The sequence below is a fragment of the Lontra canadensis genome, unplaced genomic scaffold (assembly GCF_010015895.1).
Source record: "Lontra canadensis isolate GAN:19392208 unplaced genomic scaffold, GSC_riverotter_1.0 scaffold16, whole genome shotgun sequence".
Lineage (NCBI taxonomy): Eukaryota > Metazoa > Chordata > Mammalia > Carnivora > Mustelidae > Lontra > Lontra canadensis.
In genome coordinates this window covers 4,680,883-4,751,610 of record NW_022631010.1, presented here as the reverse complement: position 1 = coordinate 4,751,610, position 70,728 = coordinate 4,680,883, and the positions used below count along the sequence as shown (strand labels likewise).

General features: G+C 52.1%; 1 protein-coding gene across 2 annotated transcripts; it reads left to right on the top strand.

Annotated features, from left to right (window-relative positions):
- Window positions 1–10,880: 10,880 nt before the first annotated feature.
- ANGPT4 (angiopoietin 4) lies at window positions 10,881–52,204 on the top strand. Of its 2 annotated transcripts, XM_032858997.1 has the most exons (9): window positions 10,881–11,211; window positions 33,859–34,014; window positions 35,477–35,598; window positions 38,245–38,477; window positions 40,751–40,866; window positions 43,210–43,311; window positions 44,778–44,944; window positions 49,255–49,385; window positions 50,204–52,204. In XM_032858997.1, exons 1-9 carry the CDS (start codon window positions 10,903–10,905, stop codon window positions 50,362–50,364), a joined length of 1,497 nt encoding a protein of 498 aa, XP_032714888.1. In that variant the 5' UTR covers window positions 10,881–10,902; the 3' UTR covers window positions 50,365–52,204. The 2 variants fall into 2 exon arrangements, with proteins under 2 accessions (XP_032714888.1, XP_032714889.1); XM_032858998.1 differs by lacking the exon at window positions 49,255–49,385 and having other exon boundaries at window positions 50,204–50,326.
- The last annotated feature ends 18,524 nt before the right edge of the window (window positions 52,205–70,728 follow it).

Genomic DNA, 70,728 nt, shown 5'->3' with positions numbered 1-70,728 from the left:
CTCTGGATAGAATGTTCCCTTGCCTCTCCCTGGCTTCTGGTGATCACCCCAGATCCTTGCAGTTTGTTGGCTTGTGGCTGCATCGCTCCGATCTCTGCTTCTGTCCTCACATGGTGTCCTGCCCTCACATCTCCACACCATCTTCTTATATGGACAACAGGCCTATTGGATTACTGGCAAACCTACTCCAGTATGACCTCATCTTAACCAATTACCCTTTTCCCCAAATAAGGTCCCAGTCTGGGGGGTTAGGATTTCAACATATATTTGGGGGGGAACAGAGTTCAACCCAAAATAGGCAATGCTGCCATGACAAACAGCACAACACAGGAAAGAATGTTATTCTTTCTCATGCTTCTTGTCCAGTGGAGATCATCAGGTGAGCTCATCGAAACCTCACAGGGACCAAGATTTCGGCCATTTGGTGCTGCAGCTCTCTTAACACAAGGCTCCTGGTTCTTTGCAGTCGGGGAGGGAAGCACAGAGCATCACGCAATGTTTCTTAAATGTTACCTTGCACATTCAGTGGGCAAAACAAGTCATGTGGCCATGCCTGACTTTAAGGGAGAGTGTCTAGAAGGACAGGACACCTGGAAATCCAGTACTAGAGATGTTCCTACAAACGTCATTAAATACTTGAGTCCGCATGGTCACATTTCCATTTATGTATCGGTACCATCCAGAAAACCTGGAGGAATGAGTCCACTTGAGATAAGGAGGAGCAGAGGGAGAACCAAGGGGAAATAAGGTGGGCCACAAGTCCCATCTCAGCCCACCAGGATGTGAAAGAGGATCCCCTTGGATATTGAATCCTGTCTTATGATACTGACAAATGTCATCTCATTCTATCTTTGCACTGGCTTTGAGGGATAGATAGCCCAATGTCCACAGCAGTTAGCTGGGCCAAGTAAAGAGCTGACAGAGCTGTGTCACCATTGGGTTTGCCTGACAAACGGTTCACGAACTTCGGTAGCTTCCAACAGCAAACATGGATTATTCCCCCACATTTCAGTGGGTCAATTGGACGATTCTTCTCGTCTGGGCCGGGTGGTCTAGGATGGCCTCACTGCCGATCTAGGGTTGGTCCAATGTCAGCTGGGGTGACAGGATGACACGACCACAGGTGTTTCTTCATCAAGCAGAGGAGCAAGGCTTGTTCCCACCCTGGTCCCCGTGTCCCGGGGGAGCAAGAGAGAAAGCTCCAGTGCACAGCCTGTCTGGAGCTTCCAGAGCCTCACATGTGAAACTGTTTCATTGGCCAAAGCAAGTCACATGGGCAACCCCCCATTCACTGGTATGGAGAAATAGACTCCGCCTCTTGGTGGGAGGAGCTGGGAAATCACCTTGCAAAGGCGCATGCTCACAGAAATGGGAGGCAGCTGTGGTCAGTTTTGCGATCTACCCAGAAAACAAGCCCAGTGTCCAACAACAGGGAATCAGTTCAGAAAATCCTGGCAGGGCCCCAGTGGAGATTTTTGCCGCCATTAAACATGTGCTTATAGAAGAAACGTCTGCAGAGGACAGGAGTTCATAGCATATTGTTAAGTAGGAAAAGCAGGGGCGCCTGGGTGGCTCAGTGGGTTAAAGCCTCTGCCTTGGGCTCAGGTCATGATCTCAGGATCCTGGGATGGAGCCCGTCATCCTCCGGCTCTCTGCTCGGCAGGGAGCCTGGTTCTCCCTCCCTCCCCCGCCTGCCTCTCTGCCTACTTGTGATCTCTGTCAAATAAATAAATAAAATCTTCAAAAAAAAAAAAAAGGTAGGAAAAGCAGGGCATGAGATACATGTACCATTTCACAGCCATCGGATTCCACAGAGTAAAGCCTGTGATACCAAAGGACAGCAAAGAACATGGAGCAAAGAAACCCTGGTGCCCATGGGTGGAAGGTAACCAGGCGCAGCAGCCGCTGGAAGCACAAGTTGGCAGTCTATTCACGGGCACAAGGGCTCGTGGATAAGATAGCCACAGGAGACTCGTTAGGAGTGAGAGAAGAACTAAACCCCACTGTCCGTCAGCCTGGGGCTGGATAAATCAAGAGTCATGTAATTACACGGTGCAAAGCTGCACAGCAGTGACGAGAAAGTGACCTAGGCTCTCGATCTGTATGTGTCATTTAGGTAGAGCTGGAAAACAGCGTGCACACAGAACATTGTTTACATCTTCATAGCATATATTTGAATTTTGAAAGCACAAAAACAGCATACATTGTTTATGAATACATGTTTAGGGACCTGTGTGTGGGAAGGGAGAGAAAAATGAGACTGGGAAGCAGAATGGGAGAGAGGCCAACCTAATGTGTAATAATATTTTATTTCTTTAAAAACTCCAGAACAGATATGCGAAATGCTAGCATGTGCCCATTTACAGTGATGGGTATATAGGCTCAAATCATATGCTCCTGTGCACATCTCTGATTTCTTTTTTCAAAAGGTAAATCCAAAAATAAGTAAAATACAATAAAACACCATTTAGAGAATTTTCCAGTGTGTGTGTGTGTGTGTGTGTGTGTGTGTATGTGTGTGTGTGTGTGTGTGTGTTAGAAAACCCACCCTCAAAATACATGCATCTATACATAGAGGGAAATGATTGGGAGGAGGGGAGGTCATACTCCAAAAATGTGAGCAACTGTCTTTGCCTCCGGCTGGTGACAATTCAAGCTCCGTTTATTTTTCCTTCATGCTAACATGCATTTTCTGACTTTTCTCTGAAGGACATGCTGTGCTTCTCTAAGAAAAATAAACAAAATATATAGGGGTATGCTGGTTCCCTGGGTCACAGGCTCTTCTGGAGCTCCTCGGGGTCCCAGGTTCAAAAATAGATCTGCCCTCCGACCTGGCAGGCTCATTCTTCACATCCTGGAGTGAGTGCCAGACACAGGCTCAGAGGCGGGCTCAGAGGCAGCCGAGCTCCCCTGGCCTGGGAAAGGATGGGTAGGCTGGTGACCCAGGCTGAGAGGCACAGCCAAGTGTATCCTCCACACTGGACCCCTCAACTTCTGGGGTGGCAGAGCCTGGACTCTCCCCCTGTTCAGATGGGAAACTGAGGCCAGGGTGGTTGCCCCCAGAGAGACAAGTGATGCTAACCACAGAGGCAGCTGTAAGGGAGCCCATCTTGCTAGGTGCGGATACGCTCGGTGACTTTGGACAAATCCCAGAACACCTCTAGGTCAATTTCTCTGGCAGCCCCGATGGAAATAAGCCACTTCCTACTGCACCTTTCACTATCAGGGGGTCTAAAGGATATTTTCATGCCAAGAGATGCTGGATCTTTCCAATAATAGCAAGGATAACAACACTACTGACTCTTGAGCACCTACATGCTAAATTCTTAAATGACATCTTCTCATCCTAGCCTCTTGTGGCCAGCTGTGTTTTCTAACACAAGCAATCTCTCCCAACCTATGTGATTTTCTGAAACCTTACCTCTCCCCCCTAGAGGGAGTCTCTTCCCGCTCCCCTTGAACTTGGGTGGGCCTTTGTTACTGCCTTTATGAATAGCATGGAGAAGACTGACCCTGAATGACTTGTGAGGCTAGGCCATAAGATCTGGGCCCTGGCAACCCAGCCCCCTAAGCCGGAAGGAAGCCCCCTGTGTAGCTATTCTCGCTGATGGCCCCAGCTGAGTCACAGATATGTGAATGCATGAGCTTCCAGATGATTCCAGGCCTTCAAGCTGCTCCAGGTGCTGTCTGATGGAGTCGAGTCAAGCCATCCCCAATGAATCTGGCCAAAACTGTGCATATACGAGTAACATCACGTTGCCATTGTTGAAAACCATTAAGTATTGGAGTGCTTTGCTCCCCAGCACTGGTAACTGGAAGTTACTAGACTTACTAGACTGGAAGTTACTAAACGAGGGGCTGTTATCCTTTCTCAGAGATGAGGAAGCAGTGTCTCACTGACTAAAGAGGTATCAAGGAATCAAGTTTCAGTGCCCGGAGTGAAGGACTCTTAACTGATAGGCCTGGGTCATAGGAGTGACCTCAAAACCCAGCCTTGGGTGCCTTCTGATCCGTGAACTGTGTGGTGGTTCTGGGTTTGGGGTGGCGGAAAGGGGATGCAGAGAGCAACGGACAGACAGGCGGTGGTCCTGAGCAGAAAGTCTCACCAAGACATCGTGATTCTTGCTGCATGAGAGCTGCCCCTCAGCCTCCTGGGGACACTGACAGGCCATCCCCAAGGTGGTCGGCAGCCCCTCAGCCTCATGCCAGCGGCCCCCTGAGATGCCCTGGGTGATGTCCTCCGGGCCGTGCCCAGCGCATACAAGAAGCTTTGGGGGCGCACCATGCTGCTCCGCTTGCGAGCCTCGGTTATCATCCTGGGTGCTGAAATGCGGGGAGCTGAAAAGGAAGGGAGCTGGGAGAAGTGCTGGGTTGTGGAGATGAAGTCCGGGGTGGGAGACTCAGGCTTGTGGCTTCATCTCCTTCTTCAGATCCAAATACTCAAGGAGCCCCAAAGCAGCACATGGTTCTCCAGGAATGATCTCAATTCCCCTGCCTCTGTTCCCAAGAGCAGGAAGATCAGTGCTTCCAAGAAAATAGATTCCAGGGTGCGAATTTGGGCAAGTTGCCTCCCCCTGTGGGTGTGTTTTCTCACAAGCTAAATGGAAGGTAAGGACCCACGATATCCCTGGTGATGCCCAGGCTCCACTGGCTGGAGGTGGCAGTGGCAGCAGGGAAGCCAGTTCACCTGGTGAGTGGCCAGGATGGGGAGGCAAGTGGGCGGATGCTTTGCACCCTCAACATCCATCTTCCTCTGGTCATTCTATCCCAGGTTTCCTACGCTTTCCCTCAATCCCTCTTGGTCCCATGAGGTTGACCCTACTCCAGTACTCCAGGGCTAGGCAAATGGCCCAGCCTGACCAACCAGAGTACCCCATCCCTCTGTAGCCAGGAATGTCCTTGTGGTTCAGGAATGTCCTTGTGACCCGAGCCAGAACTTTCCCAAGAACTTTCAGGAAAGGGGCACTCTGTTTCAGGAGGAGTTGCTAAGTGGATAGATTGGAACTGCTGCCACCAGTGGTGGAGGGAACGGTGGTGGGAACTCTCAGAGATTTAAGCCAAAAGGAAAACAGGGGCCCAGAAGATTCCTGATATCATTTAAGCATCTGGATCCAGCTATGCCTGAAGCTAGAAACCCCTACACTCTTCAGTTGCATCGGCCAACAAGTTTTCTTTTTGCCTAAGCCATTTGAGCAAAAGCCAAATTCCTCCAGGTGGATATAAGTATTTTCTCCAAGTTCTGGCGCCATGGTAACAAGAGGCTAGCAGAGGGAGACTAAACTGGGCGTGGGCGGGGGGGGGGCTTTGTTTTACATGTTTGGGCAGGACCCAAATAGAAATACCCTGGACAGAAACTTCCTGCTGCCTCTGCCTTAGAAAGGCTTCCTTAGTCTCCACTTTGGGACTACCACTCCAGCTCCCACCCCAGAGTGGTGACTATTTATTCAACAAACACTGGTGAGAATCTAGTATAAGCCTGACCCTAGGACAGACCACAGACACAGAAATGGAAAGATGGTCAACGCCGGGAAGGGTTTTCAGATTAGAGGGAGACAAAGGTCTGCAAACAAGACTTTATAATTCAGGATGATGCTTTGGGGGGAGAAATACAGGCAAGGAGCATGGGATCCCAGAGGTAGAGGGTCTATTCCCACTACAGTGGGGAGGCAATGAAGGAAGGCTTCCCGGAGGAGGTGATGTCGGAAATAAGACCCAAAGGACAAGTAGTAGGAAGCCAAGGAATACTGGTGGAAAGGATTTATCCACATAGAGGTAACTATAAGAGCAAAGTCCCAGAAGCTGGAGAGAGCAGAGAGGGTGCTGGAAAGGAAAACCAGCTCTTCATCATGAGGTGCAAAGACTTAGACAAAGACTTAGGGAAAGAGCGATGAGGCTGGAGGCCAGATTCTGCAGCGATCTGTAAAGCACTAAAAAGTTTGGCATTTAAAACTTAAGGGTTTAAGCAAAGAGGTCAGGGGCTGGATTTGTGTCTTGGAAAATTCACTCTGGCTGCAGCAGCAAAGATGGATTAACAAGAGTTCAGTTCTGAGGCTCTTGTTCTCCCCTCGGCAAGAGATGAATCAGCCTGGCCTCGGAGAGTGACAACAGGGAGGAATGATGACATTATTGGGCTGTCATTTATTGAGCCCTTAGTATGGGCCAGGCTCTACGTTAAGCCTTTTACAGCAATCAGCTTTTTCATCCTTTGAACAACCCTATCAGGTCATCACCAACATCAACCCCGTTCGACGGAAGTGGAAACTCAGCTCCAAGCAGATGAAGCATACATCTGGAAGCGAGAAAGCCAGAACTGCCCCCATGACAGGCCGGCTTTGGCCTGTCCAGAATAGGGAAGACGGGGGCAGGGAGAGAAAGAATTACAGGAGCTTGCTGGAAGAACAGGTCTGATTGGGGTTCGGGAATGGGGTGGGATGGGGGTGGGGGAGGCTCCACACTCCCTGGCAGGAGCAGCTACATAACTCGTGGGGCCCGGTGCAGAAAGAAAGTATGGGACCCTTTGTTCAGAATTGACTAAGATTCTCCAGACAGTGACTTACACCTGTATGTAGCCCTTGGAAGCGTGGTCTCTGTATGAATGCAGGGTTGCACACCCTTGAAGTCAGCCCTGCTCTCTGGTTTCCGTCCCAGGTGCCTGGAGAAGGTTGGGCAGTTACTAGTGATGGAAGAATCCAGAAGTTTGCTTGGGGCTGAGTGGGGGAATAGAAAGAAGGGAGTTCTGTTTGAGACCCTGAGGTTTGTGTCCGGCAGGATGGCTCTGGGTTTGGCGCTCAGAAGTGAGGTCGGGGCCACAAGTCCGCACAGATCACCAGGTTACCAAGTTCAGTGTCAAGTTCAACACCAGCACACATGCTCCCTGACATTGCCAACTGACCCCCAATGATGCTTCTCAGGTTCCTTCTCTGGGTCCTGCCACCAGCCTGTCCCTGCTACCACCTGGGTTCCAGCTGCTCCTCCCGGGACTGGCTGGTTCCCATTTCCCTGAGGGCAGGGAGGTTTTTTGCAAACCCTCTGCCTCTGGGCTAGATTTTGCCCCCAACTACCTTGGACACTGGCCTTAAGGACCCATATTTGAAGATCCTCACCAGCCTGAGAGTTTGTAAACTCTGCCTAGAGCTCACCTCTGAGAGATCTCCTGGAGGCGTTCGAAGAGTCTGTTGGACGCTCCCTTTGACTGAGGAGGAGGAATCTGCACGCCAAAGACGTCAGCCATCTGCCCAAGGCCACTGTCATGTCTGTGTCAGCCGGTCTTGCTCTGCTGGTGCCGCCCCTGCCTCCTGCTCCACCGCAGCCCAACTGGGAGAGCCTGGCTCAAGCACTGCATTCACTCACTCACTCATTCATCCACTCATCCACTCACTCATTCACTCATTCATTCATTCACTCAATCGCTCATTCATTCACAGACTCATTCATTCATTCATTCACTCATTCATTCACTCACTCATTCACTCATTCATTCACTCAATCACTCATTCATTCACAGACTCATTCATTCATTCATTCACTCACTCATTCACTCATTCATTCACTCAATCACTCATTCATTCACTCAATCACTCATTCATTCAGACTCATTCATTCATTCACTCATTCATTCACTCACTCATTCACTCATTCATTCATTCATTGGCAGATATTGAGAACATACTACATATCAAATGCGGGGGCCAAATAGAGAAAGCTGAGTAATTACACAAGTAATTGTAACACCTTGAGGAGGGTTACAATAAAGGGTGGGACTATGAGTGGGGATTCTGATCTACCACAAGAATAGGGCTCAAGGCCCGGGCTGAGCAAGAGTCAGTTCCCTTGCCTGTAGCATTTCCCAGAGATGGCTACGTCAATGTAACTCCCGTCCTGTGTGCTCTTCTTGGGACAATGACCTCCATCAAAAGGTGGGGTCCTCCATCAAAAGGCTGGGTTCCCAGCCTTGAACTGGGCAGACCCTGATGAACAGACAGAGGCAGAAGTTCCAAGCCTAGGTCATGAAGTACTATATCACTTCCACCTGGCTCTCTGGGGACAAGCACCTTTGTAGCCCTCAGAAACCTTGTAAAACCTGAAGCTGGCATGCTGGAGACACCATCTGAGGAGACCATGAGGGAGCCAGGGTAGGGGGTGGAAGGCTGAGGTGCTGACAGGTGATGGAAGAAGCCTTCGGGATGACTGTCACTCAGCCACCATCCAACTACAACCTCTTGATGGCCCAGCTGCGCTACTCCTGAATTCCTGACCCACAGAAACCCTGAGAGATAAGAAATGGTTATTTTTGTTTTAAGCCACTAAGTGTTGGGGTAATTGGTTGACAGCCACAGTAACAGGAACATTTCTGAAAGGTGGGGATGGGCAGATAGCAGTGCTCTGGACAGAGCAAGCAGCATGTGCAAAGGCCCTGAGGTGAGAAAGAGGTGCTGAAATGAAGGTGCCGAGGCTGCCAGGGTCATCATCTCCCAAGCTTTCCAGAGCTCTTCTTTTGGTCCTACCCACATTTCTCCCATGAACAGGTAATCTCGTTTCCTCTTCTGTGCAGAGAGCCATTCACAGAATAATGGGACCTTGGGAAGAAAATTACATTCATTCTTTAGGTCAGTAAGATTAAATGCATGGCCTGGGTGTCTGTGGGTGGGGAGGAGGGGAGAGCTCCAATGCTCCCAGAGGTGGTATAGATGCTCCCTGCTGTGCACAGAGGAGGGGACTGGGGCTGGGGGTGGGCAAGGAACAGGGGGAGGCCAGGTTCCTGCACTGCCCAGAGGGATAAGTGAGAGGAAGTGAGATGGGCTCCAGACCCACCTGGCAGCAGAGCTTGCCTTCCTGCCCCAGCTCCAGGTCAAGTGTCTCCAGGCTTCAGGCGAATCACCCTCCTGCTCTGGGTTTGGGTTTCTCCTCTGTTAATGGGGATGATAATGACACCAGCCTTGGGCTCATACCGTGTGGCTTAATTGTTACATCCTCATGACAGTCGCCCCTTACTCTGGGCTCATCTGTGCCAGGCACCAGGACAGACACCTGACTTGCATTAGCATGCTTCTTCCTCAAAAGGTCGGAGATGGTATGACCCCATTTACAGTTGAGACAATTGAGGCAGAGGTGGACAAGCAGGGTCCTGAGCACACAGGAAGTTCAGCGATGCCGGTGGCTGATAACCAGCTGTCTTTCCTTTTCCTGCCAAAGCCCCACACACCTGGTTTAAAGTTCTCAATTGGCCGGATGAGTCCCCTGGTTCCTGCTGCCCCCAAGCAGGCTGCCCCATTCAAAACTCCATAGGATTTGGGAAAACAAAGGGAAAAAAAAATAATACCAAACAGCCAGATGTGCCCCCACCCCCACCCCAGCCCCGGGAAAAGCAGCAGAAGAAGACGGAAGGCAGCACACCCAGGAGAGGAGCCAGCACTCCTGGGCACCTCCTGCCCAGTGACCGTGTCCCCCCAAAATAAGTCCTGGATACATTCCCAAGAGCTCGGGGAACACAGTAACTATGACGCTGATCACAGCCGTACAAAGTATTTATTTGGTACCAAGTATTTATTTGGTGCTCACCCGCTGCCATCCCTGCTCCAACTTACTTAATTTTCACACTCTGTGAAGTGGGTGGTATTATTTTCTTCAGTTCGCCAAGAGGAAACAGTGGCACAGAGAGGTTAAGTGACTTGTCCAAAGTCACACAGCTGGCATCGCCAGGATTTAGACCAATAAACAGGTAAGCGAGTACATCAAACATTCCTCAGTTTCCAGGCAGAGGACTCACATACATTCATCCTGTAAGAGACGGGAGTTACCCTGCTGACAAAGCAGGATATGGGGACACAGAGAAATTCAGCTGCCTACCCAAGGGCCAGGGGCTGGGGAGAAGGATTTAGAGGCAGCCCCCTCTGGCTGCAGGGCTGGCAGAGACACTTCTTTACCCCAAGCTATTCTCTTTGTAATCCATTTCCCCTCTCCGGCCAAAGGCAGTTCTAGAACAATCTGCCCCAGGACAGGACAGCCTCTCATTAGTGTCCCAGCCGCTGAACCAGAGCCACCCCAGGTCACGACATCTCCCCAGGCCCCGAGGGAGAAGGGAGGGCCCCCGAGGGAGAAGGGAGGGCCGGAGCCAGCTCCCGGCTAAAGCGCCCACTTCCCTGCCCTCGAAAGGATCTTCTCGGTCTCTAGGAACAGTTTGGACTCACTGCCTCCTCCCCAGCCTCACCCCTCTGCCCCCCCTTGCTCTCTCTGGGGTCACTTCACTCATGTTCCAAGCGCTAACATGGAATCAGAGGGGGGAAGGTAGGGGGGAGCGGAAAGGGGAAGGGGAGCTGAAACTTGAGATCCCAGCCTTGGTGGGGGGAGTTTGGAGAGAGACAGAGAGAGAGAGAGACAGAGACAGAGACAGGAAGAGAGGGTTCAGTTGGGCTTGGTTTTCTGAAGCAGACAGCTTTGGGGGTTTGGTGCGTGTGTGAGTGTGTGTGTGTGTGTGTGTGTGTGTGTGTGTGTTGTTTTCTTTCTCACAGGGAGGCCAAGCCTCCACTGGATAATAAAAGAACTCAGGGGCCAGGCCAAGCCGGGGGAGCAGGGCCGGTGCGGGGACAGAGCAGCCGTGGGCAGGAGCGCCAGGAGGAAGGAAGGGAGAGGGGGAAGATTGGAGGTGAGGGGGTGTCTGCGGGCGGGAGCACGGGCGGTGGGAGGAAGCCGAGAGGCTGTGGTATTTGGAGCAAGTATAAATAGCCGCTGGGACAGAGATCGGCCAAGCAGGGGTTTGCCTTTGCCGCTGCAGGGCTCGCGGGGGCAGGCCTGTCCGCCCACGGCTGGCCACGGCGGCACATCCCGGGTGCAGAGCCGGGCGGGGGGCAGGCGGAGCGCTGGGGGGCTCTGAGCCCGCAGGCCTCGCTCTCGCCACTTCTTCGGATGCTCTCCCGGCTGGCCATGCTGCTGGGCGGCCTCCTCCTCGTCGTGGCCGCCGTGACTGTGGCCCAGCGGAGGGGGCAGGAGGCGGGCGGGCGCCGCCGGGCACACCGCGTCCAGCACGGCCAGTGCAGCTACACCTTCGTGCTGCCCGAGCCGGAGCCCTGCCCGCCGGATCCGGAGCCCTTCGGGGGCTCCAACAGCCTCCAGAGGGACTCGCCAGCTGCTGCCCTGAACCTAGGGGACTGGCCTGCCCAGAGAGTGCGACAGCTGGAGAAGGTGCTGGAGAACAACACTCAGTGGCTGCAGAAGGTAAGGTTTGGGCCTGCAGGGGCGTGGTGTGGGGAGGCACAGGAGCCTGTCCGGTGGATAGGTGGGGGCTCCTCCCCAGAAGCCTTCCCCAGTGCAAAGGCCAGGCTGATCTAACCCATGTCTCTGATTTGTACAGACTGGGCTAATGCGGAACAGAGAGGGACAGGGATGGCCCTGATGCCACACAGCAAAACAAGGCAGGCTCAGAGCTGGAAACCTGGCTCCCTCACAGCCATTCATTCCCTTATCTGAGCAAAATCCACTGAGCTCTGATCCGGGGCCTGGCCCATCCTAGGTACCAGGGATATAACCGTACACAGAACAATATGACCCCTGCTGGCCTGGTGGGGGCCATAAAGAGATGAGCAATAAATATATGCATGTCAGATGGTGAAGCAAGATGAAGGCGGGAAGAGGGAGAGCGGTGACGTGGTGGCTGTTTGAGGTCAGATAATCTGAGAGGACTTCTCAGAGGAGGTGATGTTTAAACCCAGAGAACAAGTAAGGTAATGTAGCAGCCCATGCGGATACCTGCTGGGAAGGCGTTCTCTACAAAGGGGCCAGCAAGTGCAAAGGCTGTGAGGTGGGAATGCAGTCAGGGTGCCTGGGGAACTGCGGGGACCGCGGTGGAGCAAAGGAGGGAAGAGAGGGTTGCTTGAGCTGATCGGAGAGGTGAGGGGAGGCAGGCCATGTCGTGCCTTGGGGGGGGCCACTGGGAGGGCTCTGGCTCTTGCTCTGAACTTCGCAGGAGCCAGTGCAGACCTTGGAACAGGGGAGACACAGCTGATTTGTTCTGAACAAAATACCCTGCAGGGAGCAGGGTACATTCTGGGACCCCGAGGAGGGGGCTGCTCAGCTGCCAGGCAAGCAGAGATAGAGGCCTGGATGGAGCGGGACGGGTCTGGGGAGATCCTGCTTTATTCTGCAGGGCGGCCACTCAGCCCTGTTGATGAGGAGCTGAGGACACCCCCGGCTGCTCTGGCCCAAGGCCAGAACCACTCCAGAGTCCTCTGTCCTCATTCCTTCAGCAAACAGTGAGCCCCCGCTGTGTGCCAGCCCGGGACAAGGCACTGAGCACAGAGATGAACAAAGCTGGCGTGGCCCCTCACAGGCCTGCGGGCAGGAAGGGTGTCCTGTGTGTTCCCAGACGGGGTTGCCAGGAGGCTCTAAGTAGGAGCAATGAGGGAGAGAGTGAGACCCAGGCCACAGGTGCAGAGGATGGCCTGAGCAGCGACATATGATGGAGGGAAGTGAGCCTTCGGGTGTATTAAACAGCACAGAGCAACCGACAGGGAGCTTCTCCAAGGAACGGTGCCTTCTCACTCCTTGCTTTCCAAACTGTTCAGATCATGCACCCAATCACCAAACAGCGTCCATACACATTTATTTAATATTTTTTGCACATGTACCCATATTAATGCAAGTACCGGGAACAAAATGAAAGGAATAAATAATTACTAAATTATTTATTAATAATAAATAAATAAAAATAAAATAATAAATAAATAAATAAAATATAATTAAAAATAAATAAATAAACAAATAAATAAATAATTAAATAAATAATAAATAAATAAATGAAATGAAATGAAAAGGTGACCTACGAAATCATCACGTCAATTGAAGTTCTGGTGGTTTCCTCTGTTTTCCAAAGAATTGCCTTGAGCACACCTGGGTTTATCTGTCCCCAAGGTGGGGAGACTGCCCTACGTGAGACTAACCAACCCGCTTTGCACACACTTGCATATCACTTGCGGGCACGAACACTTAACCTCTTACTCCTGCCCTGATCTCAGCGCCCCCATTCACCATCTCCCCATAGGCCCTTGCTTACCTGCCCTCCCACCCCCCTGCTCTGCCACACTGCCAGCCTGCCACAATCCCACCCCAAGGTCCCCTCGAGAAGGTTCTTGCCCTCCCATGCTGGAGTGGGGGCTCCATGCAGCCTTGAAGTCTGTGTGTTTCCTGTTCCATGAGGGTCATTCCAAACCTCGCCTCCTCCTCAAGCCTCCATCTTTACTGTCCCCCATCCTCTCACCAGAACAATGACCCCCTGCTTCAGTGAAAAATGGGAACAAAGGGAAAGCCAACCTTCAGCTGCCTCTCCCACACCTGCAGTTTCACCCACACATCCACTAGTTCCCAGGAGTTTTCTTCGGCTCAGAAGGAAAAGGTTCCTTCAGCGGCCAAGGCCACTGTTCCTTCCTAGGATACAGATCCCATCCCCAACCCCTACATCCCCTGAACTTCCCCAAGCCGACTATCCCCTCCTGTGCTCCCTCTCTGCTGATTCTTACCCTCAGGGTTTGATCCCATCTAAGTATCTTCCATTAAATAATAATAATAATAATAATAATAATAATAATAATAATAAAAGGAAGGGAAAAAAAAGAAGGAGAAGTAAAAGAAGGAGAAGTAGAGGAAACAAGCCTCCTCTCCAGCCCACACCCTCTTGGACTTCTGGCCTGGTTCTCAGAAGTCCACACGACCTGCCTCCATTTCCTCACCTCCCATGTACTCCTTCTCCCAAAAGTCACCTCCCACAGGCCACCTCCCACATCCCAAGGCCACGACTCAGTCTTCATCATACTTGATCTCATGACAAATATGTTGCTGGCCAGTACTATCCTTCCAGAAACGGTCTCCATTAGCAAGTCCTTAGCCACAAAACACGCCTCCCCTGACCTACCTCCCAACCACTTTCCCTCCCTCTGCAGCCGCAGTGGGCTCCCCATCTCCACTCTGGCCCCCACAGTCCATTCTCTTAGCAGACAGAGGGATCCTAAGTTAGATCCTGTCCGTCGTCTGCATAAAACCCTCCTGGGGCTCCCATCTCTTTGGAATAAAAGTAAAAATCCTTAGTCCCTAGAACACCCCTTCTCCCAGATGCCCCCATGGCCCTCTCGGGTCTCTGCTTAAATGTCACCTCCATAGGGAGGCTCTCCCTGTCCGCTCCATTTAAAACAACCACCGTCCCTCCGTTTCTGCATCCCCTCAACCTGACTTTGGTTTTCTGTCTTTGCACGTCCCACTACCCATTCTTAAAGCACTTCTGTGGGTCTTTGTGCTCCAGGAGATCATAGGATCATAGCTGCTTTGTTCATGACTGAGTGCCCAGAGCCTGGCACAGCGCCTGGCAGAGCAGGTGCTCCTTACAAATCTGCGGAGTGAACGAACGCACGGATACGTGAACATCCCTGAGTCCCTCCAGTCGCTCCGGGCCCCCTCCTCCACCCCCCGAAATGCTAGTGTTGCTCAGGACTCTGTCTCCGCTCTTCCCTTCCTCTCACACTTCATGACACCGTTCCCAGGGCTGCCCCCAGTGCTCCTGTGACACTGTCTCTCACCTGCCCCCTGATGACACCGAATCGGCATCTCACAGTCTCCTGAGCCCCAAATCCATGACCGTGACCCCGCAGATGTCTCCCTTCTGAGAGGTCATGGTGCCTCAACCCCGAAGCTGCCTGACTCTCAGCTCTTCCCTCCCTGCCTACCTGTCTCTGTTAAGGCCTTCTGCAGCTCTGGGCTGTTCTCCATGCCCACCTGTCCCCAGGCAGCAGGTCCCACCCGCCTTATGGCCTTGGCCTCTCTCTTTGTGGTTCATTGTCTTGTCTCCCCAGCTGCCACCCCACGCAGGCCTTGTCACCTCCCCACTGGCTTCTCTACTCCGATCATCACCCACTCATCCCTCTTTGATTCCCCTGGGTGCCTGGTGCTCAGGCAACATGGACTGAGCCGAAGGATGAATTTAGACCAGAGGCTCTCAGGTCAGGTGCCCCTAGGCCACCTCTTCAGCCTGAAGTACAATGTCCTCTCTAGATGTCCATGGAGCAGAGAATGCCAGTGTTGAAATCAGGCCGACCTGAGTTCACATCCTGGTCTGACACTTTCCACGTGGTTGTGGATGAGCAAGTCTCAGTTTCCCCGTCTGCAAAATGGAGCAAATGGCAACATGCTGGGGGATGGCCGGGAGGACCACTGAGATGGCTCCCATGCGGCTCTCAGCTTGCTGCCCCAGGCAGAACGTGTGCTCCATGAAGACCCAGCCAGATGGGAAGGATCAATGGGCTCTTATTTCATTCAGCCGCATCACTAGTTCGAGCCACTGCTGGGTGAGGGTGGCTCAGCCCCGGACAAGTCAGTCCAAGGGCCCCAGCCCAATCACCTGGGGACTGGCAATGTCGCTCATCCCTGCTGGTGTCCTCTAGGGCTTCCCGGTCCCACCCGATCTCTGCTGGGGTCCAAGCAGGTGTTTGCTCTTGGTTGAATGTCCCCTTCGTGCCCTTTGGGCTGGGCCTATCTCAGAGTCTTTGAAACCCAAAGGCCTCTGCTTGGTTTCTGCGGTAACATCCCAGAAGAGAAAAAAAAATGAGATTCAGAATATGCTAATGTAGAAGCATCATCATCATCACCATCGCCATTAGGGATTACTTGGGATGAGCGGAGAGGTCTGGCCTCCCCAGATCAAGATTCCAATCATCAGGGCACCTGGGTGGCTCAGTGGGTTAAGCCTCTGCCTTCCGCTCAGGTCATGATCTCAGGGTCCTCAGATCGAGTCCTGCATCGGGCTCTCTGCTTAGGGGGAGCCTGCTTTCTCCTCTCTCTCTCTCTCTGCCTGCCTCTCTTAAATAAAATCTTAAAAAAAAAAAAAAAAAGATTCCAATCAGCAGGGTGGACGTAGAAGAGACCCTCCCTGCTGCCAGCTGCCAGTGGCCAGCACCTGCTCGGCCCATACCCCTGACTCCAGCCCCTGTCCCCTGCCCACCCCCACCCCAGTACACAGGTGAGGAAACAGGGGAAGGGGACTTTCCGGAGTCACCTGCAGTGACAGCAAGCCTGGAGTCTCACGCCAAACTCCAGGTCCTTTCTCCTGACTCTGGAGGGTGCCAGGGAAGTGAGTGAGGCAAGATCCGAAAGATGGTATTGGGGGGGGTTCCCTAGTGCCTCAGAATTCCCGAATCCCTGACACTCATTCCCTTGTCCCAGCATGGAGCCTGCCAGCTGGCTGGTGTCCTCCTGCCTGTGCTTGGGGTGCATGGGGTGGGGGGCTACTCCCTCTCCCTTTTCCTCACTCCCCTCCACTTCTTCCTTCTACTCTTCTCCTCCTCCTCCCCACTCCCCCTGGACCACCTCTGCCCTAATGACTCACGTCTGGAGTCTTCTCTCGGTGGTCTGGGTCGGTTTCGCATCAGCTCCTGGCTCTGCTCCACCCTCTCATCTGGGTGGAAAGCTGCAGCCAGGAATGTTGAGGGGGTGAGCAGACAGAGCCAGAGGGGGCGGGAATGGGCAGGCTTCCCCAGCAGGCTGTGCAGCATGGTGGGGCCTCCTGGGTCCACTGCCTGGGCAACCTTGCGCTGGCCCTGTGTTCAGTGCCTCGTCCGTGTGATAAGAGAGTTTGATGTGGGTCAAAGAGAAGCAGAACTGGAAAAGCATCTGCCTACAACAGGTGCTCAGGGAAGGGTCCCTCCTGTTACTGTCATTCCCTGAGTTGACCCGAGTCTCTGCCAGAAAGTGCCCCACTCTGCCTTCTCCCGTTGCAGGATCCATTCTACAGATGAGGAGAGCAGGGAATCCCCAGGCCAGACACAAAGGCAGCCCAACTTCCTCTGAGCTGCTGGAGTCCCAGGGGCAGGGCAGACGTCAGACCCCAAAACCATGGGGCCTTCTGCTCTCTCCCCGGTCCCAGTGACAGTGGGCCCTCTCTGCTCACCTCTTCATGTGTTTCTGCATCTTCCTTTTTATCTCTGTTTCCCTTTGCCTCTCATGGGTCTCTCTCCTGAGACCTTCACCTTGGCCCTGATATTGCCTCTATCTCTGTGTGTGTCTCTGCCACTGGTCTCTCCCTGTCTCTCTCTCAGACCCTCCTTCCCTCCCCCCCTAGATGAGCCAGCCCTCCCATCTCTACCTTCCTGGGTGTCCACAGGCCCTGTCCACCCCAGAACACCCAGGACCCACAAGGCAATGACCAGTGTCCACCCCTCAGCCAGGGTGCTCATCTGGGGCCTCTTTCTCTTCCCTCTCTGCACACCAAAGCCAAGTGGGGAGGGAAGAGGGGCTGGACAGCAGCCTCCCAACCTGGCACTGCCCCCAGCCTCTGCTACTCACTCCAGATCCTTGACGCCAAACCTCAGAAGAGCTCCAGACCTCAGCTCGGTGCTTGCAAGGCCCTGCCCGGCTGGCTGTGGGTCAAAAGCACATCCAACAGAGCGCAGCGTGGGTTTCTGGCCCAGCCCAAGACCCTCCCAAACTGGCCCAGGACTCCCAGCTGCCCCAGCCTCCCCAGGCTGCCCGTAAATTCTTGGCATTTTCGGCCTTTGGTTATCCAAACAAGAAATGAATCTCAGTTGCCGAACAGAATGTCTTGGGGTTTGGTTTCCTAACCTCACCGCTGGCTGCTTTCTAAGCAGTTTGGGGCTGGGGGGCAGGGAGAGAGAACAGCATCTGCTTCTTAGAGAAATGGGGTTATTTTTCCAAGAAAGGAACCTAGAAATGGCTGGCACAGATGCCCTTGGCCTAGGGATGACTGAGGGCACGACAGGGGCAGCGGCCCCCCAAGCAGCTTCCTCCCATCGAGGGACAGGTTTATTTGTTCAAGCTCCTGGGCCAGGCCATCCAATGGGGGCAGGGCTGTGCGTTTCTGGCTCTCTCCTCTGGGGCTCAACAGCTCAGCTGGGCTGGGACACACACAGACCCTCTCCCCCATTGTCAACTAGGGCAGGAAATGTGAGAAGATAGGCCCCAGGTCAGCCTCTACGTCTGCACCTCTGGCCTTGGAGCGTTTGCTTAACCTCAGAGTCAGCTCTGAAATGCCTGGAATGGACCCAGAGCTGGGGGTGGGGGTGGGGGTGGTCATGTCCCAGTGGGGCCACTGACCAGCTGTGGGACCCTGGGGAAGCCACCAGCATCACTTGGTCCCTGTAAAGTGGAAATCAAAACACTCACTGCCTCCTGGAGAGCGCACAAGACAAAAGAAAGAGAACAGAATTCAAGCCCATGGTTCACTGAGCATTTACCGTGTGCCACACACTGTACTACGTGCCTCGTGAGAGTTCCTGCGTTGGAGTCTCACAGCGAGCCTCTGAAACAAGACTTTTGCCCCTTCACAGATGAGGAAACTGAGGCACCCAGAGGTTCGGGGGCTTGCCTCAGGTCACATGGCCAGCAAGGAGGAGGTCAGATCTAACCCTCGAGCTGTCTGCTGCCTGAACCCACACTCTGGGCACTAAGACCAGTTTCCTGGCTAATAAATCAGAAATATCCGTTGCGGCCTGGTCCCCGGATACCCAGCTGGGGTCTGCAGAACAGAGAGAACCTTGGTCACCCGAGAGAAACTCACCGATGCTAGATTTTTCCCTTCCCCATGAGCCTCTTAACCACGGAGGGCTTCTGGAAGGCTCTGTACCAGAGAAGATTTGGTAAGCATCTCTGCAAGGCTCAGCAGCTCTTGAAAGCCAAGGGGACCCAGAACACCATGGTATCCCCCATCCTTGGCCAGAGCCCACACTAAATCCCACAGAGGTAGACAGAGTGTGGACCTTGGAGCCTCCTCCCCTCCCACCCACACAGTTTGAACCCCAGCTGCTCCACTGCTTGTTGGCTGTGTGTTCGCGATCACTTTGCCTCTTCTGTGCCTCAGTTTCCTGATCTGTGAATTGGGGGGAGCTAATAGAAGCCACTTTGCAGGGTATCGTGATTACATGAGTTAACACATGTGCAGGGCCGGGTAAGACACAGAAGGAAAAAAATCACCTGTCATCCCAATTCCCTGGTCACCTCCCAATTAATTCCCTTTCAGTGTATTCTCTACTTGTCAAATATCCACAGAAATGTTTTAGAAGTACAAAAAGATAGAAAAATCAGATAAAGCTCTCGTTCCCACAACCCAGCTTAAGAAGTAAAAGCTTCCCGATGCCTCTCAGCTCCTGCCCCTGTCCCTCTTTCTTTCCGATCAGAGAGAGCCACTGTGAATTCAGTGTCAGTCACCTCTTACGCTATGGCTTGCTCTCCCTAACCAATGTATAATATTTGTTTCCTCTATAAATGGTGTCGCACAATCTAGATCTTTCTACAACTCACTTTTGCCCACTCAACCTCGCATCTGTGAGATGTGTAACTCTGCAAATGTGGGAAAGGCCTGAGCTTCAGTCTTTCCAGCTGTAAACTGGGAGCGGTGGTACGCTCCTGTCTGGGTTTACCACAAGGCCCAGATGCCCAGCACATGCCAAGGTCCGGGCATGAACCTGATGCAGCTTCAGCTGTCAGGGAAGTTTCTCCTCCTTTCCGGGGTGCGTGATGGCCACAGACTTCCTCTGTGCCAGGCACTGGCTGCCTATCGTGTGACACAAAGATTGATCCATTAAACATCACAACATCCTCAACGCTAAGGATGGTTACAATCCCCCTTGATTTTTTTTTAATATTTATACATATATATATATATATATATATATATTTTTTTTTAGATTTTATTTATTTGACAGAGAGAGACACAGCGAAAGAGGGAACAAAAGCAGGGGGATTGGGAAAGGGAGAGCAGACTTCCTGCTGAGCAGGGAGCCCGACTTGGGGCTTGATCTTGGGACCCTGGGATCATGACCTGAGCCAAAGGCAGACGCTTAATGACTGAGCCATCCAGGCGCCCACGATCCACTTTAATTAAGGGGACACTGAGGCCCAGAGAGTTCACATAGCTAGGAAGGGAAAGAGGTGGATTTGAACCCAAGCAAGGTCCAGACCTCACACATAAACACCATGGATGGCCTCTCTAGGCCCCCCATTTTACAGATGAGGACACTGCCCCTGGGCATGGGGAGTGACTCAACTATCCTCACCCTGAGGTCAGTGACAGGGGTTAGATCAGAACTCAGGGCTCCTGACACCCAGCTGAGGGCACCTTGTCCCTCCTTCCCTATAGCAACATGACACACTGCATGTCACAAACCTCATGAAAAATTAATGCGTCCTTACACTTACTAAGTTCTGGGCTCATGTGCAGGCATGCTTTCACACAGGTGAAGATGTTCTTTCTCCATCCACTCAATCCACAGATAGAAACCCCTTCCACAGAGGTTTATTAAGAGCTTGCATTGTTAGGCACTGTGCCGGGGATGCAGATCCCGCAGTAAGCAAGGGAGACTCAATCCCTCCCCTCTGCGGCAGCAGGAGAGACACCAACCTAGTAATCTCTCATGTGTAATGATCACCCATGATACACGCTGTGAGGAAGACCTCACCTGCTCTAGGAGTAGATAATGGGGGACCCGACATTGATGGAGGAAGGGCTCCAGGAGGAAGGACAGAACTGAAGAAAGGAAGGGAAAGAGGAAGAGAAAGGAAAAGCATTCCAGGCACAGGGAATACCCAGTGCAAAGGCCCTGGGGTGGAATGAACAAGTGATTTAGAGGAAGGGAAAAGAATTCCTTGTGGCTAAATCATAGAGAGCCAGGAGATGTGTGGTCAAGCTGAGACTGGAGTGCTCATCAGGGGCCAGACCACACCTCCCTGGGCCCGATCCTGCTCTCAGGGATTTTGGGTGCTGGGCACTTTTCTGCCCTGTGCCTAGTGAGGGTTGCTCTGCAAAGTTGCTTTGTAATGAGCTACAGACTTCTGGACCTGCTCCTCCCTGATCCCTCCTCCATCACCCTGTTTTCAGGGTCAGCCTCAGACACCAAAGATGCAAGACAGGTGAGTGGCAAGAGCTCAGCCACTGGATTCAGATCTGAACCTACCAGGCTGCTAGGAATCAGACAAGAACAGTCACACACCAGAGTTTTGCTGCAGGAAAGCCTGGGGCCACATGACGAGGCACCTCAGCAAGGCCTCCCTCTTTCTAGAACCTGCTTGGCTCGATTCCCCAAGGTAGAGCTGGGTTGGGAGGCAGGTAGGGAGGGTGCTGCCAAATGATCACTTCAGTCAAGGAGACTTTGCAGAAGTGTGACCTGGTCGACCTGCTCCCAGACAGCCCGGGTTTGCCCATGACAAGCTGCCTGACCTTGGACAAGTTGCTTAACCACACTGGGGCTCATCCGTAAACTGGGCTGATAGCACAGAGAGTGGGGACAAAGATCTAATAAGCACAGTGGCTAGAACAGTGCCCAGCACATACTATGTGCTGAGCACACATTTGCCAAGCAAAATGGACACACTACCCCTTCCTATGTAGAGGCTGGTCCCCAGGTGGCAGCGAGGTGAGCAATTAGGAGAAATGTGCTTCTTCACTTTCTCCCAATTAAATTCTCAATCTCTGCACAAGAGAGAATAAGGAGGACTCATCTAATGGGCCCCCTTTTAGACAAACCTTCCAAGATCAAGGTTGAGACTCAGACAACTACAAAAGGTGAGTGGAGCCTTGGAAGGCCAATGGACCCAGCAGCCTGTTTCCATTTTCTGAGAAGCACCCCAACTTCAGACAGCAAATGTAGGCCTAGCTTCCCCTCCCCCTGCTCTCCCTTCCCCACTCCCCTTCTCTTCTCCCTGTGGCTTCTTTACTTGAACAGACACTGGGCAGCCCAAAGACACACACACAGAGACACACAGACACGCACTTCATTCGACGTGAGGCTCCGAGAGCGGGACAGCCACGAATATTCGACAGATATTGGTAAACCCCTCCACGTTCCAGGCTCCGCACTAGGTCCCGGGCTACACCAGTGAACAAGATGAAAGAAACCCAGCCCCTGTTGGGCGCAGATTCTAGCACTGGCCGCCTTTATTCCACTGGCCCGTCTGCCAAGTGGAAACAATGAGCCTCATTTTCTGACAAGGCCACTGAGGCCCAGAGAAGCTCCGTCACTGGCACAGAAACGAAATGGCAAAACTGTGACTGGACCAGTGCCTGACTCGGTGCTCCAGGTCCCCGCTAGACTCAGGGCTGCAGCGCGAAGTTTGGAGAAGGCCGGCCTATGCCGGGAATCGTGGGCTGGGCTGAACAGCGCCTCCCTCCACAACAGCCCACTGGTCACTGACATACTCCACCTCTGGCCCCCTGCCCACTTGCTCAGCACTCTCTGAGCCCTGGCCCAGAAGAAGAGCAACGGAGGGGAAAGCAGCCAGGAGGGCTGGTCCTGGCGGCTCAGAACCGCAGGGTCAGGGCCTGTGTAGGCCCCAAGGGGAAAGGGAGGGGGCTGGAGCAAGGCAGAGGAGGAAGAGCCAACCCTTGGCCATCAGGCTCAGAGCCACAAAGTCAGCCTTGTTGCAAAAATGAGGAAACTGAGTCATAGGGACAACGGGGCAGGGGCGTGACGCACCCAGCCTGGTAGGGGCAGCACCTGGGAACAAGAGGGTCTGACTCTGGCGACCACGGCAAAAGTAGCGCGTTCCTTCACTACTGTGGCACAACACATTCCCCTCAAACATGTCACAGCTTAAAAGAACCACACAGAGTTACGATCCCTCGGTTTCTGAGAGTCCGGAATTCAGGCGCAGCTTGACAAGGTAGCTCTGACAGAAGTTTTCTTCATGAGCTGTACTCATGCCAGCCAGGGCTGGGGTCCTCTGGAGACACCCCTGGGGCTGGAGGACCAGGCTCTGGGCGGCCCCCTCCCAGGGCTTGTAGGTGGGTGCCAGCCCGCGGGGTGGGGGTGGGGAGGCTCCACTCCTGCAGACGGGCTGCTGGCGGGTCCTCAGGACAAGGCGGCCAGTAGCCCCCCGCAAACCAGAGGCCCAAAAGGGTGCAAAGCAGAAAGCCTCACTCAGACATTCCTACAAGGTGCCATGGTCATCTCGGCCAGTCCTGGCCCAGTGAGGGACCCACGGCGCCTGGCCCACGTACCAGGAGGTGGGACCCTTGGAGCCTGGAGTCTTGGAGTCTGGCTGCCTCCAGGTGCCCCCTGAGCAGTGAAGGTTGTGCTCTCCACAGCTGCAGGCCCGCGTTCTGACTCACCTCTGCCGCTCAGAGGCTGTGTGACACGGGCGATGGGCTCATCTTCTCCTGCTTCTTTTCCTCACCTATAAAATGGGGATCATGAGAGAGCCAAGGACAAGAGAGGCTCTATGTGTCAGGCCCTCAAGGCCAGGCCCGCACCCACCTAGCGCTTTGGAGACCCGATGGCCTTCCGAGGTGCCTAGCTGCAGGGCAGAGCCCAGCCCACCCCTCAAGCGGGAACAAGGCCTACTCGGGTCTCTTCACTCTCCCCAGCGTCCATGCACCGGTCCTGGCACATCTGAGCAAATCTGTTGAACAGATGAATGAGTGTCACGTCATTTCTAGAATGTGCCTCCTGAAGGCAACCCCGGCTGGCTCCCTGCCTTGCTGGGGACCTCCCCGAGCTCCAGCTGTTGAGCCCACAGCAGCCTTGCCAGCGTTTCTGCCCCTGTCGGTCCTCCTCTCTCCAGGTGTCTCCAAACTGATTTCCAGCAGCCAATTATTCCGTGGAAATCTGCCACTCCTGAAATAACACCAACTATTCATCCTTTCAACAAATATTTACTAAGTGCCTCTCGGGGGCCTGGGACAGGTTGAGCCCAGAGGATGTGGCCGTGACCATGGCAGTCATGCGTGCCTGGGGCTGGTATTCCCGGGGAGAAAATGGACAGCGAGGAGATCCCGGCCGTGATCTCAGATGTGTGGAGTGCCGTGAAGAAACCAGGCGGCTGCAGTGGGAGGAGGAGGGAGAGGGGACTCCGTGTTTACCTTTGATGGGGTAGCCAGGGAACCTGTCTCCAGAGTGGTGACATTTGGGGGGAGACCCAAGGGTCAGAAGGAGGCTGACAGGGTGCTCCTGAGCTCGGGACTGTGGATGTGTGTCTCGAGGACTCCGTCGGGCAACACTCTAGCTCCTGTGGCCCCTGCCGCAGTCCCAGGGCCCCTCCTCCTCCGATACGAGTGTGGAAACTGCAGACAGGACCTCTGCCAAGGGCCGTTTGTTCACATCACAAGTGTCCATGCCCTTGAACTTGGCAGTTCTGCATCAAAGACCTCATGCCTGACACAGCGGTGCAGGAGAGCTAGGTGACCTATGGGTAAGGATGCTCCCAGCAGCCCCGGTGTGATGGCAAAAGCCTGGAGATGACCGCAGCTGTCAGGGACCAGTTGCACAAATAGCGGTGGCCGCGGATGGAGGGCCATGAAGCTGTTAAAGCCATGAGGCAGGGCTGTCTGGATGGCTCTGGATGCAGGCTCCACACCGTGTTCTCAGAGAGAAGTGGCAGGTGCAGAAGGGGGTGCAGAAGCTTTAGGAGCCCGAAGTGCAGGAGATGTGAGCGCGCTTGCTGGGGGCACCAGCATGGACATGGAGTCTCCCTGGAAGTGAGCCCCGCACATCCTTCAGTGTCCTGTGGGAGGGGAACCAGGGCAGGGCTGCAAGAGGCGTTAGCCTTCCAGTCCTTTGAGTTCTTGGACTTCTGACAATGTGCTCATATCACCCATTCCCGCCCCCAAAAAAGAAAAAAAAATTAAAATTATAAAAATACACATTTAAATTGAAACACACACACACACAGATATCAAAGTTCTGTTCTTCCAGATTTTCATGGGTCTGGCTACCTTGGGCCATTAGCTCCTGTGTGCAGCCTCCTATAAAGTACTTTCCTGATCAGGGCTTCGGTTTCCCCACATGGGAAATAGAGCTGGCTGTGTGGTCCCTGCAGGTCTTTCAAATTCCTATATCCCTCCTGCCTGGGCTCAGCTCTCTGGTTGGTGGGGGTGGGGGTGGGGGTGGGGGTGGTGCTGCTTTCCTCTTTATCATCAGGCCAGACTCTCATCTCCCCTACCCTGTACCTTGGGCCTGGGTTCAGCCTGGCTGGCTTGACCCTAATTCCCCCTACCCTCACCTCCAATGCAGCCCAGTTCAGATCCTGCTCTTTGGGGTAGTTTTGCCCCTTTCCAAAGCACAGACTTTTTTTTTTTTTTCCTCCTGGAAAGGAATTTGCAAAGAAGCATGGTTTCCTCTATTAACGTGGGACTCCCCTGGCAGGCTTTTGAGCAGAAGGTGCTATGACCTGGCTTAGGTGTGCTGCGCTCTCTCTGGCTGCTGGTTGGGGCATAGACTGGGGGCTGGGGGGCACGAACAGCAGTTTGGGGTGGCGAGGCTGGGAAGCCACACAGGAGGTGGTGGAGGCCGGGTGCGGGTAGAGGTGGTGGGGCTGGGGAAAGTGGTCAGTTTCTGCACATGATTGTAGAGTAGGGACCACAGATCGGATGTAGGCTTGGGGGAGGAGGAGTGAAGAAGGGCTCAAAGAGTTTGGGCCTGAGCCAGGGCAAGGATGGCATTTGCTCAGAGATGAAATCATTTGACCAAAGTCACGTAGCTCAGAGCTGGGGAGCTGAGACGAGAAACCGTGCTCCCCGCTGCCTCCCTGAAGTTTCACAGGGGATGTTTTGGGGTGAATTCCTGGCCTTTCTGTACCTTAACAGACACCCCAGCTCTTGGAAGCCCCTGGTTCTCTTTTGATCTGACTCAGGCATAAGCCTGAGCAGAGGACCCAGAAACTCAGGCGACATGCAGAAGCCAACATCAGGGGTCACCTGGCTCACTTGTCCTTTGTGCTCCCTACACAAAGGGGCTACACCCCACTCCTGCATCAGGTAAGGGGGACACGGCTTCTACCTGCTTAGCTCCTGCCCCAAACATCCTGTGCCCACTGGACCTGACCTCTTGGCCTCCAGAATCAGCAGATCTGGATCTGCTGGATCCAAGATCTGCTAGCTTGACAGGTGACCTCAGGGAAGTGAGCCTTCATTTGCTCATCCATAAAATGGGGTCAATAGCAGAGGCCCCATGCAGGGGGACGAGAGGCTATTTCTAAGGTGCCCAAGCACAACTGGCAATCATGGGGTGCCATAATGAGTTACCAGGACAACTACCATCCCCCAAGGGACCCCAACTCCTGTCCCCACTCTCACTCCTGGCAAAGTCCCACCAGCCAAGGACAAAAGGACCAGAGGCTGAGACATATGTTCTTCATAAGGACAGAGGCTCCAGCCTTCCTGGGGTGCTGCAGGTGGAGGGGTGCCAAGCCCCCACGATGACAACAACAGTAACAGCTAAAGTCACTGTGCACCCGGCACGCACCAGGCACGGGCTCGCTGAACCCCTCCCCTCCAATCTCATGTGATAGGCCCCACTACTGTGTCCATTTTACAGCTGAGGAAACTGAGACTCTGAGAGACCACACAGCCAGGAGGCCTCAAAGCTAGATATAAACAGAGGCTTTCTCCAGGTCTGTGGAAAAGAAGTCGGTTAATGGAAGTTGAAGGTTCCAGAGTCTCCTAAGGGGAGATGCAGGGAGCATCTGCTACAGGCCAGACACCTTCAGGTTCTTTGTCCAGGGGTCTCGTTTAGCCTTCACGCTAATCCCAAAAGGGGGTTTCTTGGTTCCCCCATTTCCCATCTGACAGATAAGGAAATCGAGACTCAGAGGGAAGACATTCCACTCAGTTCCTATCGCCAGTGTGTGGAGCAGTTGGGATTCACACCCAGAGCCTAGAGTTCTGATGCTAGAAGCCTCGCCAGCCTCTGGAGGGGTTGCTACGAGGCCTCATTCTCCTCCAGTGTCCTTCCCACCCCAGGGGGCCAGTCCCACACCCTCCTATGAGATCCCACCCACAGTGACTCAGAGCTAGACACCGTACAGAGATGGCCTTGACTTCCAAAGGGTCCCACAAAGGTTGTGGGGGACCCCAGCCGCCCATTCCAGAGCAGCTCTGGCCAGTGGGGGTAATGATGGTGGGCTCTCCCTTACTGGCTTCCTGGCACAAAGGCCAGAAGGAACAAGCCATGAGGCAGCTCGGGCAGGGATTTAATTTAATTTTAATTTTTAATTTTTTTTTTAAGTGCGATTCCGTCCTTACCCATTGTTCTGTTTCCCAGAGACTGCCCCACAGAGCCATGCAGTGGTATTTCTTTCAAAGCCATTTCCTCCAGGAGGGGAGGTGTTCAATCCATTCATTCATTCAAATAAACGATCATCCATGGAGCTACGAATTGCCAGACACCCTCTGAGGCTCCAGAAGCCAAGGGGGGCCGAGCTCCACCCACACTCTGGGACGCGTGCTCCACTGAGGGGGCACCAGTGAGGACATCTGTGTTCATCTTCCCCGTGCCCTGGGCCTCTCTGGCATCTGGCAAAGCTCTGGACTTTGAAGTCCAGAAGCAGATTTTTTTCAAATGTAAAATTAAATGCATAGATTGACAGAGGAAACACATTGCCTTGAGAGATAGGTATTCCAATACTTTTTAAACAGATTTGCAATACCGACACCTATGGCTCCTGTGTTAATACAGTAAATAACAAAATCTGACAATCTAGTACTTTCCATCATTTTGCAGTCATGATGCATGTAAACAGGATGTCCTGTATGTCCGCAGTCACTGTGGTGAGACACAGGGATGTCTGGGATGTCTCCTGGTGACAAAGTCATGGGCATCGGTACCACCACGGTAGCAATCTGTGGCCCATAGTCTTCCCCGTGGGCGGAGCTCAGTTCAGTTAGAGATTAGCAGGCCCACTGTGGGAAATGTTCTGCATCTTGCTCTTTTCACTCAAGAGTATAACTGGGACTTCTTTTTAGACCAGCCTCCGATGAAGGTCAGCCTCCTTCTTTTTAACAGCTGGCTGGTCATCCATGGCACAGCCATAACGGAGTTTGTCCTGTGCTGGCTATATAACCACACCCCAGGCCCTTTAGGTAGGTCGTGTCAGGAATCCTCCTCCTCCCCACAACCCAGTGATAGGAGCTATGATTACCCTCATTCTAGAGAAGAGGTCCAGCCAGGTAGAGGCACCTGCCCAAGGTCACACCGCCTCTAAGTTGAGAGCTTTGATTCAAACCCAGGGTCATCAGATACAAAGAACTAACTACTCTGTCCTCATTGGATTTTATCTGTCATTGACAAAATGCTTTCCCCAAATATGAACCTCAGGCACCGTTTTCCAAGGAAGAGACAGGCAGGGCAGGTCACCGTCATTGACCTTCTTTCTGATTCTCGAACATGCGAGACGCACTCACACCTCAGGGCTTGTGCCTTTGCCTTTCCCTCTGTCTAGAACTCCCTTCCTCCTGAATCTGGCACAGTGGGCAAGCCTCTCAGCTCTGGTGAGGGGTTTCCTGCCATTCCGGCCAAGCTCTACCCTGACCTCACTCACTGCCCTGTCTCATCTCCTTCAGCGCACTGGTCACTATTGGAATTTAACCGATGACTTAGGGACTGTGGGCTGGAATCAGAATTTTGTTGCCAATTTTGTTCATTCCTGATTTCCTAGTCCCTAGCACAGGGCCAAGCACACAATAGGTGCTGAAGAAATTCCTGAGTGAATACATAAATGGCACTCAGAGGGATTCGTTTGAAAAACTGTATTTATTGTTGTAATACGTACTTTCATATGGGACATTTTCTAGAATCTTGTTTCAGTGGGTTTATTTTTTACCAAGGTGTAGTCACAAGGTGAGGCACACCCGTCTAACATATGGTTTCATGAGTATGACGAATGTTTACAGACATGCAACCAAAACCACAGTCATGACACAGTACACTGCCAACACCTCAGAAATTTCTATGACCTTTTGCAGTCAATTCCCAACCCCAGACTCCCGTTCCTGGCAACACCATGGATTCCGACTTCTCCAGAAGTCACCTCAATGGAGTCCTACAGTATGTAGGCTTTTGAGTCTGGCTTACTTCACTCTGTGTAGTTCATCCTTTTTGTTTGCGCACATCGCTAGCTCCCTGAATGGAGTCAAGGATGGTTACTTATCTGTAGACGTTTGCTTCTCCATTCTCTAGTTGTAGACTTTTTTTTGTACAAATAACGTGGGAGAAAAGCAGGCTTGAGGGGATGCCTATCTGTGATCTGTCCAGAATACCTTCCTTCCTTACCCAGCCCCTGGAGTCTAAACTCCTTTCCTTTCCTTCAAGGCCCTTTTCAGCTGCCCCCCACCCAACAAGGAGCAAGGGCTCCTGTTCCCGTGTCACAGATCAATAAAGTAAGGCTCAGAGAATTGTAGCCCTCAATTACTAGAGGTCCACAGTTGGAATGTCATAGAGCCAAACTAAAACCTGTGGCGAAGGGGGAGGGTTGGAGCCCCAAGGCCAGAGATCAGCCTCTTTGTAGGCTGGAGAGATGGAGGACAGGGACCTATCATCTTCACAGGTCAAGGCCCCGTCCTCCATCTCAACCCTGAGAATCTGTCATGACGGTGACAGGGAAGAGGCAGGTCCAATCCCAAGGTTGGGGTGGGGGTGGGGAGGGAACTTTGGCAGATCTCGTCCTGGGCTGGCTCCTTCATTAGGACCCTTCCCCCATCCTTCCAGCCTGTGCCTGAACCCTGGACCAGACCCAGTCCCCACCATGCAGGCCAGCATTACTCACCAGAGCCCAGCATGGCCAAAATGGGCCCATCTGGCCCAAATTACCCATCCCAGGACCCATGCTGGTGGGCGGGTATGGCAAATTGGGTGATGGGCCCCAGCTGCGGGTGGCCTGGGTCCCACCCAGCCACTCACAGCCACAGGACAAGTGGCGGTCCAATGAGGGTACTTAGGGAACTCCTGTCACTTGAGATGACCCCTAAGCTACCCTGAGTCCCCAACCCAGCTCTGCAGACCTGAAAAAAACCTTGGGCAAGGAGTTGGGGAACCTAGCCCACCAGACAGTGACCTTGGGCAAGTCTTCTGGGCCTCAGTTTGTCCATCTGCAAATGAGAGGCTTGGGGGAGATTTGTGAGAGTCTCATCTCCTGAACGCACTTGCTGTTTGTCTGCTTAGGGTCTGGGAGTCTGCATTTTCTGCATTTTAAGCCAGGCTCCAGGAGGTCTGTGACTCCTGGGAGTGAGCGAGAGCAGCCTCCTTATAGCTCTGCCTCCCCTCTCCCCCCTGGGCACCCTGGCAGCCACACATTAGCAATCCCAGGGAGCTGACAGAGGCATGGTGGCGAGCGCACCTGGCGGCAGTAGCCTGGCCCAGGGCCCAGGGAAGAGAGCAGATTTGAAACTGGCATTGGGATCGTAGTGGTCGGGACTACCTAGGGGATGGAGCGCAGCAGATGAGAAAAAGAAAAGCATCAAGGATAAGGTCTCGGTTTGGGGCCAGTTGCAGAGATGGGAAAGATGGGGGTAGTGAGGGAGAGTCAGCGGGGATGCAGAGACAGGGCAGTGAGTGCTGAGGAATCAAGGGATCCATGTTGGATATTTTTGCCTGAGACGCTTGTTGGAAGCCCATGTGAGGATGTCAGGTTGGCGGCTGTGGAGGGGAGAAGGGTGGTGGGAGGCAGAGGCGGCACCGTCAGCACTTGACAGTTGTAGGACCAACAGGAGCACCTGCAGCGTGGGGCCTGATGCATTTGGGGCCCCGAACTCTTTGTCATCTGGTCCTGGGTGAAGCTAGTAGATCAGTTTTCAGAGCAACACTTTTAAATGTGTAAAATAAAAACCCAAGACCACCCAGCGATGTTGCCACTGTCATCAAAACAGCAAATAGCAAGCCTGCGCTCTAGTGGGAAAGCTGTCTGGGGGTGGGTTGAGAAGGTCCATCATTCTCAGGTCACGATGAGTAAAACCAGTATTTAAGATGCTGTAACAGGGGCGCCTGGGTGGCTCTGTCGGTTAAGCATCTGCCTTCAGCTCAGGTCATGATCTCGGATGGAGTCCTGCATCGGGCTCCCTGCTTAGCGGAGAGCCTGCTTCTTCCTCTCCCTCTGGCTTCCCCTGCCACCACTCTTGCTCACTCACTCTCTCTCTCTCAAATAAATAAGTGAAAGATTTAAAAAAAAAAAAAAAGGTCTATAACACTTGCACTATGATGTGCAAGTGATTTCTATTGGTGATTCTATTGGTGATTTCTATTGGTAAGAAAGTTGCTGGATCCACTAATAGTGCCATGTGTGGCCTACACTCATAATGGAAGGCAATGACAAACTTTCCTTACAGGTTAGCAAAAAAAAGAGTTTTTTCTCACCCAAGGTCATGGGCCCCCTGAATTCTCTCTGAAGACCCTGTGGTCCCCACTGAGGACCTCTGACCTAGGGAGAGAACATACAGAGAGACAAGGGCACAGAACTGGGCCAAGAGCCCCCTGACATGTAGGAACCTGGTTAAAGGAGGAGGCAGAGAGGGGGTGACCACGGGTAGGAGGACAAATAGGAGAAGGAGCATCTGGAAAGTGCTTCCAGAACTCGGGAGTGGCCATCTGCCCTGAGTGCTGCTGAGGGGACGAGTAAGAGGACATGGAAGGGTCCCTGGGCCTCCCTTGTTTAGGAGAAGACGACGACGAGGCAAGTTAAGGAGAGAAGGGGCTCCCAGGGCTGGGGAGGCGGGCTGGACACAGGATTCAACAGGATGGGTTATAGATACAGATATAGATATAGATATAGATATAGATATAGATATAGATATAGACAGAGACATAGATATAGATATAGACTGATTGATTTGAGAGAGTGGTCAGGGAGAGGGAGAAAAGCAGACTTCCTGCTGAGTGCAGAGCTTGATGCAGGGGTTGGGGGTGTCTCACGACCCAAGACCACACCCTGAGCTGAAACCAAAAGTCAGGTCAGCTGCTCAGCCCACTGAGCCGCCCAAGCACTCCAGTATGGGTTATACTTTTTTCTTGAACGGGGTAAATACACAAACCTCATTATATCATTCCTTATGCTTCTTTGTATGCGCGCCATACACCAAATAATACTGTTAATGTTTTTAGAGGCAAAGGTAGGGATACAGGTGAGAAACTGGAGGCAAGTTGAAGAAGTTTTGCCTTTGAGGGGACCAAGGAAATTGCAGCACAGCTGGAGGGACTGCAGGGTCAAGAATTTGTTCTTAGATGGGAGTGGCTGGGACAGCGGGGTGGGGAGCTGATGGTGCAAGGGAGGACTGAGGGGCCCACATGACAAAGACTTGAGAAGCTCCAATGGGCCAGTCTCCCTAGTCCTCGGTCCCTTTTGTGACTACCTCCTTGGGAGTTCTCACCCTTGAGTGAGCATCAGATTCACCTGCATGGCTGGGCACCACCCCTGAATTTCTGTTTCAGGAGGTCTACGGCCAGAGGTAGAAATCTGCATTTTTAACAAGGACACTGCGGCAGGGTACCCACTTTGAGAACCACTGCTGTAGTCAATACGGCATGACCCACATGCGCCCCCTCCAGGATCTGGGCTCGTTGCCCTCCTTCAAAAACAGGGGTGGGAGGAAGGGACAGGAACAGACTGTTAAGACAGAAGAAGGGAGGGGTGCCCAGGTAGCGCAATCCATTAAACTCTGACTATCGGTTTTGGCTCAGATCGTGATGTCAAGGTCCTGAGATGGAACCCCACTTTAAGCCCCATGTCAGGCTCCGCAGTGAGCACAGAATCTCCACTTGAGATGCTCCCTCTCTCTGCCTCTGCCCCACTCGTTCGTGTTCTCTCTCTCTCTAAAATAAATAAATCTTTTAAAAAGGAAAAAAAAAAAAAGGATGGCAAAGGGGAGAAGAGACCAAGGAGGAAACAGCCAGAGTCTACCCCATCGCCCTCCCCCCCAGCCAAGGTCACCACCTCTCCCTGGGGAGCGCCGGTCTTCCCAGGGACCCTGGGAGCTGCCTTGTCTGTCAGACCTCCTGGAAGACTGAGCAAGAGGGCAAGGGAAGGAGCCAGGGCTGGGGTGGGGGTGGTGATGGCTGGAGGCCAGTGTGTGTGCAGAATGGAGAGGGAGTGGAGGAGGGGCACCCGCTCTCTGCCTGTAGGCGCAGATCCCTGAGAACACTCTGTTCACCTTTGCAACTTGATCCTGGTCTCATGCCAGACAAGTTTCAACTGCCCTTGGGAAAGAGAGCAACCCTGTCAAAGATATGAATGTTAGTTCGTGGGATCCCAGAACAACCGAGCTGAGAGAACCGTTGGAGACTGTCCGGTTCAGTCTGTTTGGCAGTTGGAGGGGGCCGGAAAATACAAAGTCCAGCTGGGTGGACAGACCTGCAAACTCTTATAATGGACATGACACTGGGGGCTATTCTCCGACCCTTGCTGCTCCCCTTTTTCCATCGATTCATTGAATATGTATGTATTGAGTATCCACTGAGCACTAAGCATTGTGCTAGATACAGAGATAAAGGGGTAAGACCTAGTCTCTGTCTTCATAGAATTGACATTCCAGTGGTAAAACAAACAATAAATATGTAATATAAACTCGAGGAGTGAAAAGTGGTAAGAAGAGACCTGAAATGACATGAGGGAGTGAGCCATTTAGATGGAGGTGGGAAGGAGGGAGTTTCCAGGCAGAGGGAACAGGATGTGCAAAGGCCCTGAGGTAGGTGTCTGCTTGCCGTGTTGGAGGGATACGGCAGATGCCAGTGCATCTGGCGCAGAGTGTGGGAGAGGACTGGGAGAAGAAATCAGAGTGGGAGCAGAAGGCTAGGTCATGGAGGGAAGAATTTGGCTTTTCTTCTAAGATAGGAATCCTGGGAGGGTTTCTTTCTAGCAGAGGAGGAATTTTATTTGACTTAAGTTTAATAAGTTCCCTCTGACTGCTGAGTAGAGGATGGATTGTACATGGGACAAGGATGGAGGCAGAGAAGCCAGGGAGGAAGCTACTCGAACAGTCCAGGTGAGAGGTAATGGTGGCCTCGCCCGACAGGAAGGCCTGTGCTCGTTGCTCTATGTCCTTCATGAAGGCACAGGAAGGGACAGGAGCCTTCCTCCAACCCCTACACATGACCCCAGTCCACGGTCTCCCCACAGCTAGAAAGGTACATCCAGATGAACTTGAGGTCAGAGCTGGCCCAGGTCCAACAGCACATGGTCCAGAACCAGACGGCCACCATGCTGGAGCTAGGCACCAGCCTCTTGAACCAGACCACCGCCCAGACCCGCAAGCTGACTGACGTGGAGGCTCAGGTACGGAGGCCAAGTCTGTGGCATTGGTGGGTGGGGGGAAGGGCTGTGGCCAGCCTGGCTGACTTACAGCCTGGACCATCTGGCCTTGACCTCTGTCCCTGGATAAAGTCTGGGCCTCCTCTGGGCCTGTAGCACCCCGGGGCCCTTCCCCGATGACCCCCATCATGAATCACTCTGACCACCAGGCAGTGCCCCTGGGGGCGGGCCCTGGGCTTGGGTGTTCTGCCTCTGTGACTCCAGTGACTCGGCATCTGTGCTGGGCACTGGCATGAGAGAGGGTAGCAGCACTCAGGGGGCTCTGAGAGCTCCAGGGAAAGATGGATCGTGAAGAATTCATTCAACCTCATGGGGACAGCAGCTCTGAGATGGGAGGCAGTGGGAGCGACAGAAGGGGAGGGAGGGAACAAACGTATAAAGAGGAAGGCGAGTAAAGGAATGGACAAAAGGACTGAATGACAAATAGGCACATGTCCATTGAAACCCTACTGTGTGCCAGGCACGGCGGGAGGTGCCTGGTTCTAGTTTAGAGCAGTAAATGAAACAGGTATGCACCCCTACCCTCAAGCATCTCCTTTCTAATGACCCCCAGGAGAATGAACATGATAAACCCCCTGTATATGGGAGAGGGTGAGAGTCTCAGGAGAAACCGGCATGGACAGAGGGAGGGAGTGTGTGCTAGGAGTGGTAAAGGGAGGGCCTGCAAGTTTAGGCAGTGAAGACACCTCTGAGGAGGCAGGATCAGAGCCAGGCTCACCAGGAGGGCCTTCCAGAAACAGGGAGAACAGCATGTGCAAAGGTCCAGCAGCAGGACCGTGCTGGCAAGCTCCAGGAACATCGAGGAGGTCAGTGTAGCTGAAGCAACCAGGGGAGAGGGTGGGCAAGGGTTCACAGAGCCACTGGGGCAGAGAACATCGCAGGACGTTGCAGGCCATGGCGAGGACTGGGACTTTTCCACTACGTGCTGTGGGAGCCACAGGAAGATTCTGAGCAGATGGGCCACATTTTAAAAGGATGCCTGGGGCTGCTCAGCAGAGGAAGGAGTGTAGGGGACAAGGGCGGGGACAGGGAGCCCTTGAGGAGGGTGGCACAGGACACAGGGCAAGAGATGACAGAGGCCAAGAGCAGGGTATGGGCCATGGGAGGGGAGTGGAAGCTGAATCTGACAAGATCAGATGGGGTAGGATGGGGGGTGGTCAAGGGGGACTCCTCCTGGAGCCTGAGCATCAGGAAAAATGGAACTGCTGTCAAGAAACAGACCATAAACTCAGCAAGGGCCTGTGAATGAGTGAAGAAAGGAAGGGATAAATGAATGAACGACTATAGGATCTAACTGCTAGGAGGAGGGAAATAGATCAGCACCTTTCTAGAATGGCAGAGCCCCCAGAGAGGGGGGCGGCTGCCAATCAGGGCTCCTGCAGGGTCTGCTTCGTCGCCCCCTTCCCCTTCCTGTTTGCTGGGACAGGTCCTGAACCAGACATCCCGAATGGAGATCCAGCTACTGGAGACCTCACTGTCCACCAACAAGCTGGAGAAACAGCTACTTTTGCAGGGCCATGAGCTCCACAGGCTGCATGGCCGCAACAGGTGGGTGCTAGTGCCCTGGCACCAGGCCAGGCCTGGGGGTGAGGGCCAGCCTGGGATCCAGGTTGGCTGGGACTCAGGATGGGGCAGGGCTGGGGGGCACCAGAGCCAGGGCTGGGCTGAGGCTGGGGCCAGGGTTGGAAATTGGACTGGGGGCTAGTGTCTGGGCCCAGGGCTGGGGTCAGAGCTGGGGGCCTGGGTTAGGACTGAAGTGAAGGACCATTTACAGGGGGGTCTCAGGCTGGAGCCAGAGCTGGGATAAGGACTGAAACCAGGGCTAGACTCCAGACTCAAGCTGGGAATGAAGGTGGGCCCTGGGGCGGGGCTGGGAGTCAGACAGGCACCCCTGGGTGGAGACAGGAGACAGATATTTCCCCCGGGAATTCGGGACACCCTGATTCTTTCTCCATTCTTTTTTTTTTTTCTCCTTTCCTTCTTTGTTCCTTTATTTTATAAATTTTTAACAGTTCTATTGAGCTACAGTTTAGTTTATATGCTGTGCAATTCACCCTGTAAATTTTTATTTACTTGCTTGTAAATAAGTAAATCTGATCTTATCCACTGGTTGCCTTTCCCAGAAGCAACCACATTGCCGGCCTCTCGCCTACACAGGCAGAGAAGAGAGTGTCTCAGCATTTGTAAGCAAATACACTTGAGGGGAACACCCTGCAAATTACAAAGAATAAAAAAGTCATGGAGTACAGATAAGGCAGAGAAATGGACTTCTGAGGCTGATTTTATCTTGGTTTCGAGCTGAGTGGAGAAAAACTGTCAAGGTCAAGGTGTTAGGGGAGGCAAAATCCACACTCTGAAGCAGCCACCGGCCCGGGTGCAAGGGGAGATGTCATTGTCGCTCACGTGCTGGGTCAAGATCAGGCCATCAGGCCCGCCCAGCTCCCTCTGATCTGTGTGCAGCTAATGATAGCTTGTCCACTTCCTTATTCTTGTGCCCTCACCCCGAGGTGGGGGAGAGCAGGGACTTGGACAGTCTGAATTGTCACCAGGTGCCTAGAAGTCACAGAAGACAGACGATGTCATCAATAAGCACTTGGCCCATGGAGACAGCTAAAATTCTAGAACCCGAGTGTGCCCCCAACTTTTTCTCTTCCTGCCGCAGAATTCAGGGCTCAGGGGAAATTCCTTGTGCCCTGGCTAGACTTGTTGTTCTTGTCTGGAGAATGGGTCAGCATAACCTCATAAATAGGAGGATGTCTCCCTCCCATCCTATCCCTCGGCCACAGACCTGTCCACAGCAGAGGTAACCCCTCTTCCTAGTGTCTTGTCCTCTTCCATGCATTCAACCAACAATCATTTTTTGAGCTTTACCACATGTGAGACATTGTTCTAGACAAAGTGAACACATAGACAAAAATCCCTATCCCACAGCAGACATTCTACAAGCTGTCATTTGAAGGTTTCCTATGAATATGTAAATAAATACGTGCGCATAGTCCTTTTGTTGCCCTTCTTGAACCCAAATGGAGCGTACCACTCTGCACCTCTTTTTTCCAAATATCCTGAAAACTGTTCCATAATTGCACGACACACTTGTCCATTCTTCTCTCTAATTGTATCATGTTGCACCCTATGGCTGCGCCCACGCTTATATCCCCAGTCCCCAATTTTGGGGATTAAGGTTGTTTCCTGTCTCTTACTCCTGTTCAACACCAAGCCCCTAATTATGTCCCCATACCTCCTCGCACACACGCAGGAACAAACCAAGTTAAAATGCCAAAAGTGGAATTGTTGAGTCAAAAGATTTTTTTTTTTTTTGCTTTTTCTAAAACTTTTTTTAGAAATTCATGACAAATATGCTCCATGTTTACTATATCACCAGACCATAAGGACCTAGAAAACGAAAGGGAAGGTGGGTTCCCTCCAACTCCCTCCATCCTCCTCCCTCTCCATCGCTCTCCTCCAGAACCACCTCATCAGGAAGATGCGCTCAGGCACCGCTGTGTTCTTCCACGTGTCTTTCCATGCCTTTTCCTATCAGTTCCCAGGTTTCCCTCTCCATTTCCATGTAGACCTTTTTTCTTTCTCTTGTTTTGTCTTCTCACACATGGGGCTGCACTAGAGGCACTGAAGTGCCGGCGCGGTTCCCTCCGCGCCTTGGGCGTCTTTCCAGTTTCGTGCAGATGCGCTCTGCCTCCTTCCTCTTCGCTGCTCCAGAACATTTCCAGGGACACGGAAAGCAAACAGACTCAGCCAGCTCTGGCTGTTGGACATCGTGGCTGTTTCGTTTTTCTCTAGTATAACTAATCCCCCAAGGGGCACTCTCGCGCCTGCTCCCTGGAGCTTATCTCCTGAGAGCGGACTGCTGGCTCCAAGGACAGGCATACTGGGGATCTGGTAACCACTGCCCAGATTACTGGCATGTCCCCCACCCGCACCTCTTTCTTCTATGGACCCCAATCTATCTTCTTCCAGGGCGGGGTCCGTCTTTCCTCCCCTCCTCACTCTCTGCCACCGGTGCACTTCTTCCCCGCCACCCCCTCCGCCTTGTAACCCAGGACAGCACGCTCTGCCTCTCTGGGCCTCCGTGAGGATCTGTTCCGCGGAGTGCCCCCCAAGCCCCAGAGGCAAGCGCGCGAATGTGGCCGTGTGTGGGGACCCGCGGGATGACCCGCGTGCACCCCCGCCCCGCAGCGCGCTGGAGACGCGGGTGCAGGCCCTGGAGACGCAGCAGCAGGCGGAGCTGGCTTCCCTCCGTGGCGAGAAGGAGCGGCTGCGGCGTCTGCTGGGCCGCCAGAGCGGCGCCCTCGCGGGCCTGGAGCGCAGCCTGCGCGCCGCCAGCGGCAACTCCAGTCTCCTGCAGCGGCAGCAGCGCCAGCTGCTGGAGTCGGTGCAGCGCCTGGTGCGCGTCGTGGCCCAGGGCCCGGGTGAGCGAGCGGGGCGTCTGCGGGTGTGGGAGGAGGGCAGGAGAGGAGAGAGAGACCCTGCTCACCCTGCCGGCTCGCTTTCGAGGTGGGGGGTAGGGGTCGCCCAGAAGCCCCTGTGGGGCGGGGAAGGGCCCGGCCCCTCTCCCAGCACCTGTGAAACAGAAATAACCACCAGTAATGATAGTGGTGAGGATGAGAGTGCCAGGAGGAACCAATCCAGACTCTACCTCTTGACTCCGTGAGTGACCTTGGGAAGGCCCCCGTCCCTCTTTTGGCCTCAGTTTCCCCATCTGTTTAAAGGAAGTGAAGCTAATAAGGATACCACCAGCCCAGACTGACAAGTTTGGGTTCCAGGATCCACACGCTCCATCCTCCCTTGCTCAGACTTGCCCCACCCCTCCCCTGTCCTCAGTTTCCCTCTCTGTAGAATGAAGAGGTTAGACTCACTGTTCCCCCAAAGACTCCTGTCACCCTGTTGCCCTTGTCCCTAAACCCAGGAGAGCCAAACAGAAGTGAGGAGGTGACTCTGGCCCTAGCTTCTGAGAAGGGAGAACAATGCCTGGTGCCCCCCCCCACCACCACCAACTCTCACTGACTCCTTCTGATGGGGTCCATTTAGAGTGGCCAAGGCATTTCTGGCTTCAGCTTCCCTCAGTCAGCAAAGCCCTTACTGAGCACCCACTGTGTGCCAGGCCCAATGCCGGGTGCTGGGAACGCAGCAGTGAACAGCCTAGTCTTGCAAAAATACCCACCTGCCCATCTCTGGGTCTCTAAGTGAAGAAGCAGGAAATGAATTTTTTTCAGTACCTAGTATGTGCCACTATGTGCTAGCTGTGTGTTTGAAATTTCCAAGCCACTGAAGGCCTAAAAGGCTGTGCTGAGGAGAGAGAACATGAACTTGAGGACAGCCAAAAGCCACATGAGGGTTTTGCATCAAGTGGGACTATATTTGGGGAAGCCTAATTGGAACTGGGCAGTGGAGAATGGCTGGGTGAGAGAAAGACACAGGAAGGGGTTTCTAGGATTGCCATAGCGGAGCCTGGGAAGCCTTTAAGTTACAAGGAATCAAGCAATAGTGATGGGTTCCAGGTACAATGGCTGGCAGGGATTTGGGGCCAGAGGATGGCACCAGGGGCTTGTCTAAGTCGGGCAGGCCCTGCTGGGTTAAGGGATTTGAGGCCCCAAGGAAGCCACAGGCAGGAGAAGTGGATGCCTTCCAAACCATGCGATATGGAGTGACCCGAACCCATCACTGGCTTGTGCGTAACCCTGGCAGGGAAGCCGCCTAAATGAGTCCCTTATGTGAGGTATTGTAGCTCAGCCCCCGATGCAGACCCCGGCCCAAGACCTCTCCCCAAGGCCTCTCCCCACAGCTAGCCCGGTCTCCAGCTGTGACCCAGTGTCTGCTCCCCAGTCTGGAGAGCAGGTTGCTTTGGGCACCTCGCCTCAGGCACACTTTGCCCAAACACTCTGTCCCCCTGCCCCACTGTCACCAAAGAAGGGCATTGTCGATTTGTGCCTCCAGTCCAAGGCTCTAAGCACTCCTTTGTATGACCTAGAGAGAGGGAAGGCTTTGCCTGTGCCCCCAGCTATGTGCCCTTGTGTCAGTGACCTTACTCTTGGGCCTTGGATTCCTGGTCTATGAAAGGGGGAAGGATCTCCTTGGAGTTCAGACCCCAGTTACCTCTCCTGGAAGTCCTGGAAGGCTCTAGAAGCCTGGTCCGTGGCCGCCCTGCTTTGAGTCTCATCCCCTTCGGTCCCTGTTCCACACTCTAGCCAGAACGCTCCTCCTTGGCACAGCTCAGGCTCCTCATCCTGGCTCACAAGGCTGACTTGGCCCCTTGCTGAAACTCAGCCTCATCTCTCCTTCTTTGGTGACCATGCCTGTGCCGGGTTTGCCCTACCCCTGTCAAGTTCATCGGACAGCCAGAGTTCTCTCTGGCCTCAGCTCTGCTCTCATGGGTGGTGGATCTTTTTCTTCCTTGGCCTCCACCACTTCCCATCACTGCACACACCAGGACTGTTCCCACCTTAGAGCCCTTGAACTTGCTGTTCCCTCTGCTTGGAACATTTTCCCCTTCTCCTAGGTCACTCCTGCCCTTTATCCACATCCCAGCTCATGGTCACCTCCCCTAAGAAATTTTCCCAGGTCTGACACCTCTCCCTGTGCCCAGCATCTCCCAACCCAGAAGCTGGCAGGAAGTAGTGCCCACCTGGCCCCTTCCCTCTCTCCTTAGCTTACCTCTAATTGCTTCTGCTTTGTCCCATTGCAGCCTCTGTGAGGGCCGCTGAGCACGTGTTCCAGGACTGTGCAGAGATCCAGCGCTTCGGGGCCAATGCCAGCGGCATCTACACCATCCATGTGGCCAATATGACGGAGCCCAGGAAGGTTAGGGGACTCCCTGGGGGCTGAGACTATCCAAGGGTGTTGAGTCAAGGGCGTCCCTGCCAGGCCATCCCCCATCAGCTTCAGGCTTTCTACAACATCTGACATGTCAGAGAAGGTGGGCTGACCCTACCTTCTGGAGCCCCCATCCAATCAGAGGTCAGAATGTGGGGGTAGAGAAGTTCCCAGAATGCTTTCAGTTGGAAGGGCAGAAAATAGTCCTGTGTTGCTTAAATTAATGTTAGCTGATTCAGTAAATCAACCCTGAAAATCCAGGGGCTTAACACAAAGAAGTTTGTTTCTTTCTTTCTTCCTGATTTTATTTATTTGTCAGAGAGAGAGAGAGAGAGAGAGGAGGCAAGCAGGGGGAGCAGCAGGCAAAGGGAGAAGCAGGCTTCCCCCTGAGGAAGGATCCCAATGCCAGACTCCACCCCAGGACCCTAGGATCAAGACCTGAGCCAAAGGCAGACCAGACACCTAAGCAACTACACCACCCAGGCATCTCAAAAGAAGATTATTTCTAATTTACATATAGTCCAATTGAATGCAGGTGTGGGGGCTTTGCTCCACGTGGGAATTTAGGTACCAGGACCAACAGAGACCCCAGTGAATGTTTCCAAGTTTGCCCTGGGCTTTGAGCTCCAGTTAGCAGGTGGATGAGGGGTCAAGGGAAAGGGGGGCTATCAGGAGAGAGGGTTTGGGGACCAGGCCCAGAAATGAAAGACTATGGGGAACAACTAACCAGTCTTTGCTCTTCCTAATTCTGTTTGAATTCCTTTGAATTTCGTATCAGTTTGTCTCCAGACTGTCTTTACCACTTCACATATACCTGCTCAACTCTTCTTTTGACACAGAGATCAAGCCCTTAATTTCTAGCTAGAATTTCACATTTTTGTTTAATTTATTTTTATAATTATCTGAATAAAAACAAGTGTTACTAGTTTTCAACTTATGGTACAGTCAGATTTCCTTTTAAAATGCAGTTAATCTAAGTATTTAAGTTTTGTTTGTTTTTTTTTAAGGGACATGACTTTTTAAGTAAATATTCTACATGAAACTAAGTAAGTTCAGCTATCGTAGAATTCTGGGAGACCCAAGTTCTGGGCTCACACCTCAGCTTTTCTTTTTTTTTTTTTTTTTTTAGATTTTACTTATTTATTTGACAGACAGAGATCACAAGTAGGCAGAGAGGCAGGCAGAAAGAGAGGGGGAAGCAGGCTCCCCACTGAGCGGAGAGCCCGATGTGGGGCTCGATCCCAGGACCCTGAGACCATGACCTGAGCTGAAGGCAGAGGCTTAACCCACTGAGCCACTCAGCGCCCCTCAGCTTTTCTTGTCTCGCTTGCCTTGAGCAAGTCTCTTCTCCTCTCTGTACCTCAATTTCCCTTCTTGCACCTTCTGCTACTCCCACAACAGAAGCAACTGTCTTCTCTCCCTGAGCTGGCCTCTACCTTGTCAGAGCTGCTCCCTCCCCTGGAGGGGCCATTCCCCTTGTCTGCCTGTCAGGCACATGCCAAGGCCCTGTTCTAATGCTATCTCCTCTGAGAAGACTTCCAGGGTTGACCAGTGACTCCTTAGAAGCTCTCCTTCTAGCTACCCAAATGTTCATAATCCATAGTCTGCCTACCCCATCATGGCCTCCTCCAGACCAAGCCAGCCTTGAGGGTTGATTTATCTCTCACTGAACACCTAACTTATACTGAACTGGCTGGAAAAGGGATATGTGAACAAAGATTAGGCTGAAAGAGGAAATTATGATATGACGGATGGTGAGCCCTTTGAGAGAAAGACTTTTTCTGTCTTATCCATACTGGCAACCCTCCTTGTCCTGAATAGAGCTTGGTATGTAGCAGTGCTCAGAAAACATTTGTCTGCCGAACGTAAGAGCAATTCCTGAATCTGCACTGTGGGCCAAGCGCTCTACGCCTCTTGGCATTTAATCCTTACAACAACCTCACAATACCGACAAGGGAAAAGCCTCTACTTACTGAGTGCCCAGTACACCCAGCCTCTGTTCTTCAGATGGCTCAGCTTACATAGTTCTCACATCAAGCCCATTTGCAGATGAGAAACCAAGGCACAAAGAGGTTAAGGTCTTAATACTTGCATTTTATGAATGAGGAAAGGAAGGCTCTGAGGGGGGGTGTCGCTTGCCCACGACTTTAGAAAAATGATGACGATAAGTGGGAAATGTGAACCTGGATATTTCTGATGTCCTCAAGCACTAGGCTCACTTGTTGCTCTGTGAGAACGTCAGCCAAATCGAAATCGGGCTGGCCCAGACTTGCCTCTGACACTCCCAGGGGCTTCCGAATCCCTCCCCAAGCACCACCCAACTCCTTCCAGGTGTTCTGTGAAATGGAGGCCAATGGAGGCGGGTGGACTCTCATCCAGCGCCGTGAGAACGGCAGCGTGAATTTCCAGCGGAACTGGAGAGATTACAAACAGGTAACACTACTGCCCTGGGAAGGGGCTTTTCTCCACCCTGAAGCCTGGTGGAGGTGAATCAGAGGCAGGACACTGGTTTACCCTCAGTCCTTCCCAGAAAAAAAAAAAAAAAACCCAGAAACCCACCTAAGGACAACTACCCTCAAACAGATTTTCCCAGTGCACATTCGCTGTCAGGGACTCCGTCATTGAAAATCAAACCTTCTTTTTGCAATTCTAAGACAGACCCTAAGAATAAAAGTTTAACTTTATTTCTTTATTTGTGGAAAGATCATATATACATGTTGCTTAGAAATTTTTTTTAAGAATACAAAAAAATGGAACAGAAGAAAATAATCTCCCTACCCACCCCTGGCTGCATTGCTTAAGTCAACGTCCTTGTCTTCGCACACACTAATGTCATCACATCTGCAAGAGAGATTCTTAACATGGAATTGTTGGCTCAAAAAGACCCTATGCATTTTACAAGATGAGACATAGTGCTAGATTGTCTTCCAATTTTTTAATTAAATTTTGAATAAAGGACCTTTGGCAAGCTGACTTAAAAGCTCTTAAAGTTTCCACAAGCAAAAGAAATAGAAAAGGATACATGGAAATGCAACAGTATCATTAGTTGTGTCTGCTTACTGTTCATTTGATAAATACTTAAAAAAGAAATACAAATTAAGATAAGAGTGTCCTTGAGTCAGTTGGGTTTTAAACAATTATTGAGATGACAAAAAGGAATAGGTACTCAGACGCAGAAACACACAAGGGCAATGATTATTAATCATTAGGCTGATCAGCCGCCCTGCGTGACTAAAATGGGGAGTGGGGCTTAGGTGTGTCCCTGTCCTTGGTGCTGAATTGTGTCTCTGCCCAGGGGATTGGTTTCTCCTCGCCCAGGGACACTGGTAACTCCTAACATGCTTAGCTTTGCATTTCTATGTTGCTGAAATTTTGCAGCAGCTGCCATATCACTGAACAAAGTTTTCTCTACAATGTATGCAGCTGATTAAAATCTTTAATTTTTGCTGCTAAAGGCACAGATCTTAGGTGTAAGATATTTAGTGGATTTTTACATACATATCCACCCATGTGACCACCATTCAAATTTAGGTATGCAACACTCCTGGCACCACGGAAGCCCTCCCTGTGCTCCCCTCTGCCTCCGTGTGTTCCGGTCAAGAAGCTATTCTGACTTCTATCACCACAGATTCATTTTGTTTGTTCTCAAACTCTGTAGAAATGTGATTTCAATTATTTTGAACAGAAATTTACATTTACAAAAATCTTAGTCTTTTTGCTCCAGGAGGTGGGGAACTCCCATCCCTAGGCCTGCCCACACTGTACTTTATGGACTTGATCATCAGGCAAAGTGGTTTTGGATTAAGTGGCCCTGGAGCCTGGCCCAGCCCAGCTCCTTAGCCAGCGGGGCAGCCTCCCGTCACAGCATGAAACCCACCCCTACCCTTCCCTCTCTGCAGGGCTTCGGTGACCTGGCGGGGGAGCACTGGCTAGGCAATGAGGTGGTGCACCAGCTCACCAGCAGGACAGCCTACTCTCTGCGCGTGGAGCTGCAAGACTGGGAGGGCAACGAGGCCTACGCCCAGTATGAGCATTTCCAGCTGGGCAGCGAGGGGCAGCTGTACAGGTGGGCTTGGGGCCCAGGCTGGTGGGCTGGCCAGGGTCCTGGGCTAGTGGCTGTAGAGTCTGCACTACGGGTCAGTCCCTGGGCGTCTCCTGTTCCTACCATCTGTCCCACATTTGGGCACACGTCACGGGTTCTGGAGGCAGCTGGTTAACACTCAGCACGTCCTAGCCACTGGGCGGGGTGGAGAGCATGTCGCTGACGTTGCCGGCCTAGGAGCAGGAAAGGGCCTTCTAAGGTCAGTCATCCCGAGTCAGCCGTATTACTGAGGTCCAGAGCAGGGAGTCCAGGCTATCCATGCTGTGGGGGTGAGGTGGACAGGTCCCTGGGCAGGGAATCAGGGGACCTGAGCTCATTCTGGCTCTGTTTCAGCTCACTTTGTGAACTTGGGCAAGTCAGCGTTCTGGCTTCTCTGTACCTCTGCTTGTTAACTGCAGGATGGGCTTAAATAGAAGTATAATGTAAAATCAGCAAGGTCTCCCACACCTCCCTTGGCTTGGTTCTTAGCTCTGTTTAGGAAAAGAAAAGAGCATTTATTGAGCACCTACTGTGTTCCCAAAGCATATTATTCCATTTAGTCTTCCTACAACACTCTGAGGTAAGCATTGCTGTACCTGCTCTAGGGATGTGGGAGCAGGCACAGAGCTTAAGTCCCCTGCCCAAAGTTACAAGTTAGGTAGAGCTTGGACTTGAACTCAGATCTCACTGCTACCAAAACTCGGGGTGTTTCCACTACATGATGTTGCCTCTCTGAGAAACTCAAAGTTCTCTTTGAACAGGACAGGATTGAAATCATAGACCACACTCACGGGTCTGCAAAGGACCTCACGGTATCATCTCGGTCTTCCCATGATGCTAGAATCTCCTCCACAGCCGTAGTCATCAGCCAGCCAGGAATCCCTCCACTGACAGGAAGGTCACTTCCTCCAAAGGAATCTCTGGAGGCTCTCTGTCCTCCTACATTATGTCTAATTTCAACTTGAGGAGCTTTTCAATGAGTGCCCTGCACTTCTCTGGTCTTTTTAAATGCTCCTGGATCCTCCAGCAACGTTGTCCTGACATCTTTATGGGGACCCACTCCAATCTGATAATAGTCCTCCTTAAACTGCAAGCTTCACAGCTGAATGGACCATGCCCTGGGTTCGGGCTAGGCAGGGCAAAGCTGGATGCTCCTCTACTCCTCAAGGTAACCAGTGAGTCATCACAACACACTGCTGACTCCCCTTTAAGCCACCAAAGCCAAGGCTTAAGTTCTGACTCCCTGAGCGACCTTAGTGACCTCCCTGAGCAACCCTAAAGGACTACCTCCACCTTCTCATCTGTAAAATGGGTGCCCTGCATACATCTGCTTCATTCAACATGTTATGAAGCTCAAATGAGATACTGCCCATAGAGCATTAACACAGTGCCTGGCACTTAGTAAGTGCTCAGCAAATAATGTTGTAATTGCTGTCCCCGAGGCAGCCTTAACACACTCAGCAGGCCTGCTCTGTGTGAGTTCACTGCTGTTCTTATCCCCAGTGCCTGGTTCACAGTCCAGTGTGTCCTGTGTGTCTGGGGGTGAGCAGGTCCACAGGCAGTCCCACACTCCCAGGAAGACAGTAGCTGCCTAGGGGGGTAGTGCAGGGGCACAGAGATGCTTATGCAAACAGGGAGGACTCCCAGGAGGAGGAAAGGCCTATAAATGGTAGGTATCTTCCAGACAGAGAGAGACTAGGAAGGGCATCAGGCAGAGGGGATGAGTTACATCCAACTGGTGACAGATACCCCAAACCTGAGCAAGTCTGTATCAAGATCATAAGAATCCCTGCTCATTCAGAAAAAGCTTGGGAACCAGGGTGGGGGGTGAGGGGGGTAGAGATCCTAGAAGACACAGACGTGGAAACTGCCAGAGAAGAGCCAAGGAGATGGTGACAGAACAGAGGCCGGCCTCCATGCCTCTGCCAGAGAGTCAGCTGGCTGGTGAGATGGGGAGCATCCCCCGCAGGGAAGCCGAGTCAGCCCTGGGGCCTGGGGGTCAGGGGCAGGAGGGGCGCCTCTAGGTATCAGACACAATAATGGGGGCCTTCTAGAGCCTGGCTGAAGCACACGCATTAACCCGCAAGAGGAAGTGGCCCACAGAGCACGGGAGAAGAGGCACAGACAGGCACACACACACACAGATGCCAGGTGTGTGCCCCCCAGAGGTGCCCACATAGCCAGATTTGCTTACAAAGGCAGGATCCACACAGAAACCCACACAGAGGTATCCAGGGGCGTGCAGGTATATACATGCCCGTGTGGAGGGTGATGGGAGGGGGCACTGGGCCTACAGAGTGCCCGGGCTATAAGTGCAGAGCTACACAAACAGACACACACACCATCAAACATAGAGACAGATTCCAGGGCACACACCAGGACCCACCATAGCTCTTGCTGCACAAACGTCAAACACACACACACACACACACACACACACACACACGTGCAGGCATGAAGAACTGTACCCAAATGCTCATACCAGTAGACACACAGACCTCACCCACAGATCCACAGACACGTGGAAACATACCTTGTGTGTCTAATAACTTGGGAATACCCAGAGACTTGTGTATTTGAGGTCCCTGGGCTTGAGCTGTGAACATGTTCAAAGTGCCTCTGAACGATGGGTCACGTGGGGCTTCCTGGTCCCTGACTTGAGAATTTTCCAAAGGTCACAAGATTCCCCATGCTAATTCCCACAGGAAAAGGGAAGAAAGGCAGAGCCCAAGCTGAGGACTTGGGAGACATTTAGGGAGGCCGGTGCTGCTGGAATGATCTCGTGAGACCATTGGCTTTGTCCAGCCATGATTCCACTCACCTCGGACTGAAAGGGACCCCCAAACCTCAGCCTGAGCTCCAAGACTGACCTTGAACTGACATCACTGAAACATCAAGGGGAGCCTCTAATGGCCACAGAGAGAAGCCAGGCCAACCTGCCATCCCCTCCCGTGGGAGCTCCTAGCCAGATGGGCCCCTTTACAGGGAGGTTGCGACACCAATCCCATAAGTCCCAGGCTACCCGTTTAAGGGCACAGTTAGGGTTTCCCAGCTGGGGCACCTGGACCCTAATGGCCATGCCACTGTGTCACTACAGACAGGCAGAGCCCACGGTGGGAGGCGCAGGGACTGAGCCAGTCCCCACGCCCAGGTCCCACGTTCCCTCTTGATCCCACCAGTGGCATCTCCCAGGCCCTGCCCTGAGGGAACCAGAGCTGCCCCAAGCTGCTCTCGCTGCATCTGGTGTCCATTTTTCTCCACCCTTAGGACCCTCAACCCCCAGGGCTGCAAGCACCCAATACCCTCTCCCGTCAGGCTGAACAAGAGCCCATGGCGGCTGTGTGTCCCGAGTGGGACCACAGGGACAATGGCTAACAAGCACTAACATGCAGCTCTGCCCTCCTCAACCCCGGGGGCCTTGGATCTCAATAACACCATGAAGTCTTCACGGGTAACAGGACTATCGTTACCATTTCACAGAAGGAGAAACTGAAGCTGACAGGCAACACAGTCTGCCCACGGTCATACCGTTGGCGAGTGGCAGAGCTGGGATTCGAATCCAGGCATTCTGTCCCCAGAGTTCATGGTTGTAATTGCCACACAGCCTTGGCCGTGCCCACCAGGGTCTCATAGCCTGGCAGAGAAAGAGAAACCCCCAGCTGGCTGCAGATGTGCAAGTCACAGGGCTGGGGGTGCTGCAAATCCATGTAGGCTGGTGTGGTCAGGGAAGGCTTCCTGGAGGTGGCAGGCTGGGGTTGCAGGGTGGTCAGCTGGGGAGCAAAATGCACACAGCTCCCCAGGCAGACCACCCTAGGCTGGGAGCTGGCTCTCACTGTCTTTCATTCTGAGGTGTAGGGCAGTCTCCCTTGGTTCTTGGGATCTCTGTTTCTTCATCTGTAAGATGGAAATAAGAGGGTGTTGTGAGGATGCCAGGAGCAGGAGCTAAGCCACAGAATGCCTAGCACATGGAAGGTGTTCAAAAAAATGTTGGTCATTGTTCTCATTATTAGTATTATTATTTTGATCCTATTCACTCCTGTCCAAAACTCAGGTTCAGTGAGATGGGGGAGGCCTGGCACACAGCGGGTGCTCTGTCCCTGGGAGGCAGCAGGCAGGGAGGGCAACCCAGGGGCCCGGACAGCCCAAGCAGCCTAGACTGGGGCTCCCCCTCCCAGAACAACTGGAGGGGGAGCCCCAGTCTCAGCAAAGCCTCTTGGGTGGGGGGAGACCTTTTTTAACCAGTCCTGACCTAACTCTAGATCCATCTCCCATCACCACCTCCGGGTGGCCTCCAGGCTTTCTCTGAGCGGGTACAGCGGGTCAGCAGGGCGCCAGAGCAGCCTGGTCCTGCAGGGCACCAACTTCAGCACCCGTGACGCAGACAATGACAACTGCCTCTGCAAGTGTGCCCAGATGCTATCTGGAGGTGGGTGCGGGGGGCTGAAGCCCCATGTGTCCCCAGGCTCACCTGGCAGGACAACCCTATTACCTCCCCATCCAGGTCCTGGGTGTCCAGGTATTGTCGGGAAAAGTGTGCAGGTGGGGTCTCACCCACCTGCACCCCACCTGCATGCTGGCCTGGCCACACTCCTCCATCCCTTCCCCTACCAAGTCCTTGAGGTTCCCTTAGGGTTTCCCCTGATTCTAACACAGGCACCACGGATATTCCTCTGAGACTGGGCTAGGGGAACACTGAGGGTGGGGTGCGATGCCTGATCAGTCCCAGTCCCAAGCCAGAGAATCTGCTCCCCAGGCCGAGCGGGACCAGGATGAGGAGACCTGGGCAGGGGAACAAGGGGCAGCTCTCCACCAACCCTGGTTCCAGTGGTGTTCCTTGGGAAGGACAGAAGTCAGAGAGAGGAACAGCAGGACATAGAGACATGGAGCAGTGGACACAGAGAGCTCTGTGGGGATAGAAGTCCAGAGGGGGAGATAGAGAAAGACAGATGGACACGGTATGTGAGAGACAGACCAGGAAAGGCAAGGAAACACAGACCAAAGAGAGAGACAGAGACATCAGACGGAGCCCCAAAGAGATACTTGTCACAAGCTGGGAGCTATCGAGGTGCTGCCTTCAGTGGCTGCAGGCTGAGCAGAGGGTCTGCCCTTGACACTCGGCCCCATCCCCTGAGAGGTGGCTTCCCAGAGGAGGCAGCAGCCCTGATGAGTCCCTGGGGTGGGGGACTGCCCTCTGCCCACTGGCTGGCCCCCACCTCCCCAAGCACGTCCCTCTCCCTCCCCCAGGATGGTGGTTTGACGCCTGCGGCCTCTCGAATCTCAACGGCATCTACTACCCAGCTCGCCACCACGTGCGCAAGCTCAACGGCATCCGCTGGCACTACTTCCAGGGCCCCAGCTACTCGCTGCGGGCCACTCGCATGATGCTGCGCCCTGTGGGCATCTGAGAAGCAGATGCGCCTGGAGGTTGGACCCAGAGGAAGAGCCGGGACTGGGCATCTCCTGGAAAAGCTGGACTCCAAACATGGGACAGAGTACTGGGCGTTGTCCTGGGTCCCGTGGGTCCCCTGAGCCCAGCCGTCCTTGCCCAAAGTTAGAGGGTCCACTGCCTCCCTGTTCCCCTCCAGCTGAGAAATGGTGGGTCATGGGGAGATCCTGCCTCTATAGTGCCCCTCTGTCCTCTTCCTTTCTGTCTCCTACACGGGTCTCCTGCCAGCTTGAGGGTCACAACACACTGAATGAGCTGAGAACAGAATTCTTTTAGGTGTTCGAAGAAATACATGACTAACAGTCCACTCCTCCGAGGCCCCAGCATCTGGAGCTCTGACCTGGTCTCTTGGAGGCGTCAGAAGATCTAACAAGGATTTCTTTACCCCCAGCATGTCCTAGAATATGTTCTGGAGAGAATAACTCAGGCTCCCCTCAAAAAGTACCTATGTTCAAGTGAGGGAGGGAAACACCTGGTTAAATCAATATGAACAGGCATTCTTAGCTGCAGGACTTGTCAGAGACTTTAGAGAGGTCATATGCCTTTGTTTAAAGTGGGCAGCTTTCTTCAAGTGTCCTTATTTGAAAACAGGCCCTCTTTATCCCAGAACATCTAAGATGCCCTTGGAAAAAGTTAGTCAAGTGTGACCAGAAGGAGTCCCTTCTCCCCACCCCCATCTGCACTCACCCTTTCTAACTACAAGAGACACAGTGACGATCTCAAACAGCCTCTAAAAACAACTGGAAGAAGCTTTGGTTTAAAGAAGACACATGCCACCTCTGAAGAAGGGTCTAGAACTAAGTTTCCAGTCTGTGCTTTGGGCTGGGGTCCTGCTAGGTTCCTTCTGGCCCTACGAAGCCAGATCTCTGCCTGGAGGCTACACTCTCAGCACTCCCTGTGATCCTAGCTCACTTCAGCTCAAGTTCAGGAACTATTAGGGACTATCCACTCTGCCTTGGGCAGGACGCCAGTCTTCATGTCCAGAACCTTCCAGCCTCCAAGCCAGGACACTAAGCCCTCTCCTCCCACCTGATCCAACAGTGATGCTACAGCTGGGGGTTCGAGGGAGGTGGGAGTGGGGGGCAGAGCCGGCCTTGGCCTGGGTCTGGAAGACCAGGGGCTCCCTATGAGCTTCCATCAGAGGTCAGGGTCAGAGAAGGGCCACAGCCACTCTGCCACCCACTCCCATCACAGTCACCCTCCTCCGGCCTGATGAGACCAGCACTGCCCTGCCGTCTTCAGCCAACACCTAGACCAGCCGAGACTATCCTGCTCTCCCACTAGGGTACGCCTCTGTCTTCCGGAGGGTTTCTCCTGGATAAGGCTGGAGTGATGGAAATGGGCCACCTTTTCCCACCTGTCCTTGAGTCTCACCTCAGACAGTCCCCCAAGCAAAGCCAGCAGCACAGATTAACGCTGATCTCTTTGAAAAAAACAAAGAGGTGGTTGCCAATAGTGGACTTGCGGGCATGAGGGGGAAAGTACCAAGGGACAGGGTGCTGCCCAGAAGGCCCACGTGGCCTCGCACACCATTTGCTAGCCAGGCTTTTATTTAGCGTCTACTGTGTGCCCGGTCATGCTGTGGGTAGGGCTCTGGAATTGGACAGACCTGCTTCAGCTCCTGGACTTGAGGCCCGTGGCTCAGCCTCTCAAGGCCTCAGTTGCCTTGTCTGTGAAATGGAAATGACGCTCCCTCCTGGCTGGGCCGTGGCAGGAGGCGATGAAACTGTGTATGTCAGCTTTGTAACAGGGCTCGGCACGAGCAGGTGCCTAATAAAATTTAGTGCCCAAAAAGGAAAGTGGGGTGAGGAAATTCACCCCTAAGTGCATGCCCCCCTTCTTCCAAACCCATGTAAGGTGAGCATTTGTTTTTGAATCCGTGGCATTTGTGTTTGCACTGTGGAGTGTATGGGCCAGGTGTGTGCTGGAGAGGAGGTGAAGGCAGAGCTGGGAGCCCCAGAGACAGACCCCTCTGGGTGGGCTGAGTCCCAAATCCTGGTCTGTGCTTATGTTCTACAAAAGGCTGAGAAGCTGATTTGGGTTATCCTCAGATGCCTGTTGTTAAATATTCATCCTTCCTTCCTACCTCCCTTCCCCCTCCATGCCAGGAATCTCCAGCACAGGAGATAGAAAGGAACTGGTCCTAAGGAATGGATTGACTCACATACCAGGAAGTCCAGGGGTGGGTTCAGGCACCATTAGATCCAGGGGCTCAACTCATACCTGTCTTCACCTCTCAGCCCTGCATCCACCATGTTGACTTTACTCTCAATCAGGTTTTCTCCTGACAGGTGGCTCCAGCAGCCCTAGGCTCATATCCTCCCAGGTGAGCATCCCTAAGGCAGAGAGTGCCCCTGTCCCAGTGATTCTGGCAAAGGCATGATTTTCTCCAGCTGGGACTGGTCCTCCTGTGCCCATCTCTGCATTTATCACTGGGCATCTGATTGACCAGACCTGGGCCACCTGATCATGCCTGGAACAGGGCTGGGGTCAATCCCACCCAAGTCACATGGACTAGCAGTTCACAGGCACTATTTCCAGGCTGACAATCACTTTTCCTCCTTCCATCTCTCTGACTCCCATTTCCCTTCTCTCCATCTCTGCACCCTCTCCCATCCTCCTCGCCCCCAAGCTTCAGCTCATCCCAGGGTTGCCCCAAACTATCAAGGACACAGCTGTGGCCTGTCTAGGGATGTCAGACCCTGGTTCGCTGTCCTGGCTGTGTCCCTGAAACAGAGTTCCTCTCCCCCTCTGAGCCTATGTTTCCCATCCGCACAATTAGGACAGAGCAGCTCCTGACCTCTGTAAGCCTCGGAAGTGATGCTGACCCACAGCGGCTGTGGACAAGACCAGTGGAAGGACTCCAGGCGGTACAATGTCCCTGTGGGGGCATGGCTGGTGTGGCCCTGGCCCTGGCTGGATCTCCTCTGGGCCCCTACATGTAGGACCTGGCTTCTGGGATACGTGACTCTGCAGGTTCCTATGCAGAATCCTTTTCACCTCTCCCTACACCAACCCAGCAGTCTCCCCATTGTAGTGATGAAGAAATTAGAGCTCATAGAGGGAAAGGCTTTCAGCCAAGGTGGCACAGCCAAGTGGACTTGTATCTATGAGCTGCCTCTCTTGTCCAGGCCTCTCTGGGACATCTTGGCACCAACCACAAAAGTTCTGGAGTAGGGTCCCCTCTCCTTATCTCAAGGACTGAAGGAAATTTCTGGAAAGCTCTCCAAGACCAGTCTGCCTTTACCACTGGCACTCGATCACATTGTTCCTAAGGTCTCTGCATGTCCCCAGCAAAAGCAGCTTCCACACTGGGGGAGAGTCACTGTGCACACTCCAGAGCTATGGCCAAGGTCAAAGGTGGCCCTTTGCAGGGAGTAGGGGAACAGCCAGCATCAGGATGGTCTGTCGTGCTGGCTGGGGGAATTTGAGTCCATTTTCGAGATTTCCCTCCACCTTGATGTCCATGCGAGCCTTCACGGCTTCCATTTAAAGATGCTTCCGAAAACTAACAACATTGCCTTAGCAACAGCAGCAGCAGCATTTTCCGAAGGGCAGCGCTCCGGAGAATGGAGGCTGGTCTAGGCCGCACCCAGCATAAATGTGTTACTTTCCTGTGAGGTTGCACAACAGAGGTTCCCGTGTGTCCTGAGGTCAGGGAAGTCCAATGGCCTTTAACACCCGACACATTCCTGCCCTACCCCGTGAGGACACTCAGAGCCTCCCCTTTCCCTGTCTGCACAGTGGGGAGCCTGGGGGCTGGTTCACAGGGAAGTCATGTGGATTCCAGGTGATGGTGGACATCCAGGCCTGGAACATTCTCTCGTGCAGTCACTCATGCATGCATTTATTCGTTCACATATGCTGAGGATCTGTCTGGGTCAAGGCCAAGCTAAGTGATGGGGACAGAGCCAACAAGACAGTCCTGTACTCACAGAACTTAACAGGCTAGAGAGAGAGGCTGGCCCAATCCAATTTTTTTTTTTTAATTTGTAAAACTAAATTGACAATATATTGTAAATAAAGAGAACAAACAGGAAGTAGAGACCGATTACAGAAGGTCCAACTTCAGGTGATCAGGGGAAGTCCTCTCTGAAGAGGTAGTACCTAACTGGAGGATTATATAGTGAGGAAGCCAGGGAAGGGTGGGTTCACTAGGAGGAACAGCAGGTACAAAGGCCCTGAGGTGATCACGGGGAACTACAAGGGGGCCAGTGTGACTGCAGTCACAGTGAGCAAGGGGGAAGGGGTGGGACAGTGTGCCTGCCCAGCATCTACATCAGAGATCACTCCCCATTCCAACGCCTGCCAGGGACTGAATCCGGTCACCACTCTGCCTGAGTCATTATGGACTGGAAGCAAGTTCCTGCCCCTGACTAAACCTCAGTTTCTCTGTAAAATACAGGAGAGGGAGCACCTCCATCTGAAAGTCATCCAGATCCTGTTATTGTATAAAACTGAGTCAAAGGCCTTATTGTGTGCACTGCCCTGTGCTGGGTGCCAGTGGGGGAGTCAGAAGGAGGAAAAGAAAGTAAGGGACTTACCCTTGCACTGAATGGGAGGTTGGGAGTGCCTCCTCCACGTGGTCAACCGGGGGGCTTGGGTGGGAACATGGGGCACTGTCTGCCTCCTCTGTGCTAGTTTACATGCACCACCTCTGAATCCTAATGGGCTCTAGTATTACCCCATTTTACAGATGTGGAAACAGAGGCTCAGAGAAACACAGTGCCTTGCCTATACTTGCACAGTGACTTAGGGTCTAAGCTAAGCTGCTGTAGAAAGAGGACCCCAAAACTCAGCAGGTTAAGTATTTTTCTTCTCTGTAAAGTCTGGAGCTAAGCAGTCCATGGCTGGTGGGCAGCTCTGCCATCCTCAACCTGAGCTTCCCTCTCCAGCCAGGGCAGCTGCAGCCAAAGTTGCCATTTCATACCTGGCAGGAAGGGAAACAGGCCGTCCAGCACAGCTTCCCCTCCAGCACTTACCCTCTTTACTCCAGACTCATCTTTGGCTCAGAATATCCCAGCAGTCTCCCTAAGGGCTCCCTCTCCAGGTTTGCTCCTTCCTGGCCTACAGTCATGTCACTTCCCCTGCCTGAAACCTTCAGCGGCTCCCCAGTACCCAGTGCTCAGCCTGCGATCAGGGCTCTTCACCACCCAGCTCAAGTATTTCTTCAGCTCCACCTCTGCTCTGTTCTTACACTGGAGTTCAGAGGCTTTGGGCCTGAAGAATTCCTTCTGGGTGCCAGGCGGCCATCAGTTGTCCTGGAGGATGGTCCATTTCCACTGGACTTTCACATCCCCGTGGCACAGAATTCTGGGCCCGGCATGCGGTGGCTACTGTCTGTGGGTAACACAATGTATCAGTTCAACCTTCTGGTTCTGCCAAGAGCTGGGCCCAAGTCCACTTCTGCTCTTTACAAGGATAACTTAATAGCCTCCAAAACCCCCGTGAGGGCTTAGTAAATTGCCAGGCACCCAGCAGAGAACCTGTACATAGTAAACGCTCTGCGATTTGTCTCCAATTATTTCTCTGTGCCAGCCACCTCAGGAAGCGCTTCCCTTATTCGCTCCACGGAAGCCCCTTAATGACCTTACGGGATAGGTACCATTATCATCTCTCCCCTTTTCCAATGGGGAAACTGAGACCCAGAGAGGTGAAGTCACTTTGCCAAAGTCACACAGGAAGAATTTACTGAGGTGGGTCGGGACCCAAATCCCCGGCTATAGGGGTTGCTTCACCTGGGTCTCATGTTCCCAGTGACCAGGGTTCAAGGAAAATAAATAAATGCATAAGCAGTTGCCAGCTGCCAGTGCTTGAAGCTCACACAGGAAAATAAAGTCCTGCTGTCCCTGCCTGATGTCCACCCCACCCCCACCCCAGGGCAGGGACAGGACCTTCCTTCCTGCTTCTGACTTCCTGATTTCCCTGTCCCGGCTTCAGAACACATGGACACAGGCTCACTGCCCCCAAATTTTTTCCGAGTAGGACTTAGCTTTCTTCCTTGTCCACCTCCTGGACCTGCCCCCTGTGGCCTGGGCAGGGGAGGGACAGGGACAGGCCACTTTAATCTGGGGAGACTGGAAACCTCCTGGCTGGCCGAGGTCTCTTCCCTCCACCTCCACCGGCCCATTGGTGTCTGGGAGAGGCGTCAGGACCACAGCTGCCCAGGTCTGGCTGTGTCCACAAATGAGAAGACTGGACCAATCCCTTCTCTCTCTGGACCCCACTCTCCTCATCTGTTAAAAGGGAGTGAGCAGCCCAGCTCTGCTTGCTTCATGGGGTTGTCATGAGATTCAAATAAGATGGTCCCTTCCCTCATTCAGTATTTACCTCTATGTGCCAGCAGCTGTGCTAGGCATTGGGGACATGGCCATGAACAAGACAGACCGACACTTGTCCTCACGTGCTTATAGTCTGGGGTGGGTAGAAAGAGACAGAAATTCAATACAAATTAACCAAACCACCTAGAGTACAATGAATGTGAGAGGGGAACCATATGGTACTATTGGAGCAAAGGCAGCAACTAGCTGGGGAAGGCATCCTTATAGGATGTAGAAGAGCTAGGTGAAGAGGGAAAAAAAAGGGTTCCAGGCAGAGGTGACAGCATATGCAAAGGCCCTGGGATCATGACCTGAGCCAAAGGCAGACACTTAATGACTGAGCCACCCAGGCACCCCAATAAATAAATCTTAAAAAAAAAAAAAAAAAACTCAGACAAATGAGAGCTTCCAGAGCTCCTGCTCTGAGACAACACTTTCGTCTAAATTACTCATGTGGAAGCATTTATGGGGGATGCACAGGCTCATTACCTTGACCATGGGCGTGGCTTCACAGGTGCACACATATGTTAAAACTTCTCAAATGATTCATTTTAAATATGGGCAGTTTATCACATGTCAATTTTACTTCAATAAAGCAAGAAAAGTTACTGAATTAAACGCTAGATAAGAGGCAAGCTACTGTTTTCTCTTCCTGTCCAAAGTTCCTGAGACACAGCATCCACCAGACAGGGAGGCTACCATTTAGAATTGAGAAAATGCAATACTTCATTTAGTCCTCACAGCTTAGCATGTAATTGTCCCTGTTCTTTAAAGATTTTATTTATGTATTTGGCGGGGGGGGCAGAACAGAGGGAAAAAGACAAGCAGATTCCTCATTGAGTACAGAGCCCGATGTGGGGCTCAGTCTCAGGATCCTGAGATCATGACCGGAGCCAACACCAAGAGTCAGACGCTTAACCAACTGAGCCACCCAGGCACCCCTGTCCCTGTTCTCTAAACGAGAAAATGAAGTAAAGTGACTTGCTGTGATTTTTCCATGCTGCCCCCACTCCTTGTAAAGCATCTCACAATACTGTAATAATTGATCCAACATGACACAGGTATGAGGATTAGCAAATAATGACCACAAGTAATCCATGGGACATACATGTGTTATGTTTACTGCTGTCACTTCACCTTGGAAAGGAACACAACCGACCAGAGTTGCAATCAAAGGGACTCTTCTTTGTGACCCCCCCCCCACCCCATCCCAAGGCCCACAGGGTAGGAGGAGCCCTCCGCTCTGTGACTCAGACGGCCCACATCCAAAGACCTTTCTGGGGACTCATTGCCTTCAGGCTGGGGACCCCAAAGCCCCCATTATGATCTGTCATAAGAAACATCCCGGTTTGGTCTTCATCTCCATTCCTGCCACACAGTTCCTAAATGCTTGGAATTCCCTGAGTGATAAGATCCAGGAAAGTAGTCTTCATCATGTTTGGTTGTTTGTCATTGTTTCCTGAAAACGCTCCCAGCCCTGAAGGTGAAAGGAATTTCCTTTTCCTCACCTGAGTGTTGGTTCATGAGGTGAGTCTCTCGGAAAGCCCCATGGCTGGGGACTGGTTGTCAGGGGACCCAACCAGCCTCAGACTTTCAGGCCCCACCCCACCCACACCACCGGGACCGTGGGCAGCAGCAAGGAACTGAAGGTAGAATCTTCGGCCAATGATTTCATCAATTGTGCTTATGTAACAAAGCCTCCACTCAAACCCCAGAGGCTGGGCTTCGAGAGCTGCGGGGTTGGTGAGCACGTGGGGCAGAAGGCTGAGGAACACACCCCAGGGGACACGGAAGCTCTGGGCCCTTCCCACCTACCTTGCCCCACGCATCTCTTCTACATTCCTAAGTCGGATCCCTTTATGACAGACAGGTGATCTAGGAAGTAAACCGTTTCCCTGAGTTCTGGGAGCTGCTTCAGCAATTTGTCAAATCTGATGACAACTTGAACTTGAAACTGAAGGGAGGGAGGATGTCAGAATGGACTTAAGTGGTGGGACACCCAGCTAGTGTCACGCAACTGCTTGATCCTGGGAAAACCCGCACGTCTGGGCTCTGAAGGGAAGGGGTGCTGCAGTGGAGTGCTGAGAGCCCAGGGGTCTTACCTGAAGGTGGCTTTCCCTTCCAGCTGCCCACAGCACCCCCACCAGGCAGCCTGGCACAAGAACCATGCTCTCAGGTGTTCTCCACTCACACGTCCCTGGGCAGAAAGTCTCACTCTGGGACCTGCATCCTCTTTCCTCCAGATTCCCTGTCCCCAAGCTGTCCCAGGTCACAAGAGTAGGTTCAGGCCAGAGGCCAAAGCCTGAAGCAATGTTGGCCCTCCTACCCCCCGCTTCACCTGCTGCCCACCTCACGCCCAGCCTAGCCCCTGAGCTCTCCCCAGCCCAGCCCTTCAGCTGGATATGAGGATGAAGTTATGATATGAGAATGTGGTTCCTCGAAGTGATCCCAGGATTCAGAAGGCCCAGAACGGTTCCCTTTGCTACATATATGCATTACACACACCCGCATGCAGAAATGGAGATCCACAGGCCCATGTGCCTGACACCTGCCTTGGGTTAATCACACGCACGTGCATAATACAGAGAACAACCCCACAGCAGCCCATAGGCTGTGAAAAGAGCCGGCAGATTTAATAAGCACAACCACTCAATATCTGTGTGATCTTGGGCACACTACACACCTTCTCTGTGCCTCATGTTTCCTCCATTAACGAGCTGATGATTAGACCTGTCTGTGGGGTCATTGGAGGAGTGAATCAATGCACAGGGTTCTCTTTGTGTGTACTGCCGTGGATCACTTTGGTGTCAAGTAAAACCATGGAGCCCTTCTCAGAAAGCTGCTTTCAACTGCTTGAAATAAAATACATTTAATTCTGAAGGAAACAAATTATATTCATTAAAAACATGGTACTCAAAATAGTTTTAAAGAACATAGTTGTGATATGGTATGTGATATGTGATATGGTATTATACATGTTTTTTGGTGAACACTTAAATAACAAGCTCTCGTCATCTAAGATTCATAAGTACTGTAATGGCAAAGTAATGATGAGTGCCAATGATATTTGGAGATACTCTTAACTACTGTGGCGGGATACGCAAGTAGCTATGGTTTCTAATGGTGGCCAAGTTCCAGGCACTGCTGACACTCTGTGGCTTGTGTCCTGCGTTCATATTGAAGGAAATGCTGAATTTAATTACAGGTGAATGAAGATAAGTGGCATTTATGGACCCCAGAAGGACCACAAGTTAAGAATCCTTGAGTTAAGACATATAAAATGCTTAGAATAGCACCTGGTACATAGCAAATGCTTGATAAATATTAGTATCACCATATCTTGTTACTAATAGAATCCATTTATGTATAATTAATACCGAAAGTGAGATTAAGATATTGTTAATAGAATACGTAAATGGGAAAGGAAAGACTTTTGGCACAAGAAGCATACCTAAAGATGCCTGCCCGATTTGAGCAGGAATGAGCCTGTGGCTCCAAGGTGAGTAATCGCTGGAGATCTTTAGGGAGAAGGAATCCTCCCGGACCTACCATCAATCAGCATTGATTTCAAATGGGAAAGAGAGAGCAGTCCCAGCATCTGGGATCTGTCTTGGATGTGACCGGTGGAGCCCGATACTCACAGGTAACAGATGTCCTACTGAACCGAACCAAGACAAGGTGTTCTGTGCCTGATGAGCCAAGACAAAAGCAAGATGCTCTGTAATCCTGGCTGAACAAAGACAAAACTCAACAACTTCCAAGTCACCAAAATGATGGCACAGGCCGCCACCCTGGCTGGTCCAGGGCCCCGGCCCCTGGACTGCAGGACTCACTTGGAGCCTTAGCCCTGCTCCAGTCCGCCTTCCGCGCAGAGCAGGTTTATCAAGAGCCTATCCATGGAACTACTCCCACTTCCTGACAGCACACAACCTAGAGGAAAACCTACTTCCTTAAACTCTCCTCTAGATCATCCAACACAAGCCCAGATCCTATACTAAGCCTTTTCCAACAGCATCTCACTGAGATGCCACAGAGTTCCCCTCGGGTGTGCGTTCTCTCCCACTGCAATGAGTCATCAGCCCAGCTTGTCCGACTCCCAGCGCTCCCGGTGGTCTCAGGCTGGAGGGCATGGACAGAAAAACACTGTTTGTTTATATGCATAAAGATGGGCTCTCAGCTTCTTGAGGTTCCCAAACAACCAGGGGCGCCTGGCTGGCTCAGTCAGTAGAGCGTGTGACTCTTGATCTCAGGGTCATGAGTTCAAGCCCCACACTGGGCATGGAGCCTACTTAAAGAAAAGAAAAGGGGCACTTGGATGGCTCAGTTGTTAAGCATCTGCCTTTGGCTCAGGTCATGATCCTAGGGTCCTGGGATTGAGCCCCGCATCGGGCTCTCTGCTTGGCAGGAAGCATGCTTCTCCCTCTCCAACTCCCCCTACTTGTGGTCCCTCTCTTGCTGTGTCTCTCTCTGTCAAATGAATAAATAAAATCTTTTAAAAATTTTGAAAAAGGAAGAAGAAATCTGAACACGGTTCTTAAAAAACTAAAATTTGGGGATAAAACTACAAATTAAATAATAACACACTATAAAATTAGTTATTTTATTATTATTATTATTATTATTATTATTATTATTAATCAACCCAAGCAGTTCTATGTACCGACCTGTCTCACTCATTCAAATTTCACCACCTCCCATGAAATCAATTTTGTGTCCCTGTAGGATTAGGTTCAACATCACATAACAGAAAACTCAAACAACATAGACTTAGAAAGAAAGTGGCTTGTGTGGGTGCCCCCCCCAACCATGTGCAGGCTTAAACTAACCTGGGCTTTGTTCCTGACTCCTTGGCCTGGCAGTTTGGACAGGGCTCACAGCTTGTGTCTGAGTTCATTTCCCATCTGCTATCAGCTGTGGTGAAAGGTCTCCCTCCCACTGCTGTTGGCGGGCTGTGGGCAAGGGCAGTGGAGGTAAGTGGGCCACATACCCTCTATCTCCCCAGGCTGGAGGGTTGCCCCCATGGTGGTATCAGAGCCCCTAGGGCAGCAAGCCCCAGGCACAAGTCCTTTCCAAGCTTTGGCTTTTCCCCATTGACCAAAACAAGTCACAAAGCTCAGCCCAGATTCCAGGGACTTGGGTCTTGATGAGGAAAACTGCAAAATCACATTGCAAAAGGTGAGCATACAGGAATGGGAGGAACTTGAGATTGTGACTGCAAAAGACCCACCTCAGTTTGTTTTTCTCTCATGTCAAAAAGTCTGGGGATGGGTGCCGGGGTGGCTCAGTGGGTTAAGCTTCTGCCTTCAGCTCAGGTCATGATCTCAGGGTCCTGGGATTGAGTCCCACATCGGGCTCTCTGCTCAGTGGGGAGCCTGCTTCCCCACCCCACCCCACCCGCCGCCTGCCTCTCTGCATACTTGTGATCTCTCTCTCTCTCTCTCTGTCAAATAAATAAATAAAATCTTAAAAAAAAAAAAAAAAGAAAAGAAAAGAAAAAAGTCTGGGGAGCCAATCAGGAAAAGCTCAATGACCAAAGTTGGAACAATTTGAATGAAAATATAAAGTTGTATTGAGTTATAACTTAAAGAATAAAATAAATATCCATGAGTCCTTTCTGGAATATGGATATATTCAAATACAATATTTATCAAATCAAATATATCAAATAAATGATTGGGTAAATCAGTAGATGGATGTATGGATAGACAGACAGATAAGACAGGAGAAATAAATCTCTTGTGCTGAAGAGCTCTGAGTAATTTACGTAAGATGGTCCACCCTTCAGGACGGGGAAAATAAGTCCCTACGCCTTAAGTGTGGGTGGTATATAGTGACCTGATTCCAAACAGCACAGCATGGGAAGAAAGAAAAAAGAGTAACTTGACAGCAGAGAATCTGACAGTGATCAAAGTTCGGATCTATATGGATAAGTCATATTGCCAGTATCTATCCTGGAGGGAATGTGAGGAGAGCCGCTTTATCTCTGTGGTCTTCCTCAAAAAATACATTCCCCTGGTCTAATCATAAAATCTTCCGACAAATCAGGCACAACATACCTGACCAGTCCTCTGCAAAACTGTTTAGGTCATGAAAAACAAAAACAAAAAAATCTGAGAAACTGTCACAGCCATGAGAAGCCAAAGAAAACATGACAACTAAATGTGATGTGGGATCTTGGATGGGATCCTAAAATGGAAAAAGGACATTTAGGAAAACCTGAGGAAATCTGAATGAAGTATAGATTGTTTTTAGTTAATAATAATGTAACAGTATTGGTTTGTTAATTGCGACACGTGTACCATACCAGTATGTTAATATTATAATATATATAATATATGATATATATAATATAATAATAACCAAGATGTTAATAATGTAGGCAACTGGATGTGGGTTATATAAAAACGCTGCACTATCTTTGTGACAATTCTGTGAATCAAAAGCTGTTGTAAAAAAATTAAGAGCATATTTAAAAAAATAAGTCTGAAAGATCAATCCAGCCAGGGCTGGTATCATCAACATTTCATCTTCCTGCTAGTTTTGTGTTGCTTCATTCTTACCTTGTGGCTTCATCCTCAAGATCATTTATTGACCCAAAATGGCTACTGGGGCTCCAGCCATAATGCCCGAGTCCCATATAGGAAGAAGCAGAAAGAAGGGTAAATCGGCTTTCATCCCAGCTGCATCTGTATCTTCCAAGGATATTTCCCAGAAATCCCACCTAACAACTTCTACACATTGGCCACCAGTAGCTGCAAGAGAGGTTAAGAATGGAATCTTCTAACTGCGTACATTGCAACCGCAATAAAATCAGGGTTTGGTCAACAAAGATTAAGGAGAGAAGGGAATTCCATAGGCAACTGGCAGCCTTTCAGGTGCTATTAGAATTCCATTTAGAGATGAGAAAAAATGAACTTGAGAGAAATCAGTGACTTGCCAGTGATCTGAGGACCAAGTAAGGAGGAAGAGGGATCTAACCTCAAAAGCCATAACTCTGAAGCCTGTGGCCCTAACTACCGAGGCATGGATGCTGCCATGGCATCAATGTAACAACATTAATTTGGTGATAGGGATGATGTTGTTTTGCTAAACCTGAATTGCCACTAGCAGTGAGAATGTGGGACACTTGATCCAGCTGCCATTTCTGTAGGTTGCTCACACGCTTCTGCCCAACTCCATATGCTAATGACATTATTCTCCCACCACTGGGCTCTATTTCACCCACGGCGTAAATTCCTTCCCACCCTCTATGTCTCCATCACCTGTCCTTCACTTGGCAGGAACTCGTCCTAGCATATCAAAGCCACCCCTGCCCTCTTCTCATCCCTCAGTGCAGGTGACAGTGGGAGAGCACAGGGGTCAAGATCACAGGCTCTGGAGTCAGCCTGGGTTCAAATTTTGGCTGTACCCCCTGCTCGCTGTTGACTTTGTTGCAAGTTACTTCACCTTTCTGTGAGTCAACGTCCTGATCTGTGAAATGGGGATATTAACAGTCACTATCTTAGAGAGTTGTTGCGAGGATTAAATGAATACTCTGTGAAAAGTGCCAAGCACAGTGCCTGGCCCCTAGTTAGTGCTCAGGAAACATAGTTGTGTGGTGCCAGTGTGATCCCAAGCACAATCTCCAGCAGGACTCACCTGGGGTCATGCAGGTGATGCATGAGCTGCTTGAGTTCATCTTCTAGGGTTATCACCAAAATGAAATCAAACCATTTAAAAATCCTTCTGAAGAACTCATCAACCACCATCCCCATACATCCCCATTCATCAGCTTGGAAAACACTGATTTAAAGCAAAAAGCATGGGTGTTTCCTATCTGGCTCAGACTCGTTCTGCTATGAACTTGTGCTGTGACCTTGGACAAGCCCCTCTCTGGAATCAGTTTGTTCAGTGCCCAAATGGGATGTTGATGGTACTGTGGAGCCAAATGGGACCATTAATTGGGAAAGGAATCTGATCTGTGACTTGCTGGTGGACCTGAGGTTCGTCTGGGGGAAACAGTTTCTGCTGGTAATTATAGACTACCCCTGCCCACTCCAAGAACTGCTCCCCTGCAGGGCCAGGACCTAGGGGACTCAGGAGCTCTCCAGGGTCTGTCCCAAACCTGTTGTGTGGCTTTAAATAAAGCTCTCCCTCTCTCTGGTCCTCAGTTTCCCCATCCACTGATGGAGATTCTCTCCCCTCCCCAGTACCATCCCACTGGACCATATGGGGAGGCTAAGTGATTGGCTAAAGTCACAGGTGCAGAAACAGACTCTGATTCCAGTGCTCTTTCTGCACAGAAGTGCCCCCAAACTGCCTTCACAGACCAGAAGGGTAACTGCTCCATCCCATAGTCTGCCCTCAACCCCCAACAAGGCTCTGTCCCCACCACCCCCCGACACCACATTGGCAAAGGGGAGTTGGGTGACAAACACCAGACAGGAACTAAGCAAGAAGACCAGCCACAGATTTATGGGAAGGGGTCCCCCGGATGGGGAAAGAACAAAGCCCAATCATGAGGACTCAGGCATGCGCAGAGGATTCAATGGCAGAGCCTGTGGCTGTCCTCTCTAGGGTACTGGCCAGGGACAACACATTTCAAACCATCCTCTGCCTATGTGACCTCCATTCAAGTATCAACTTCCCAGGAGAGACCCTGGCTGTCCAGCCTGCAGGCAGGTGTCTGTTCCCACCAGCGAGTCTATGCAGAGGACAGCAGGCATAATTCAAACATGGCCAGTGGGGACATCGCTGTCATGTCCACCTGTTTGTGCCTATGACACACATTCTCACCTCCAGGCATTTGCACAAAGCTATTGCCATCCCTCTAGAGAAAACTAGGAGGTAGTTCTCAGAACTGCAAATAGAAATGAATGCACATTTTTGTTTCCCAAAACCTGCCTGTGGGTTTAGTGTTTAGAAGCATTGTGATACCTGGGGCCTGGTTTTAGATGGTGCAGGGCCAGAGAGTTGGGTGGAAAAAACTAGCTTTGACCATAAATATATGTAGGCCTGGCCCAGCCCACAAACGTTTGTCTCCAAGGAAACCAAACTTCCCTCGCCCTGGGGTGTCTAGCCTGCTGCCCCTTCCAGCAGGCACTTGGAACAACAGTGAGGATGGTAAAACCAGCTGGCAGTTTTTTGAGGCACTCAATTAGGTCTCTGACCCGCATCTCATGTAATGGGAGGAATGACTCATAGCTCCATTTTACAGGTGAGAAGACTGGGGCTCAGAGGGCTTAAGTGACTTATCCATGGTCACAGCTAGTTAGAGGCAGAGCCAGAAATTGAATCCCCACGTGGCCAACTGTTAGAGCTACCAGGGCCTTCCAAACCCATCTAGGGAACGAGATCATTTCGCAAATGGGGAAACCAAGGCCCATAAGAAGGTAGAGTTTGGGGCCTTGAACTTGCACGTTAACGGGGCTCCTGCCAAGAGTTTCACGCACCTTAGCTCACTGACTATCTGTAGGAGGGCATTCTTGCTCCCAGTTTACTGACTGGACACTGCAGCTCAGCAAAATGGCGCCCCATGACCGGAGTCCTGCTGCTGGTGAGTAACAGGGCTGGGATCCTAACCACAGGTCTAAGCCTGTGCTTTGTCCTTCTCGCCTGGGGTCCCAGTTTTGGACCTGGCTCCTATGCCCTCGGGACCTGTTCTGCTGTGGGGGTGAGAACTCTACTTCCTGGCCACCTGGCTTGGCCCAGCAGGGAGCCTGCCTGAGCTTGCTGCCCTAGGAGCTCTGGGCATTCAGTGGGTGGACGGAAGCCGGCTCTCTGGGGGGCCAGGGCCCTGACAGAGGAGGTATTGGCGGAGGGGCTCACAGCCTCCTAGGAGAAGAGAGGCTGGGCCTAGTGGGGCTTCTGCAACTGGGGCAGCTTCTGCCTGATGGTGTCTCCCTGCGAGAACTGGTGTTCAAGTACCAGCCACTCTCTGGGCCTCAGTTTCCCCACCTGTACGTGAGGAGCTTGGACTCAATGGCTGCTAGGGCCCCTCTTAGCTCTGACATCATAGGATTCTAGGATACTTGCATCAGTCATCTATTGCTGAGTAAACATTATCACAAACGTAGTGACTGAAAACCACAACCTTACAGTTTCTGTAGGTCACAAATCCAGGCATGGCCTGGGGTCTCCTCTCGGGGTCTCCACTCAGGGTCTCTCTGGGCTGCAATCCAGCCGTCAGCTGGGCGTTGTTTCTTTGTGGAGGCTCAGAGTGATTCCCGTGGTTGGCCAAGTTCAGGTCCTGCGGGTTGCCGTCTGACTTGTACATTTCCTTGCTGGCTATTGGCCGGGGGGAGGGTCACTCTCTGCCCCTATCTGAGAGGCCACCTCAGAGTCTGTCTATCACCCTTCGTGTCCTCTTTTCCTCACCTCTACATCCAATTCTTGCCCTGTCGGCTCCACTTTCAGAGCAGATCCAGAATCTGAGAGTCCACACCCTCTGCCCTCGCCACCCCAGTCCCACTCCTTCGTCTCCCGCCAGGACTGCTGCAGTACCCTCCTCACCGGCCTCCCCGCTGCATCCCTGGCTGCCCTGCAGCCCATTTCCACTGGGCAGCCTGGCACGGGGGAGGATGTTCAAATTCAAGTCTGATCCTGTCCCACCTCTGCTCAGAAACCACCCATGGGTTCTCAGAGCGAAAGCCAACATCCTCACCATGACCTGTAGGCCCTACCCTATGAAGTCCTGTTACACACTGACCCCACCTCCAAGCCCTGACCCCCTCACTCACTCCATTCCCACCAGCTGGCCTCCATGCTGTTCCTCAAACACAGCAGTGACACCACCCACCTCATTCCTCTGCCACAACAGTCTTGCTGCCCACAGCCATGAGGCTTCCCGTGCCCCCTTCCAGTCTCCACTAAAATGTTACCTGCTTGTGGAATCCTGCCCTGACCACACTATTTTATTTATTTTTTTTAAGATTTTACTTACTTATTTGACAGAGAGAGAGAAAGAGCACACGAGCTGGCTCTCCGCTGAGCAGGGAGCCCAACGTGGGGCTTGATCCCAGGACCCCAAGATCATGACTTGAACCAAAGTCAGACCCTTAACCAACTGAGCCACGCAGGCACCCCTGACCATGTTATTTAAAAGCACAATCCAGGACACCTGGGTGGCTCTGTTGGTTAAGGGTCTGACTTCTGCTCAGGTCATGATCTCAAGGCTCTGGGATTGAACCCTGCATCGGGCTCCCTGGTCAGCAGGAAGCCTGCTTCTCCCTCTCCCTCAGCCCCTCCTCCTGCTTATATGCTCTCTTTCTCTCTCAAATAAATAAAATCTTTAAAAATTTTAAAAATAAAAATTAAAGGCACAATGCCTGGTTCTAATAAAGTTAAACATACACTTGCCAGGACGCCCAGCAGCCTTGCTCCTGGGCATTTACCCAAGAGACATGAAAGTGTACGTGCACACGAGAGCTGTGCAGGGATGTTCACAGCAGCTTTATTTGGAATAACCAAAATGTGGAGACAACCCAGAAGCTCAGCCATAGGCCGGATGAACAGACAAAACATGGCACATCTGTACCATGGACTACTCAGCAGTAAAAAGAGACAGGCACACAATAGGAGGGTGGATCACAAATGTATCACACAGAGCGGAAGAAGCCAGACGCCATGTACGTGACCTGCACAAAAGATAAATGCAATCCTTCCTAGAGAAGGAAAACTGACCAGCTGTGTCCCAGATGGGAAGTGGGGTGGGAGTCAGGACTGACTGCAAACGGGCAGGAGGGAACTTTCTGGGATGATAGAAATCTTCTAGAATTCGTCTGTAGTGGTGGATACACAGATGTATACAATCGCCGAAACTCACCAAATCATATGCCTAAAATGGGTCAACGTTGTTGTACGTCAGTTATATACTTCAGGAGAGTCCTCCCACTTCCCTTCCTGGCTACATTTTCTCCAGGACATTTCCACTGTGGCATGCATTGCCTGTCTCCCCACTAGAATGTCCACTCCACAGGAGCGGGAACTTTTGTTTTGTTCTCTGCTCTGTCTTCAGTGCCTTGAAGAGCATATTGTAGGTACTTCACAAATATTGGATGGATGGACAGGAGGATGGATGGATGGATGGATGGATGGACGGATGGACGGATGGACGGATGGGTGGATGGATGGATGGATGGATGGGTTTAGTCCCTGAAGATTCAGAGCTAGTAGATGGTAGTGTCCACACACCCGAAGTTGCAGACACACACCAGACCAGTAGGGCCTGTGAGACTGTGGGAAGTGTCATCATTCCATCCGGGGCTGCGTCATCACTTGGGCATTTGGACAACGCCATCCCGAGGCTGTGTCATACCCACCACCAACCCTGGCAGGCGGCCCAGCCCGGAACCTGACGCTCATTGGCTGGTGTTTCCCGTGGGTGCTGTGCGTGTGGAAACCAAAATATTACCGTAGAGGGTGGAGCCACAAAACGAAGCTGGGCAAAACCCAGAATGTGGCCTGTGGTTGCTCTAGGGGAGGGGGTAGTGACTGGACCTGCATGTCTCATGTCTGTCTGTTCCAGATTTCTTGTTTCTGCTTTATTGCCCTAGGTTTAAAATTTCTTTTTTTTCCCCTTTCTTTTTTCCTTCCTTCCTTCCTTCCTTCCTCCCTCTTTCTTCCTTTCTTCCTTTTTTCTTTTCTTTCTTTTTCTTTCCTTCCTTTTTTTTTTTTTTTTTGCATAGGCAATACATTCACATGGTTCAAAATTCAAAAGTTACAAAAATTAAGAAGTGAGTCTCTCTCCCACCACTGGCTCCAGCCAACCCATTCTCCCACAGGCAGCCAACATGCAGGGCTCACAGTGGAACTCCACAGGGAGCTTCTATGCCAGCAGGAGTGTGGGGACATATATTCCAGTTTCCAAAAACAGGAGCACACTGTGCATGCCGTTCCACACCTTGCTTGCTCACCAGCCCAGGCATCCAGCCGTTGCACACCAAGTGCACGCACGGCATCTTTCCTGTGGCTGCATGGGATGCCACTGGGTGGCTGGGCCCAAGGTGGTTCACCCACTTCTCACTGATGGCTGTTCTCAATTGTCTGCTATTACAGATAATGGTGAAATAACGAACATTATCTACTCTTTGTATGGGGGCATTTTCACATTCAAATAGTGACTTATCCATATTTAAACAATGAGAGAATAACCTACTCACTGATTTTTGAGATCTGGAGTCTCATGAGAACTTGGAAGTGTCGGTCCCCCTGAGCCCACATTCCAGGGGGGTGATCATGGGCTGGGACAGGCCCGCTCCATTCACACTGCCCCGCCCCGTTTTGCCAAAAGGAACACCAAGGCCCAGACAGGGAGTGATACGCCAGTCTGAATAGACCCCACTAGGTCTCAAGGAGCCACAAGGGGAGAGTGCTGGGTTTTGGCAACCCCCAACTCACTTTCCTCCCCGCCTCTGCCCTCCCTGGCCATGAGACACTGGGCACAGGGCTTCATTTTTCTGAGGCTCCTTTGGAGGAAATGGAGAAAACACCACTTCACCACGGCCCTCCAAGGAATGAGCTCCCCAGAACTCTGATCTGTGCTGGGTACACGCTAGGTGCTTGGGGCCTCATGGATATACCTTGCTTGGTGTGTTTGTGTGATTCTTCCAATGGTTTATATACCAAAAGCTGGCAACTAACTAAATTGTTTAAACCTGGTCAATGCATAAAGTTAGGCCTAATAATGTCCGGGATTAAGGGATTTACCCTAATGACAGACACTGAAGTGGCAGGATGGGGGGACCCCAGAGTCCAGTTATGAAGTAGCAAAGGTGGGATTTGAACCCTGGCAGCCTGGCTTTAAGTGCCACTAACAACCGCCGCTACCCTCTATCAGAAACCGGAGACCCAGGGGGCCAGCAGTGAAGGGAAGGGACTGCCATTGGGCAGTCATGCTATCTCCAGCACACACGCGCACACACACACACACACACACACTGGAAGGACAGGACTGGGCCAGAACTGGGTTCTAGTAGTAACTGTCCCACGTGCTAACCTGTAACCTCCAATGAGCCAGCTGTCCT

Coding starts and splice junctions, on each gene's coding strand:
- ANGPT4 (XM_032858997.1), top strand. CDS start 10,903: ATGCTCTCCCGGCTGGCCATGCTGCTGGGCGGCCTCCTCCTCGTCGTG. Junction 40,867..43,209: donor ATATGACGGAGCCCAGGAAG/GTTAGGGGACTC, acceptor AACTCCTTCCAG/GTGTTCTGTGAAATGGAGGC. Junction 49,386..50,203: donor TGCCCAGATGCTATCTGGAG/GTGGGTGCGGGG, acceptor TCCCTCCCCCAG/GATGGTGGTTTGACGCCTGC.